This window comes from Pelodiscus sinensis, chromosome 6, assembly GCF_052426305.1.
Source record: "Pelodiscus sinensis isolate ZL-2025 chromosome 6, ASM5242630v1, whole genome shotgun sequence".
Taxonomy (NCBI): domain Eukaryota; kingdom Metazoa; phylum Chordata; order Testudines; family Trionychidae; genus Pelodiscus; species Pelodiscus sinensis.
This window is the reverse complement of record NC_143057.1, coordinates 100956054-101028142: the sequence shown is the minus strand read 5'-3', so window position 1 is coordinate 101028142 and position 72089 is coordinate 100956054.

Sequence of the window (72089 nt, the reverse complement as noted above, 5' to 3'; positions counted from 1 at the left end):
TTCGAACTAATGCATCCAGACTAAAAAACTAGTTCGAATTAGCATTTTGCTAATTCGAACTAGCATGTCCACACAGAGTGGACCCTGAACCGGGGTTAAGGATGGCCGGAAGCAGTGCCGGCAGGGCATCAGATGAGGACTTAGAGTGTGGAGCTGCTGTCTCAGGCTAGCCGATGGCTGTGCTTAAAAGGGACCAGACCCCCATCCCGGACAGACAATTCTCAGGGGTGCCCCGCTTGCAAAGCAGTCCTGGCTTGGATTGCCCGGACTACCCACACTGGGCACATCACAGCACTCGGCCATCAGACTGGCTGCACTTGCCGCAGGCTGCCATCTGGGGAGATGGGGCAATTGGGGGGCTGCAGGAGAGCTTCCACCCCCAGAAGCCCGCAGAGCCAGCCCAGTCCTCCCCATCGGGGGCTCGTACCCCATTCCTCCCTCACCTCCTTCCACTTACCCTTCCCTAGCCCCCCTTCCTGATGTACAAAATAAAGGACAATTGTGTTCAAAAATAGAATCTCTCTTTATTGAACAAAACTGGGGGAGACTGGGAAAAGGAGGTGGGAGAGGGGAAGAAAGAGGCTGTCAGAGGGGAGAGCAACTACAATGATGAGGGGTTTGGAACAGGTCCCATATGAAGAGAGGCTAAACAGACTGGGACTTTTCAGCTTAGAAAAGAGGAGATGGAGGGGGGATATGATAGAGGTTTATAAAAGCATGAGTGGGGTGGAGAGGGTGCATACAGAAAAATTCTTCATTAGTTCCCATAATAGAAGGACTAGAGGACACCAAAGGAAAGGAATGGGTAGCAGGCTTCAAACTAGTAACAGAAAGTTGTTCTTCAGAAAGCAAAGAGTCAACCTGTGGAACTCCTTGCTGCAGGAGGCTGTGAAGGCTACAACTAGAACAGAGTTTAAAGAGAAGTGAGATAAAGTGATGGAGGTTGGGTCCATGGAGTGGTATTAGCCAAGGGGTAGGAGTGGTATCCCTGCCCAAAGTTTGTGGAAGGCTGGAGAGGGATGGCACGAGACAAATGGCTTGTTCACTGTCTTCGGTCCATCCCCTCCAGGGTCCCTAGGGTTGGCCACTGTCAACAGACAGGCTACTGGGCTAGATGGACCTTTGGTCTGACCCAGTACGACCATTGTAAGCTCAGAGCTCAGGGTCAGGGGTCTCAGTGGACCACCTTGATTTGCATGCACACCTGCTCCTGGGTGGCCCGGCTGGCAGCTCTCCTGCCCTAGACGGCCACTTTCCTGTGCCTAGTGCGGAGGTCGTGGACAAGGTCCACGATGTCCGCACTAGCCCAGACGGGTGCCCACCTCTTGCGGTCCCGGGCAAGCTCCCGGGAGCCGCCAGCCTGGTCCCGGGAAGAGGGGGAGGGCTGGGGGGCATCGGGTGGCTGGCTCGAGCCGTGCCAGGTGCAGGGTCTGCTGGCTGGGTGCTGGCAGGCTTGCACCTGGCACGGGCATCGTAGCCAGCCCGTGCCCCTTTAAGGGGTCCGGGGCTGGGAGGGGGGCAATAGAGTTTCCCTGGTGTTGGCCAGAGTGGCCACCAGGGAAAGCTGGGGAGGGCTAGCCTCCCACTAGTTTGAATTAAGGGGCTACACACCCCTTAATTCGAACTAGTAAGTTCGAACTAGGCTTAGTCCTCGTAGAATGAGGTTTACCTAGTTCGAACTAAGCACTCCGCTAGTTCGAATTAAGTTCGAACTAGCGGAGCGCTTGTGTAGCGCCTATCAAAGTTAATTCGAACTAACGTCCATTAGTTCAAATTAACTTTGTAGTGTAGACATACCCTTACTGAAGTTTATGAAAGCTATGGAAAGATACAGGTTTTGGGAGTTTGTCACTATAGTAGCAACTTTGTTATAAACTTCTCAATATTAACTAAATTATAATAGCGATATTACTGTCTGCTGTATAATACTTGTATGATTTTGCTTGGTTATTCCATTAAATATTACTTTTCCAGATTATGTATATGAAGAGTTTGTTTAAATTTCCCCCTATAAACCATGCAATGAATTTTGGGATCAGCTATATCATCTGTTAACATCAGTTTCTCTCTTCTGTTTTCATATCCAACAGTGCAACAGTTTAAGCTGACACAATACCTTGCCCAAGTCTAGTCTCTTCTAATTCACTTCATATTGGATTTGTAGTTCCATTTTTTTCAATCTGCATATAATACATTTCCCATCCCGAGCCCTTGCTTATTACTCATTCTATTTTTGGTCATAAAAATTTACTTTCCAGATGTTTTCTCTAGGTTATTTGCACATATGGGGGGGAGGAGGGGCAGGTGTCTCTGACCACAGGCTGCTTTGGGATACAAGTTCTGAGTCTCTACTAGTTCCTCTTACCTACACCCTCTGTTTTGTTCCTCTTACCTACACCCCCAGCTATCCTGTACTTGTCCTGGATTTAGCATAATCAAGAATAAATTAACATGACATCATCAGGAAATTGCTTTTAATTTTGACAAGGGTTTCCTACAAACTGTTCTTCTTTGGCTAGATTTGCAAAGATATTTAGGCACCTAAAGATGCAGATAAATAACTTAGTGAGATTTACAAGAACACACAAAAATATTTGGCACCTAATTCCCTTCAGCTCTTGTCTCTTTCTTTGTTTATTGTGAACTAAAACATTTCAACTGTTTCCTGCACCACTTCATTTCTAAATCTATGCTGATTTCATGGTAAGGCTCACCCTGTTATGTTGTGGGGAGTTTCACAGTATAGGAAGAAATCAGTGGAAATACAGAGAGCTTGAGTAGTTGCAAGTATCCATTTTATTGCATAGCACAGAACTGACTAGAACAAGCCCAGACTAGCTGGACTGATCCCAGTGACCTAACTCAGTTACTATAACAACAAGATCTATATCTACAACCCAATACACAACATATTCCTCCCCCCTTAATAAAAACGTCCCTTTAAGAAAACAAAAACTAACTATGAAATGATGGTAGACCATCTCAAGCTCCCAGCTAATCCTGGGGATTATTTTGCTCCATCTGTGAGTTAATCTCAACTAAATGTTGAGGAGGCCTCCTTTCTCTAGGTGGATTACGGCAAACATCTGGCGTTCTTGCGCCCGAAGATGTTATAGCTGCGGGCCTGAGACTGGACTGGGAACTTGAAGTGTGAACAGGTGAGGCTGTTGGATCAGCCTGCTCAGGGAGCGGGTTATTGTTCCCTGCTGGTGGTGATGGAGGAGGAGAGACAGGAGGAGGTGATTCTTGACACGGTAGCTCACCAGCAGTGGGAAGGAAGGGCAACTCAACTGGAGATGTGCCTTGGGGGCAGGAATAACCTGTCAATAACTGATCTACATGCTGCTGCCAGATGAGATCCTTCACAGTCCGGTCAGTATAGGAAACAGGTCCTGTTTGAGCAATAATAGTGGCAGGGATCCATTTAGCTCCAGGAGCATAGTTCTGAGCCAAAACTGGCTGTCCAGGACAAAAGGTTCGATCTTTTGCTCTGGATGTACGCCTGATGACTTGACCTTGCTGCTGATGTCGCACAATTTGTCGCGGTTCTGAAGGTTTCAGCAAATCAAAGCACGTGCCCAACTGACGTCCCATCATTAGAAAAGCTGGGGACACTTTGGTTGTAGCATAAGGAATGGTTCTGTAGGATAGTAAAAAGGTGTCCAGACTCTTTTGTATGAGTGAATATCCTCTAACTGATTTCAAAGCTTGTTTTGTTGTCTGGACAAACCTTTCAGTCAATCCATTTGTGGCTGGGTGATATGGTGCTGAAGTGATGTGATGGATCCCGTTTGCTTTCATAAAATTTCCAAACTCCCGAGAGACAAACTGTGGACTGTTGTCACTCACAAGTTGTTCAGGAAGATCAAAACGACAAAAGATTCCCTGTAGTTTTTGGATAGTACTCTCAGCAGTGGTGGAAGGCATTATACAGACTTCTGGCCATTTGGACTCAACATATACCACCACCAATAACATGCTACCTTCAAATTGGCCAGCAAAGTCAACATGAATATGTTGCCATGGTTTTTCAGGCCAGTCCCATGGGTCTAGAGGTGCCAATTGAGGTGCATTCCTCACACCTTGGCAAGAAATACAAGCTCTTGCCTTCTCTTCAATGTCACTGTCCAAGCCAGGCCACTAAAAATAGCTTCGTGCAATTTCTTTAATGCACACCATTCCACAGTGACCTGAATGCAGCTGCTCTAACATCTGTTGTTTCAGTATTTTTGGAATAATGACATGCATTCTCCACAACAAGCACCCCGAATGAGTTGATAAGTCCATTCTCCTGGATATGTAGGGGACAAGGTCAAGTGAGACCTGAGAGTTCTGTAGAGACTTTCCATGCATCACTAGTTCCATTACTTGGGACAGTACTGGGTCAACACGAGTTGCTTTCTTAACTTGTGCAGCGGTGATGGGCGTGTTCTTTACCTGTTCAAAGTAAGATTTCCTTCTGGCCACTATCTTGATGTTTGACTGGCAAAGGCAGCCTAGAGATCCATGCAGAGTGGATTTCCAATATCTGATCTCATATGTGTGTCCTGAAAGCCACAATCCCCATCGTTGCATATGACTAGCAGCCAATGGTGGAATACCTGTGCATGGACCAAAAATTGCCATCAAAGGTCGCTGGTCAGTGAGAAGTGTAAACTTCCATCCAAACAGGTACTGGTGAAATTTCCGAATCCAGAAAACAATTCCCAATGCTTCACATTCAATTTGCTCATACTTAGTTTCAGTCTTGCTTAAGGTGTGTGAAGCAAAAGCAGTTGGTTTCGCCTCTCCTGAAGGCATAATGTGTGACAAGACCGCTCCCACTCCCTATGGGGAGGCATCACAGGCCAACTGTAAAAGTAAGGATGGATCAAAATGCATCAGGACCTCTGCATTTAGCAATGCATATTTAGCCTTGTTAAATGCAACATCACAGGCAGGGCTTGACAAATTAGGTAATCTATGTGCCCATGGCGAGTAGATTTTAGCCCAGCGGGGCCGCGCAGTATGGTCAGCGCATGCGCGGCATGGTCTGCGCATGCACAGCATGTACTTCCGTGTGGCTGGCAAGCAGGGCTCGCCGCCGCTTGGCGAGCCCTGATCACAGGCATCAGTCCACTTCCAGACCTTGTTCTGGCGAAGGAGCTTGTGAAGTGGTTTTAATAGTGTGGCTAGCTGTGAATAAACCTTCCATAATAGTTCAATAGTCCTAGAAATGAGCGAAGTTGACTAACATTTTGAGGGGGTGGAGCCTCCACAATGGCCTTAACTTTTGAAGGGACTTATGAAGGCCAGTAGCATCAATGATGTGTCCCAAATATTCAACAGAGGGCTGAAAGAATGCACAATTATCTTTGCGGTCTCAGAGGCTACCCTATAAAGACTGGAAGAGTATGGCCTATAAGTTCTTAAGGTGATCCTCCTCATTCCCACCTGTGACCAGGGTGTCGTCAAGATAGCACTGGACTTCTGGCAAGCCACACAAGACCCAGTCCATAGCTCTCTGGAACAAAGCTGGAGCAGAAGTTATTCAAAAGGGTAAGCAACAGGAACGATAAAGCCTTTATGTGTCACAATAGTCAACAGCTCTTGGGATTCCTCATCAACTTGCATCTGTAAATATCCTTGACTCAGATCAATCTTGCTGAACTTTTGTCCCCCAGCCAGGCCTGCAAAGATGTCATCGATGTGAGGAAGAGGGTATTGCTCTGCGCATAACACAGAGTAAACAGTGACCTTAAAATCCCCACAAATCCGAATAGAACCATCTTTCTTTAATATTGGAACTATGAGAGTTGCCTATGGACTATGGGTAATTGGTATCAGGACTCCATTTTTGACTAGGTGCTCCAGGTCCACTTCAACTTTTGGCCCGATAGCATACGGCACAGTTCTGGCCTTCAGATATTTTGGTTGGCTACCAGGTTTAATGTTCATTTTCACGGTCATTCCCCTCATAATTCCCAGATCCTCTCCAAAAACAGCAGCATGTTTCTTTAATATATCAGTCAAACCTCTTTCTTCTTTAGTCATCTGGTGCACTTCTGCCCAGTCCAGTGGGATCTTCCTAAGCCATGATCTCCCCATTAAGGCTGGGTAATGGCCTTTCACCACAAACAGTGGTAATTCCGCAGTCTGTCCATTTAGTTCCACCTTAACATCAGTAGTGCCCAATAGGGGTACTGCTTCTCCTGTATATGTCTTCAAAATGATCTTTGTTGCCTTAAGTGGAAGATACTTCAGCTTTTCCTTATACACCATGTCTGAGACCAATGAAATTGCTGCACCAGTGTCCACTTCCATGTGTATAGGTGTGCCATCGAACAGTGGGGTTATCCAGTATTCATGGGAGCCTCTTTCAAAGACAAAACATAGCATGGCACTTCTTCTTCAGACAGTGTATCACCTTGATCATCAGCCATCTGCTCGAGGTTATGCAGATTTTCTTTTTTGTTCCACCAAACCACAGGCCTCCTTTTCTTTTGTTTGCAGGCATACTCAATGTGTCCTTTTTTTCCACGCTAGGTTCTTACACCAGCTTTCTGATGCATGGTGACCTTGCTTACCACAGCGGTAACATTCCTGGCTCCCCACTGTTTTGTGGGTAGGTTCTTGGGACTCTAGGGGGCACACTAAGGTATTGCGCCTCCTGTGTGGCCAGTTCCATGGAGACTACAATATCAATGGCCTTCTGTAGGGTAAGCTGAGCTTCTGTTAACAGACGCCTCCGTATAGCTTCACTGTGCAGGCCACACCCTAACCTGTCACATATGGCATCATTTAACATCTCCTTAAATTCACAGTGTTCAGCAAGCTTTTTCAAATTTGCTACAAATTGTACATTTTCTTTTTGGTTTCTGTTATGGAACCTATGCCTTTCTGCAATTACCAATGGTTTTGGAGCATTATGTGACCCCAGGATTTCCACAATGTCACTGTAAGATTTGGTCTCTGGCTTAACAGGGAGCAGCAAACTGTGTAGCAGAGAGTAGGTCTTAGCCCCTACAACACTTAAAAATATTGGCACTTTCTTCTCTTCTTTAATGTAATTTGCAATAATAAAAAGTTCAAAATGCTCAGTATATACAAGCCATTGCTCTATAGTCTCCTCAAAAGGTCCCAGTGGCCCTGTACGTGTGGCCAGGGCTGCTGCACTCCCCCCCCTTTTTTTTCTTTTCCAGTCTCTGGGCTCCTTGATCTTAGTTTCAGTTTGCACAGTGCAGTAGTAGGTTCTTATCCCCACCTTCCAGAACAGCCAGAAAAAAAGTTTGTTTCCTGACATTGACTTCTACTTCTTTTGTTTCTGGAGGCAACACAGGTATCCCACCCTTGTCGCCACTTGTTATGTCGTGGGGAGTTTCACAGTATAGGAAGAAATCAGTGGAAATGCAGAGAGCTTGAGTAGTTGCAAGTGTCTGTTTTATTGCATAGCACAGAACTGACTAGAACAAGCCCAAACTAGCTGGACTGACCCCAGTGACCTAACTCAGGGTATGTCTACACTACCCTCCTAGTTCGAACTAGGAGGGTAATGTAGGCATACCACACTTGCAAATGAAGCCCAGGATTTGAATTTCCCGGGCTTCATTTGCATAAGCGGAGAACCGCCATTTTTAAAACCCCACTGGTTCGAATCCCGTGCAGCACGGCTACATGGGGCACGAACTAGGTAGTTCGAACTAGGCTTCCTAGTTCGAACTACTGTTACTCCTCATTTCACGAGGAGTAACGGTAGTTCGAACTAGGAAGCCTAGTTCGAACTACCTAGTTCATGCCCCATGTAGCCGTGCTGCACGGGATTCGAACCAGCGGGGTTTTAAAAATGGCAGCTCTCCGCTTATGCAAATGAAGCCCGGGAAATTCAAATCCCGGGCTTCATTTGCAAGTGCGGTATGCCTATATTACCCCTCTAGTTCGAACTAGCGGGGTAGTGTAGACATACCCTCAGTTACTATAACAACAAGATCCATATCTACAACCCAATACACAGCACAGCCCTTCAATCTTTACTCAACCAAACATTGATTTAGTCAGGGTTAGTCCTGTTTTCAGCACGGGGTTGACCTAGATCACCTCCTGAAGTCTTTTCCAACCCTACTTGTCTATGGCTGTGTCTAGACTGGCCAGTTTTTCCAGAAAATCAGCCGCTTTTCTGGAAAAACTTGCCAGCTGTCTACACTGGCCACTTGAATTTCTGCAAAAGCACTGACGATCTCACGTAAGATTGTCAGTGTTCTTGCGGAAATACTATTCTGCTCCCGTTCGGGAAAAAGTCCTTTTTCCAGTGTAGACAGCTCAGATTTGTTTTCCGCAAAAAAGCCCCGATTGCGAAAATGGCGATCGGGGCCTTTTTGCGGAAAAGCGCGTCTAGATTGGCCACGGACGCTTTTCCGCAAAAAGTGCTTTTTCCGTAAAAAGCATTTCCAGAAAATCATGCCAGTTTAGACGTAGCCTATGATTCTATGATTCTTCTTGGGACTACTTATGGGAGTAAACACTATTTAGCTGGACAAAATTTTGCAAGTCAGGTGTTTGACCCTTCCTTTAGGCCAGATTCAATCTGAAGCTGAAGTACAACTCTATATTTAAGCATGGTAGTATTCCCATTGAACTCTGCACCCATTAAATTACTTGAATGAATAGGGGCCTTGGTGATGGATAATTGTATTTTTCTTTGATGTGAGGTTTCACAAGCATGCAGAACTATTCTCTCCCACAGTTAACAACTTACTGGAATGCTCATGTTAATGTCAATTTTACCTAACCCCTTTCAGATGTCATCACCACCACCCCAGTAGCATTTCCTTTTCCTATCTGTGACATGGTAGTAAGAATTACTGAACAATTTTGATTGAATGAAAAATGACATAGGCTTGTTTTATTACAGTCTGTGGTTTACATCTAGTTTTCAATAGTTTACTTATAAACTGGTGTGGGAGTTTACAATAGAGAGGCGATCCTGACAGAGCAATAAGCAAGTGTATAGCAGTTGTGTGTGTAAACTCCTATGGGGATTCAAGCACTGGGTTCCTCCACAGCAGTCAGACAAGTGTCCAGCTGGGGGGGGGGGGGGGGGCTGGACTGGAGCTGTGACAATATGGCTCTCCGTCCACTGGAATTTAAGCAGAGCTAACGAAAGCTATTCTTTTTCACAAAGCAAGTGAATTGACCTAGTAAGTTTATTCTTCCATTTTCTGGATTGTTCCCATTTAGCAATATATATGTGCCTAGATTTTTAATTTATGTCTCAGACTGACAATATATTCTGGCACCATGCACCGCTGCTTATGCTTTGTCTTTCAGTTTTATTCTGGGAGTCGGTCTTGAACATCCCATTTCCTTTGACATCATCAGACTCCATCATCAAAGACTACAGCGAGATCGCATCAATATTTATAATGTGAGCTTTCAGAATAAGCTTCCACATTATACATACAACAAACCCCAGGGCTGGCACTAAATCAAGACGTTTGCTTTCTTTACCTCTCAAAAGCAGAGTGTTCTCTGTAAATCAGCCTTCTCGTTATTACATGCTGTCAGTGTCACTGACTTATGCAGCAATTTTGGATGTCTCTGTAGTGACCTCGGATTTTTTGCTGCCATTTTATTTGCTTCAGACTCACTGTCTCGGTTAAAGCTGGCTGCTGTACAATTTGAATCCATATTTTTTGCCCAGATTTCTCCACATGCTTCTTTAGAGTGAGCCAGTTCAGCAAAGAATTCAATGTTGTTCCTAATCCTTCTGCAAAAAGTGGAATCTTTTATTACACATAAACCATGATGCTTTCAATTAACATATCAGGCATATAGAAATGCAGCGGGTGTGGAAAAATGTTTAAAAAACAACTTGTTCTCTGTGTGGCAGATCTTGCAGCATTTCCACTGTCGGGTAAGTCAGTGCTTCTGGCCTGCTGTGTCCCTTTAGCAGTATCCTTTGTGTTCAATACATGTCTAGATTTTGGCACACTATGCACATGCATACATGCAAATACCTGCACACCCAAACAAAAGGTATGTAGGAGTTAGTGCACAAATGCATGGGGCAGATAAGATGAACTAAAATGAAAATGGCATTTCACATTGCAAGTTTGATCCTGCACCACTGAAGTTTTGCCATTGACTTAAATGAAAACAGAAACAGGCTCTTCACGACCTAGTGGGAAAGTAATTTATACGTACTACTATCTTTCAAAGAAGTGGCATGATAACATTTTAGATCTTCTGTCTGATGGGGGCTTAGCTCATTGGAGCTTTGTTAGTTCAGGATTAGAGGCATAGCATTATAAGGTGTTAAATAACACATTCTAATTTACAGGTTTGAAAAGTCTAGTCTGGACTCTCTTCTTACTATGTATTAAATGAGGAGTGTCAGAGTACTTGACCATCCTAGCACATGTACAAGGCTGTGTGTCTTGTCTACACCAGGCTTTTCAGACATATTAGCTAACATGTTCTAACATCCTACTCTACAATCCCTGGTAGTCGGTGGGCTCTGCTTAATAGATGTTATGCAACTTTTCATCTGGCTACTGTAACAATAATTTAATAACAAGAAAAAAATATTATGTTGAACAAACAAGCCATTTAATCTGAAACATTTCCAACAGATGAACTCTTCACGGAGCTTTTTTTAAGTGGATTATTAGGAACAGTGCATCCTTTGAACAACAAATTCTCTTGCCATGTCAACAAAGCTAATATTGACACCTGTTCTGTTACCTGTATGAAAGGGAAGCCAGACCCATTCTGCATTGCTTTGCATGAAGTTGTTATCCTCTTTGCATTTCATAACATGCTGGAGGTACATAAATAGTGCACTTAGAGTGCTCAGATTATGCAGTATTCAAATTCTTTGAGTGCAATGTTCAGATGACACAATAGTATATTTTGTGACATTGACATCAGACAATTAATAAATTTCAGTCAGAAAAATACTAGTTCTGATTCAGGAAATCAGGGCAGAGTTTGTCTGTCTTATTTTTATCTGCCATGGAAAGCAGGACCTTTGTGTATCAGTTTTATTGACCCACAATTCAATATCCAGCACTTCTGGTTTAGAAATCTCCTGAAACATGAAATCTCCTTGGAGTGGGGAGAGAGGGATTACTACTTCTATTTGTTTCTTGGTGGGTTACAAAACAGCAAGATGCCTGAGTAGAAACACCATGACATGAAACTTTGTTATTTAAATTCTGTTCTTCAGATGACCTTCAAGAAGTGCCTGGAAGAATGATGTACTCTAACTTACTCATATGCTGCTACATGAGACAATGGATATCACTTCTGTGGTTCTTTCAAACTGTGGTCTCTGTGTGGGGTGCGTGATATGTAAAATTACTCTCCTCTGATGCCACAATATCTCTCTATCACTCACAGACAAACAGACAATTTCCATAGATTCATCTTCTGCCCACCACCATTTCTGGGTCTATGCAATATAACCTATTACAGACATTAGGGGTTTTTGGTATATACCATTAAGCATAGATTACTTATTTATTAAATAATGTGAATTTAACATTTATCTAATACCGTAATTCTTTCCCATACATTTTCTCACCAAATGAACCCGATTTAAAGGACACATTCTTTGACAAGTGACTAGCCATCATAGAAAAATATGGGTTACTCCTGCATGCTGATGATTTCAAGTTTCTGGGTGAATCACCACAAAGCTTTAGTGTTGTATAGGAAGTGGGGAAAAAATATTATAAGTACCTATCACCTTGGGACATGACTACTAATGCCCCATCTCTGCCCATCACTACCCACATCATTGACATCTTCATAGACAATGTTGAAGGCAATTTTAATAGCTATCTAACATTGCTAAAGAGCCCTAGTTTCAGAACAGAGAAGTTATAAATAATTTCTCAGAGATTCTCAGGAGGTGCAAGTAGATGTGTATGCCAGATAGGGGTACCGACAGCCTCTGCAGGACTTTGGGCAAGGTGGGAAGGGCTGGTTCAGCACTCCCAGAAGGGGCAGAGTCTCAGATGGAAGGGGCAGGACTGAAGCAGCCATCCCCATGTGCCACCAGGAGTTCTGCAACTTCCCCTCTCCCACGCCCTCAGAGCCTCCCAGAGAATGTGACGTGGCACTTGGGGAGGCGATTGAAAGGGGCTGGAGCTCCGGGTGCAATGGTGGCAGCCATTTGAATTTCTGGGTCCTAGGTCAATTGCTGTCTTTGCCCCCCACCTCCCTGTGGGCCTGGTGCCAGGGAATCCAAAGGTAAAAAGACAAGATAGGACAGAAGTCAGGGCTCAAGACAGCTCCCAGCATGTTCATATACTGGATTTGTTTTGTTTTTTTGCATACCTGCTTTACTGTCACTTAGAAAAACTGAATTGTAGTAGCTACAAACAGATTCCTAGACTCTCAGTTGCAAAGGTCTTTTATGTCCCCCCTTAAATGAAGGACTGTTCTGAAGATACAGCACAGAATGAGAGACCACAGTGCCATTCATTGTCTCTAGTGGCCATTTCGAAATACTTTCAATTTTACTGATTCATGCATAATTTGCTTTTATGTAATTTCAAGAGGTGATGACTTTTTTTAAATGAATGTTAGGTTAACTTGCTTTGTGACAGTGAAAGATATTCTTACCTCTGCTTGTTTATTTCCTTATACAATTCCTCACTGTAATACATCACCTTCTGTTGGCATGAGGACATGTGTTACAAACAGAACCTATTTTCGAAAGTACCTTTATTAGATGGCCACCTGTCCTAGGAGATCAACCTGGATAATTAAGACCTCACATTTACAGGAAACCAGACTATTTACAACATAATTATTAAGGGGGGAAAGTGCAACAGATTTGCTAAACAGAGAAACAGTGAATCAAGAGATGAAAAAAATGAGAATAAATTTGAAACTCCTCTATGAATCTCTCTGTATAAGGGCTGTGTCAGGGTGTAGCCATATCCACTGGGATTGTTGCCAGCTCCTAGGCAGCCTTACCTTCTGTCTGAACTGAGGTGGGCAGAGAATCAAGGAACTGTGTCTGACTCTGTGGCAATCCTCCACTAAATAATTATAACAGTCAGACTGGGTAAGGTTTTAGAAAAATCTTTGCTCCCCAGGAGAGTGCTTGGAAAATAAATTTAAAGTAAAACTAATTCCTATGCATGACAGAAATTCAAGCTTTGGATCCCATTCTTAATCTGTTTGTTTTATTAGAATCAAGGCATGAAATTAAAATAGCCCTTTCCCAAAGCTGAACTACAAGGGTTGTGTCCACAATGGCCCATCCACTCCCAACTGGCCATATCAGCAGCACCCTAGCTGCCTCACTGATGTCTAGACTACCCTGGTCTATTGGAAAAAGGTATGCAAATTGTGGCTCACAATTTGCGTACCTTTTTCCAATAGTTTTGTCAGAAGAGGCTTTTCTGAAATTTGGCCCATCTACACTCGGCTGAATTTCAGAAAAGCCTCCTCTTTCAGAAGACCCCTTCTTCCTTGTGGAAGGAGGAAGACAGGGCTTCAAAAAGAGTGCATCTGCTCTTCTGCAAAAAAAAGCGGAAGAGCAGACACGTTCCCTGGACGCAACAGAGTTTTTCTGGTATACCGGTATCCCGGAAAACCCCCCAGTGTAGTCATAGCCTCAGCATTAGTAAGCTAGTCTAGCAGTCCTTTAAATGCTCTGAGAAAATGCACACAGATGTGTTGTAGCATATTCACCTAGGTGTACTATCGCATTGCAGGGGACTGGCTAAACCACCTTGGTAAAAGAGTATCCTCTTTGGATCATCTTTTTTAGAGAAAGAGAGAGTTAAGTTTGAGACACTTGGATCTGTGTGGCTCTGCTGAATGCAGTATAGTATATGTGCTGCTTATACCAATGAGTCCTATGTTTTCTCGGTCTTTCATGATGCTTTGGTGCTCTTTTCAGTGGATCTCCTAGTTTGACTATTAACATTGTGATTCTTTTGGCAGGATCAGAGGGATTCTGCATTGACTGTAAGATCTTCAGTGGGGCCGTCCTTAGGATTTATGGGGCTGTATGCAGGTCTAGTAAACTGGTGCCCCTGTGCAGTGGCAGCCCAGGAAGGAAGGGGGTTGGTGATTTTTTAGAGATGTGATTTTATGATCTTCAGCAACACACTAATTAAATATACATTTTAAACTAAGGTCCTGTGGGCTAATAGTAAATTCAGAAACTGACAGTCTATACCTTGGGTTGGCAAATGCCTGTTAAATGGCTCTTTCACCTGTTCAATGTTCTGCTAATAGGTCTGACAGTCTTTTTCGCTTTTAAATTAACTAGATAATCTCCAGAGAAAGCAGAGTCACAGAACAGGGATACCAGTAAAAGGTGGATGAGGGACATTAAGATCCAGTGGTGCCCCAAATTTTTGAGTGCTCTATGCAACTTCACATTCTGCATATGGATAAAGATGGCCTGGATATTTGGGGCAGGAACAGGCCATGTGTATATACAATACTTTGCACAATGGACTTCCCAGTTATGGTAGTGGTCTCCTGTCACTACTATAGTACAAACAATAGTTATAGTGAATACAGTACCATTCTGTACTGCTTGAGTTCCCACCTCTTTCTTCACTCCGGTGTCCATCATTCCTGATTGTGCTTTCTTTGGCTCTTTCTTTGACTTTTTCTTATTTCAGCCACATTTTTTAATTTGCGGCATACAAAGGCAGATGATGACAGCATTTTGTGACGCAAGCCTGCAAATTCTTTTCTTTGTAATTACAGCTTATAAAATAATACATTAGATTGAGATGCTCCGCTATGAATGTGCTACTGAGTATTGATGACAACAGAAATTATTATAAATTCTTTGGCTCAGTTTAAATACGACATAGTTATAAGCTAGGAAAGAAAAAAGAAACCAGGGAAGAGCACAGCTGATCTCTCATTAGTTTTCTGTTTGCTGCAATATGAAATCAATAACATCTCTAAAAGCATGTTGCTTGTGAATATCACTATCCACTGCTTAGACTGATGCTTTGTTGGAGACAACACACTGAAGGAGACAAGGATACAGATGGACCATTCTGCAAATTGCAATATATGTGCCAGATGTTATACAAGAGTCTAGTCAACTATGTCTATAATTCACTGAAACAGTGAGTTTTGCACCCAATAATATATCAGGTCTTCTTTTTTTCTTTAGCCCAAGTAATCTTTGGAAAGAATAGATAGTTGAGATGATTTGCTGTTTGCTCTATAATCTTTCTAAATTCAGTCATTTCCTGACTTGGCTGCTTCCCATATAATATTACACTGATGTTGTCAAGTTGTCAAGTCTCACTGACTTAGCAATATATCAAGGGTTCCCCTGCACCTCTTTTTAATTAACAAAGTAATATTGCAGTGGGTTCACTATGTGTGTGAAGATGGGTAGGTGTGGACTCCAGGCTTGTTAAGAGGTTCATCTGTAGTTTTCTAGCACATACAGGAAAGTGGTGGAACATATCTTGCATGTCACTTTCTATTTGCACAGTCATCAGTAGGGTATAGCCCAGGCCTTTTCCCTGAAATCCTCTTTTACAAATCCTAGAGTATTAATCATCCTTGTTTTCGAGATTTTCTTTCAACTTTTCAACCTTAAATGCAGGACCTGGGCTAAGGCCCCGATACTGCAAAGCACTCACATCTAGGCTTAGATTTCATAACAAGAGCAGGATTTCAATAGGTCTGCATACATCAGAACCAGGCAAAATATGTCCCACTGGCTCTATTCAGCCCACCAAGACACTGGATCTGACCCATGGATGCAGCAAGTGCCTCAGTCAGGTTCCCTGCCTGCTTTGCTCCCTCCCCACCCATGCTGCTCAGAAAAGTTTGCTGCGAACAGCGTCAAGCCCAGGGGGAGGAGGCAAGAGACTTTGCATGCTGCCCATTCCCCAACACAATCTTGCAGCTCCCATTGGCTGGTTTCCAGCCAGAGAGAGCTGCCTATTAGAACAGTCAGGACACAAAGTATCGCCGCCCCCTCCATTGGGGCTCACAGATATTCACAGATGCACATGGCCCTGTAGCTTGCTGCTGTTAGCAGCCTAGTGGGGCATGAAGGGCAGGGAACCTGCTGGGCTGCTGACCCAGAGTTGCCCAGGGTCTCAGCCAGAGCCTGCCTCTGGCACCCCAGCCCTTTCCCCCCTCCCCTCACCCTCTGCCCTCTGACTCCTCCACCCATACTCCCTCACTCTGAACTCTAGTCCCATGCCCCAGGCCACAGCCTTCTGTTGCCTTAAGTCACAACCCAAAGTCCTCCATTCCCTTCTGAACCCCAGTTGCCTGTTTCAGTTCCCTCCCCCCGGTCACAGCCCTCTCCTTCACTCAAACTCCCTCCCAGATTCCACACCTCCTCCTACACAACTACTCCCTTGTCCTAAGTTCCATTCTGCACCCAGCCACCATCCTAGATCCTGCATTCCTCCATTAATATCATGGAAGAGTGTGGCCCTTGACCCCTTACCAAATTCTTGAGTGGCCTCCCATCAAAAATTATTGCTCACCCCTAGCTTACATACTTACATTTACATTTAAGTATACGCTTGTAGGATTCACTGAGTGGGAACCTAAATGGTAATTTAATGACTGCACTGATACTGGAATGGCTACAAACACAAATGTGTGTGTGCGCGCATATGCACACGTGTGTGCCTATATGTACATGAGTGCAGTGTGGAGCTAAATACTGGCAATTGAAAATCCCTAGTACAACAGTTAAATATGGATGGTTTATGGGTGTATGGATGACCTATATATCATCGCTACTCAAATGCGTTTTGATATATGAGTAGATTTGTTTAGGTGAGCTTTTCAGATAAGGCCTCTTTGAGGCCCCAGACAGCTGTGCTGTGAGACAGACAGTGCTGTAAGCATGTTCATATTTTGTTTATGAAATGACAAATCCTGTCAGAGTTTACTTTAATTTTTCATGTTTACTATCAAAACAAATATACTAACATTGAGTCTGCACATCCCTAACCAGTACTCAGCCTAAATAAGATTTTGATTAAAAACAAAACAAAGAAAAAAAATATCTGAGCCCATCTTTTATTAATTTCAATTAACTCCAAACTTTTCTTCGTGCTCATTTAATGAAGCTGTTACACTTTGTAGACATTTTGTAGACAGAAGTTACATTAAGCTGATGTTAAAATATAGTTCTAAGGACTCTGGAATGGGTGGCTAAGTATCTGATAGGAAAGGGGTTTCTTTTGCTTTCTGGTGCCTCAGTAGGATTGTTGCTATTTTCATACATTTTTGTGGGTTGCTTTTAGTACAATATTTTTTTACTATTTGATCTAAAATGTCAGATTAATCAACTGACGACTGCAAATGCCATAGTCCTAATTTTCAGTGCCCAAATCAATATAAACAAGAGCGAGACAAATTATTGTATATACCCACTACTGTTTCATTGGCCCACTAGAGGACAATGCAGATTTCACTGCCTCATGGTGAGCTCTGGGAGACATAAATAGCCTTTTGTGTTGAGAGACAGTGTAAGCTGCACCATGGAATGTAAGGCTGCAGCATGCTCTCCCCTCTTTTCTTTGGCTGGGCCCACTCTGCCTGAAGACACATTGTGGGCAAAACCATAGTTTGAATCTCAACCTTTTGAAAGTGATAGTGCCACTCTAGATGAATGAAGGCCTTATGCCCTGGGTACCGGCCATCAGACTCTCAGGGTATGTCTAGACTGCATCCCTCTGTTGGCAGAGGGATGCAGATTAGGCAGGTCAACATTGCAAATGAGGCAGGGATTTAAATATCTCGTGCCTAATTTGCGTAAAAATGGCCGCCATGTTTTGCCAACTCAGCACTTTGTCGGCAAAAAGAGGCAGTCTAGAGGGGGATCTGTCAAGAAAGAAAGCCTTTTTCGACAGATTCTGTAAACCTCCTTGCACGAGGCATAAAGAATCTGTCGAAAAAGGGTGCCTTTCTCGACAGATCCCCCTCTAGACTGCCTCTTTTTGCTGACAAAGTGCTGAGTTGGCAAAATGCGGCAGACATTTTTATGCAAATTAGGCACAGGATATTTAAATCCCTGCCTCATCTGCAATGTCGACCTGCCAAATCTGCATCCCTCAGTCTAGACATACTCTCAGTGTCTGGGTCTTGGCCAGGGGAACAAAAAGGAGAAAGACTTTCCATACTTTTTCTATCCACTTTCACAACTATGCAAGATAATAAGACTAACCACATGCATTTCTTTTAGATATGACAGAAAATACATTGCATTTGACCAGGATTCACCTCAGACTTTGAATTACAGTTTCTGCTCTGGGAATAGAAACAGGCCCAACTTTCTGGTTGTTTCATCCAGATCTAGACATTTTAGCATCCATATCCAGGCCCATGCACTACTACTAGTCCTCACTACTCAGGCCCCAAATACTTCCACAGATGGACTATGCCTAGACTGCAGCACTTTTCTGGGATACCCTTAGATTTTCATTGAGAATTTGCCCTGGTGTCTGGACCGTTAGTTGCACGCGACATGCCCACTGTCCATTTGTTCAGCTTCACTGGGACATTTATAGGTCACTGATAGGGAGACATTGGACTTAGCTGGGACAGACTGCAGGCACTGGGAAATATACTCAGTGGATTTCTAGTCCCAGAGTACTCATAAAGATGCATTTATTGCAAATTTTTCAAGGTTGGGAAGCTCAGTGGATTTTATTCCAATCCTATATATGACTTCTTCATATAGTTTGAGATTGGGACACAGTCAGCTATAGTCATACTATAGGCAAACTGGGGCCTAGTGAAGGATGGGTAATCTATGCCAAGCATCTGCTCCCGTTCCTCAGTGAAGCTGATAAGGCAAGGGGAGCTGGTAGAATTACTGCTGCATGGGAGAGTGTAGCTGAGGGGGATCTCTCTTGTCTTGGTCAATGTCAGGCGGAAATATTTATTGTAGAACATAAACATTATGGGGTGAGGTTTTTAGCTGTCATACTTACAACAGATAACCCTCATGGAAAAAATAATGCGGCAATAACAGAGTTCTTTATGACTGACTTAGAATAACGTTTCCTCAGATCCCTACCCCTTCTCTACTTTTGCTACATCGATGACATTTTATGATCTGGACCCATGGCCAAGAAACACTGGATGCATTCCACAGAGACTTTAACAACCTACACCTCACCATCAATCTCAGCCTGGACCATTCTACATGAGAGATCCATTTCCTGGACACCACAGTGATATCACCAATGATAAATTAGATACCACTCTCTACAGAAAACCCACTGACTCATACAGTTACCTACATGCCTCCAGCTCCCATCCAGAACACACCATACGATCCATCATCTATAGCCAAGCCCTTCAATACAACCGCATCTGCTCTAATCCTACTGACAGAGACCAGAAAATTCAGGATCTCTACCAAGCATTTTTAAATCTCAATTACCCACCCGGAGAAATAAAAAAACAAATTGAAAGAACCAGACAAATACCCAGAAACCATCTACTTCAAGACAGACCCAGAAAAACCAACAATAGAACACCACTTGTCATCACCCAACTTAAACCCATTCAACACATTATCAATAAACTACAACCTATACTGGAACAGGATACTACCCTCCGAGAGGCTCTGGAAGACAGACCCATAGTCTCCTATAGACAACAACCTAACCTCAGGATGATTCTTACCAACAACCATAGGACATATCACACTAATACCAACCCTGGAACTTTCCCTTGCAACAAACCCCGTTGGCCTGCTTTGTCCACAAATTTACTCTGCTGACACACACCATCATTGGACCTAACCATTTCAGTTAGAAGAAGAAGAACACATATTCCTGCTCATCCAGAAATATAATTTATGCCATCATGTGCCAACAGTGTCCATCTGTTATGTATATTGGACAAACTTCTCAGACACTTCACCAAAGAATCAAAGCACACAAAACAGACATCAGACAGTTTTACAAAGAAAAAACAGTTTCTTGCCATTTCAACCAGACTGGGCATTGTCTCAATGACCTTATTACACACATCCTGCTTCAAAGATACTTTAACACCAGACTACAAAGGGAAGCCTCAGAACTGACATTCATGCTTAAATTTGACAATTTACGAATAGGTCTTAACAAAGATGCTAATTATCTTACCCATTACAAAGATAGCTTCCCCAATTATCACCTCTAATATCATTATCTCATAGACACTAACCTCTTCCCATCATCCCTCCTCTGTTCTAAAATCTGATTTGTCTATTTTATATGTGTTCACTTTTTTTTATTGTATCTCTTTGGTATATATGGTCATGCCAATTTTCTTCCACAATTTGATCTGAGGAAGTGGGTCTGGCCCATGAAAGCTCATCACCTCATAAACCATCTTGTTAGTCTTTAAAGTGCTGCATAGTCTTGTCTTTTGTTTCAGCCAGACCAGAATAACATGGCTACATCTCTATTACTATTCTGTTTGCTTCTAGTGACTATTGTTTAGAGCAAGTCCCATTCCATTTTAGTACAGAATATAAAAACAAGAGCGAGAAAATAAACGAACGGCGCAGTTTCTGTGTATGAAAAACCTTTGAAAAAAAGTAAAGCATTCAACTAGTGAAAAGGGTCATTTATTATAAATAAAAATTCTTATTTCATACAATCAGAATCACTTTATTCATGGTCTTGGTTTTTTTTTTTAAAGTTCTTAGGTTATTTGAAGCATTAAATGGAGAATTCAGGTCACGTTGAATATTTCTCTCAGAAGACATGGGTTTTGATGATTTTTGTCCTCTTTTACTTTTTTTTTTATCAGGTTGGCCATGATGAAAAACAATCTATAAGAATAGGTAGATGATGAAGATGAATAGAACTGCTCAGTGATTGACCATGGCAATGGTCAAAATCCAGAGTACCAAATCAGCTAACTGCAGTGAGGATTAGTATCCTGTAAAACTGTTGATTGATGAGCACCTCCTATTCTTAGAATCTAACACAACATGACACTTTCTTAAACCAGTGCAATTGAAATATGAGATTGTAGAATGAACTTGACTTGAAGAGAAAGGTGCTCGATGGAGGAAAAGAGAAAATTAGAAACAAAGAGCTCTGTGATTATGGCCATGAGAACTATAGTGCACAGTGTAAGTAGCAGAAAAGGTTACTTTTAGATTCCTTTTTTTATACTGACATCAGAAATGTGGTGTCCATTTGTCTATCTAACTCCATCTGTCTAGTCACAATGCTTTGTAGCCAATACATGCTTTAAGTCAAAACTAAGTACTGAATTGTTTGATATGTACATTTTATAAATTGTCTAGGAAAACATTAGTGACAATTCTGTAATCACAAAAGTTTATGCAGTTAAACTACTAGTTATGTTGAAGACTACAGTAATACACTTACCTTTTCTGCAGCCACTGTGCATGTGGAACTCCCACTGAATTCAAAAAAGTTTAGTTTGCAAAGTGATTGTGGATTTGCATGTGAAGGTGGCTTTTTATAAGAGTGCTCTTGTTAACCACTTCTAACATGTTAGTCTAGAAATCATCTAATAATTCACAGTGAATATTTTCTCTCTTGACTTTTCAGTCTTCTTCCCCTTTCTCCACACTTACTTTTAACTTATTGGCACACTGGCCCAATTTAATAGTGTATGTTACTAAATAAACCTAATTTCCTAGACATACCATGGAGAGTAAAGAAAGGATGACTCAATACAGAGCATATTAGAAACTGTTCAATGTTAAAATTGTCTCCATATGTGAGGATTACAGGAAAAAATAAATTGATTTCTCCACTTGGCTTTACAAGATAATGGCAAGTAGAAAGAAGCCCTAAACTTCAAGGTTTCACTACAACTCAACAACAAAATTACAGCTATAAAAAGAGGATCTGGACTGGTAGAATAAGAAAGTTATTAAAGTTAACCTTCAAATTTGATGGGAAGACTCCTATTGTGTTCAATAGACTTTAGATCAGGGCTATTATGCCTTAGATTCTAGGCCACTGCTAGCAAATATCATCCATTCTGCCATGGTCTAGTGTGCTTTGATAGTTATTGAGAAGAGCCACATGATCCCAGACATTTTAAAGGACTAGATGCTGGATATCAAATAAAAAATGCACAAAAAATAGTGTGGTCAAACATCCTGATTTTTTGTCTTACCTAACTTCCCATTATCCCCCAACTTCTGCCTCACAGTTAACTCTTGGGAAAAAAGAAAGTAAAGCCTTCTGCCTGACTTGCCCGCTGAGAAGTATTTCGTAAGATGTACAATAATATGCAGTAGAAATATGCAGTAGAAATTTTATAACACAGTTTAAGCTAGTCTCATATAAAAATGAACGCGATCAGGAAAACATCCCTTATATGCATCTTTTCCTGAAGATGAATGTGAGGAGAAAAATGGTACATAGTTAATCAAATACCTTAAATAACCACTTCATAGCATGTGCTTAGAAATCATCCCTACTGTTTTTCTAATGCCATCACAAGGAAAGCTGCCAAGTTAACTCTTTGGAAGATACTAAAAAATGTGAACAGTAGATTGGACCTAGAAAATTGCACAGAATAGATGTGACACATCCTAACCCAAGTAATTTTGAGAATGTCAGTCTCTGGCCATTCTGCCAAAATTACTCATTACTAGGAGTTTAGAAACAGCAGTCTCTCCCTAACCCTGCAGAACATTTTTAGACTGACCAAGGAGAAATTAAAAGATTCCAGATGGTGAGAAATGCTTGGTTTGGCAGAGCAACTTATACAGGATTGAATACAACTATAGCTCTCACTTTGGGAAAGTCTAAACAAGCAGAAGAAGCCAAAAAGTTGTGCAGTTTGCTATAGACTAACTTTAAAAGTCCTGATTATAGAATAATTATGTGAAAATAACTGATAAAAGGAAAGATAGGTAAATACAGAAGAAGACACAAGTTTGGAGTTTTGTAGCTCTTACAAGTGCTTAATCATTGCACCATGATACTATCAGATTTTATACAATTTCATATATGTTGATTAATACTGGACACCTAATCAAAGGCTTGGAAGTTGTTTCAGGTAATCATCAAAAGATACTTTATCTAAGTTTGTGAAACTCTATTTTATGGAAATCAGATTGAAAAATCTCACAGAATCAGAGTTCAACCATTTCCTGATATCACTCAGTCAGAAATCTTATGAGGCCAGGTTTGTTTGTTTGTATAATTCATAATATTCCAGTACTTCCCATTCTAGCTAGGTAGCAAAAAGAACAGTGGTGTGTGAAAAGAGCTAAAAATGAAAAAATATCCACTATAACCAAAACTGCAAGTCCAAACACCATTCAACTTCAGGGAAGATCAGATCAGAATCTGGATTTGAATCCAGATTTCACAGCTTTCTATAACTGGCTGAATTAAAACCTAGAGCCAAGTACCTTGCGTAAGCTTTGTCAACATTCAGAGCAGAATAAGAATCAAATTTTGAACTGCCCAGCTTGGGTCTGACTCTTAAAAAAAAGTTAAAGCTAAATATTTTAATCTCTTTCCCTTTGGAGTAAATTCTGATTTAGTACAAATCAGTACTTGCCTCCATAATAGATATTAAAACCCTCAACAAAGCTTAACAAATTGGACTGAATTTTTTACAGGTAATCATCTGCTGGCTGAACACCCCATACTGTTTTTCAAAGGCATCTATCTGAAGTCCAGCCATATCTTTTATCATCCTTCTTGCACTGGAATACACTGACTTGTGACAGAGAAATGTTACTGCCAAAAGCGTGGGAGATGTCAGAGTTATTTTGTATAAGAAGCTTAGAAGGTTTCAAGTCCTTTACTGAAAAATCTTACACTCTTTAATTGAGAATGATAATCTCTCTATGGTAATTTTGAGATAACCTATACACACAATAGCATGGTCATAATCTTCTATTAATTAAATTCTATATTTTGGTTTTACAGATCCTATAGGAGAGATAGCATGCTCTATTATACTCTATAGGATGTTACAGTCATTCCTCTTGAACTGTATTCGTTTCATGAGCCCTATTAATTTCTAGAGTATTTTTCCATTTAAGGTGAACCAGAATTTGGTAATGAAGCAGGAATCCAATAAGTGTGTCAGATCTACCTGAAAAGGGTCAGTCGGTCAGTATTTTTGGTGTCTGTTCCTGCCTTCTACTCACTCACTGTGTGGATTTGTACAACTAATGCAACATTTCACTAAACTGTAAAATAGAAAAAAAGATGGTCCAATGGTTAGGATCTTACCCAGAGTTCAATTTCCTGCTCCAAAACAGATTTCCCACATGACCTTAGGCACATCACACAGGGTAGTCTACACTTCAAGATGGGAAGTGTAATGTGCAATTTGGTTAGATATCCATGTGCTTTCTTTGATCAAACTAGCATGCAACAACAGAGACAGTGGGATGGGCTAGTCACCCTGGGTGCGTCTAGACTGGCAAGATTTTGCGCAAAAAACTTGCCAGCTGTCTACACTGGCCGCTTGAATTTGCACAAGAGCACTGACTTTGTAATGTACAAAATCAGTGCTTCTTGCATAAATACTTTCACGCTCCTGCTCAGGGATAAGCCCTCTTGCGCAAGAATACATGCGCAAGAGGACCAGTGTAGACAGGCACCTTATTTTTTTGCGCAAGAAAGCCCGATGGCTAAAATGGCCATCGGAGTTTTCTTGCGCAAAAGCACATCTAGATTGGCACGGATGCTTTTGTGCAAAAGCATTCTTGCCAATCTAGACGCTCTTTTGCGGAAATACTTTTAACGGAAAAAATTTTCTGTTAAAAGTATTTCCGCAAAATCATGCCAGTCTTGATGTAGCCCCTGAGTATAATCCTGCCCAGGACCGTGTGAACTGACTCAGGTGGCTAGTCCGTCTTACCACTGTAGCTACATTTCTATTTTTAGGACACTAGCTTAATCTATTTTTAGGACACTAGCACTTGTGTGTCTACTGCCACACTTTCTCCGATCCTCATTTCCACATTTACACAATGTGGATAATACTCATTAAAGATTGAGTGACATTCAGCTGGTATGCCAATGATAACATGCAAATACTAATGATAGAAAGTGGTAGTAATACTTAACCATCTTTGACATCTCCAGATAAAGGTCCTGATCCTCAGCTGCCCTGGAAAAGTACTTTGTAAGTGTAATATATTGATATATATTTATCTATTTATTTCTGGTAGAACAGCTGCCACTTCTACACTCTTACTTAACACATGACGAAGCATCAGTGTTTTGTCAAACCATAATTATGGACAAAGAGATGTTACTAACCCATATTCAACTGTATTGCTTCTTCAGAGCAAAACTCCTGGGTCATACAAGCCATTAGAACATTAATTCAGACCTATGTAGAAAAGCCCTGCTATTCAGAGCTATGTGACCACACCCTGTGGAGCCAAATAGTGCTATATTGTGGAAGAGCTCATTGAACAAGTATATCAGAAGTGACACTGGCGAGCGTGGTATTTTGTCTCATGTGCTCACTGATGCTAACCTTATTTCAGCAGACTTGCCTCCAGCATTGGTACCTTCTCCCATTGCTTTGGAGTGCTCATGCGACAGGATCTATAGCTCAGTAGTTTCATGAAGGTTGTTCATCAAACATACTAAAGCAGAGGTAGCAGTAAAAAGAAAACAGTTTCACAGGGAGAAAAATTGAAACATCTAAGTTGTTTCCACATTCCTTGAATGGGAAAACAGGAGTTTGAATTTCATTTGGAAGGGGAAAGAAGATCAAGCAAGGAATTTCAAGGGATGTTCTAAGGATAGCTTTATTCAGTCTCACAAGTGTAAAGTATATCTGACTAGAATGTCTTGACAATTCTGAGCCCCATCATAGCAAATAAATAAGTTTTCCAGTGCAGAAGATAAATAGTCTTTAGAAATCTGCTGATCTGTTACCTTCTGTCCATTTAGCTGCCCCTGAAATCACAAAGGCCAAGTCAAAAATATTCTGTTCCCTGTAATAGCACCACATAACAACTTTCTCTGCTACCACAGAACTGAAGCAGGAATAAGACATAAGATCTAGGTGTAGCCAGGAAGATATTTGCAAACTAGAAGTGATTAACTGACTGCAAGGAGAGTGACATTTTTTTTAATCAGGCCACTTATTAATGACCCTAAATACAGGCACCACGTGTCTCAGATTGAAAATTTGGCACCCAATTGCCATGTGATAAAATAATACAGACATACAAACAGAAAGCCATCCTGGCACTTTGAGTTTTAGATCACTTGCTGTAAACTGGTCATTATTTCAACTCCAGATGAACACATTGGTACCAAAAAACTGGTAGCCTATTTTACAGCCTCTGTCAAGTCTCAGTTGGTGATTTCTATCTACTTCCTTTTGGACAAACACAACTGGATTGTCACTAATTACCATTGTCAGCAGAGAGACAAGGAATGGAATGGGCCTGGAATACAAATTAGAATCTGCTATCATGAAAGTAGTGCTAGAGCTTGCTGACAGTACATTGAAGATATACTGAGGAGAAACTGGTTCTGATACCTGCCTATGTCAAACCCATTCTTAGGATAAGAGGACAATTTTGATTTCCAGTACTACCAATCAGGGCTCTTTTGTGTGCACAAATTTCTTTAAATAAAATAAAGAAAGTATTGTATTTATTTATGTTTATATTATAAGAAATCTAACGATAATGCTGGGTCTTAATATTCCTCCAGATATTTTTACTGTTTCCATGTGTATTGGTTTTATTTGCTGCTGTTCACATTCTCACTGACATTAACCCTGTGATAAGATATTATCAACAGTCTCTTGCTCTTGATTGTAGTGTACTTGCCTTTGGAATTTGTACATTACCTCATTGACCTCCGATGTTTTTAACTTGCCAGCACTGGAGATGTCTTTCAACCAGCACCTTTCCACTTAGCCTACATTATGTTGTTTTCCTTTCATGTACTTGTATAATGTTGGGTGTATCGGTGGTTATGCTCCTCTATAGCACTATGATTCTCATTTTTATATCCTACATGAGCTTTGACTTGAAATGGTATGGTTCAAAGATTTTCCTGAAGAGTTTCCCACTAAATGGCATTATCTTCTAATTCTTTTATTACATTTTGACTATAATTATGGGTTTATTGATGTAGTAATTATCTTGCTTGCATTCCATTCTTCTGTGGTTTGACTCTTACTACACAGATATTTTTCCAGCTTGCAAAGGAAATAGTTGTTTCCCCAGAATGACCTATTGGGGGGAAAGCACTAAGTAGTTCTACAGGCTCTGTGACAAAGCAAATCTGGGAGGCTTGCAACACTGACTTCCTCAGGGCAGACTTGAAGACACCAAGAATGCTGCTGCCCTTCTACAGGCAAAGCCCTAAGATGACTCAAGCCCTACATGAGTTGTTTTTAAAGAGTTCCTCCAAATTTGTAAGAATTAATTGTGAGAAGCTGAAGCTTTTATCCCATCAATACAGATGTTGCCAAATTTATTTCATTGAGAGCATGTGTACATATTTACATGGCAATGATTTGTGTGCATTGATGCATAATTTTTTAGTTATATGACACATTCTCTTCCTGAGGAAACTAGATTTTTTTAGACACATTCTTTTTTATTCCAATGCAACAGGTGCAGAGAAAGGCTACGAGAATGGCTGGGGAATGAAGGAACTGTCTTGTGGGAGGAGTCTGAAAGAGCTTGACTTGTTTAGCCTAGCAAAAAAAATCTGCAAGGTAATATCATTGTTTTCCATAAATACAGTAGAGGGGTAAATACCAAGACAAGTGAAGAGTTATTTACAATCAAAGACAATGTTAGTACAAGAACAAATGAGTATTAAACTGGCCATAGGTAAATTTAGGCTGCAAATTAGAAGGTTTGTAAGCGTCAAAGGAGTGAGATTCTGTCACAGCCTCCTTAAAAGTAGTAGTGAGGCCAAAACACCTAGTTAGTTTTAAGACAAAACTTCAGAAATGTCTGAAGTATATGACTGGGTTGCCTCCAATAGCAAGAAACCGGATCCAATGACCTAGGAGGGTCCCTTCCAATCCTATATTTTTATGTTCAGAATTAAACCTGTTTTCCATTGGCTTGCTTCTGTGTCACTTCATCAGATGTTCTGAGGGTGAGGTGGTAGGACTGGTTTAGTCTTCCCTAGAAGACTTGCTGACTTCTGAGTGATTCATTGTGTCGCATGTGGAATCTTTAAATAGTTTCTTTAGATTTTAATAATATAATGATGACTACATGACAACATAGATCTTTCCAATCATCAGTAATCATGGTTTCATGAACACAGTCATGTAAAAAGAAAAGCAGAAAGAATAAAAACTTTGTTCAGATCTAGTTGCATATTCGTCAGCAGGTGATACTGCAGGAGGCATCAATGGAATCTCCAAAAAGGTATAAAAGCATCTGTGCATTTCAATTAAGAGTCTATCTGTGAAATCAAAAAAGAAAGGCTTTTTTAACTTGCTGCTGTTTTACCCAGCACCCATCTAGGCTCTAATGCCATTCATTGATTATCAATTTCTTAAAGGCTTGCCGGAAGGCTGTTTTTTATTATGTCTGATTCCCAGTATTTGTCTAGCTATCCGTCTCACAATAATTTTTCAAGACCCCAGTCAGTATCAACACCCAAATTATACTGAACACTTTACATAGATGGCACCTGGCCCAAAGCTCCTACAGTCTAAGAAACCTTTTGTCCACAGATTAGATGCAAGTTCTGCTATTGCAAGTACTATTGGAAGAACATTTTACAATACAGTGTCTCATTGCACTATGCTGAGAATGTTTGTCACCTATTAGTTTGTTTGGTTTTCTCCACTGCACTTTTCCTTAAACCAAACTGATCTTGTTCTAACTTGTGCCCAAACTGGCCTCACACACAATGGTTGGGAAGCTGTGTCTGTCTCAACTTCCCACAAAGTCTTCCTGCACCTTCCTTTTCTGTGCTTTATACTGGCTACTCTACCACCGTTTGAACCTGCTCGCACTTGTGCATGTGCTGCCTCTCCATGCTCTGCCAGCTCTCAGTTTAGCCTGATAAATTGTTGTTGCAGGAGGCATATCAATGAGAATCATTAAGACATCACAAACCCTGCCAGGAGAAAACAGCATGGAAAAAAGCAGATAATTTAAAAACATTTTCAGAGCCAGTATGGAAGGAGTACCTAACCCCAGGGGACACAAATATGAGATCATGTAAGCAAATATCTAGTGCAGGAAGGCAAATACCTAGCACATTACTAGAAAAATTAGCAATTCTGGCTAGAAGACAAGTATTTCATGGAGGAATACAGCAAGATCAGGGAGTGAAGAAAGGGTGTGGTGAAATTGTTAACAGAGCAGGTGTGGGCAAAATTAATGCCAGGTGTAAAGTCATTGAAGTCACACCAAGAATGATAACAATCCAATATTAATGAGACAAGATGGATGAGGTGAAATCTTTTCATGGACCAACTTCTGTTGGTGAAGTCCTTTTCACAGCTACAGCAGTGAGACCGTTCCAGCAATAAATAGTTGAGAATGATCAATAATAGCTATACTCTATGCAATCTTTTGTTATGTGCAAAACAGACAGAAAGAGTCATTTGATGCAGGAGGAAAAGATAAAGAAAAAAAGAACATGTCAATCCCCTGTCCTAAGCAGATGCTGACATGTTGCATCAGTGAATGCTTCCACTGATACATAGTTGTGTTTCATTTCTGACATATCTGTGCTCTGGGAGCCAGCAATGGAAGTAGTGGTGGGAAAGGCAACTAAAGTGCCAATTTTCCATGTACCTTTTGTTTTTAATCCATTCCACACTGGCAAAGAGCATGGGTGCTAGAAATAGAGATGCAGGAGGTGCTGCAGCGCTCCCTGTCTTGAATTGGTTTCCATTATATCCTGGGTTTACAAACAGTTTGGTTTAGTAACTCTCAGCACCCTCACTATATCAATTGTTCCTGCTCCCCCGACAGAGATGTCTTATTGTGCCATACCATTCCTTCAAGTGTCTGATGACATTTCAGTGGTTAATTTCTTCAATTTCTCCACTATAAAGTTACCCAAATATCTTGTGTCATCTGTACAGCCCACCCTACATGGCTGCCTTTATGATTTATTTTTTTATAACCTACTGGAAAGAATATTCCTTGGACCATACTTTGAATTTTCTTCCTGAGGTGGCAGAAGAAACATGACTCAGATTCTCATCTATTGTAAAATGGAATAATTCCATTTACTTTAGTGCAGCTACAGAAAAGTGGTCATGATAGGGTTAACAGGGTTATTCAGAGTTTTATAGGCTGGAGCAAGGCTCCACCCCTCCCTTACTTCCTGTTTAGTTCATAGCCCTCCCCCCCCCCCCATCTGTTTTATAGCTGAATAAAGCAGCCCGGTTTACAGTGCTGTAAATAGATGAGAGTGATCCCTTTATAAAAGCAGCTATGCTGATTTGCACCTAGAGAGGGCCAGACTTATTGACTTGGAATTAATCCCAGGGCAAGATTCTTGTGGCAATAAATTCTGAGGACTAACTTCAAGATTTTGTAGGATCTGACAATAACAGTGAAGAAGTATTTCTGAAGCGACTTATCTCAGTCATGTGTCAGCTGAGCCCTTCCGGTTGGATTACCCCCATGGGCAAAGCACTTTCTTGGCAGCTGTCAATGGCAATTGTTAGGGGTCAACAAGACCCTTCACTTAATCAGGATAACTGGGGATATAGCAGAAGGGAAGACCACAAATTGCAGACTGTCCCTTTTGTCTCAATCTGATAGCATATTGATCTGGGCAAGCCAGCGTTTCATTTTCATAAAGATCCATCTCAACCTGTGAAGCATTTTGAGGTTAGAGCATTTGATTTTTAGCACTGATACTCTGTATTCTTTAGGAGTGAATCTCAGGAAAGGTACTATTTCTCTGGGGTTTGCAAGCACATTTTAATATTCAGAGCCATATTCCACTCTCAGTTGCCTGGGGCCAACCCAAAGCATTTTGTAAAAGCATTACTGAAAGAACAAGGGATCTTTTGCTGGTGGCTAGAGAACGAAGACACCTACCACCATTTCAAATAAAGCAGAGCCTGTGTTGAGCATGCATGGCTGGCATCTCTATAAGAGGCACAAAATGTTGCCATTAATGATTGTTTAGGGTGGTTTATTTGTAAAGCTATGGATGCAAAATTGTGGTTTGGGATCACCTTGACATTACAGCGAAAGGGTAAGATTGGTATGGTCTGATATGGGACTACTGTTATTAGTGTGAGAGTCAAGTCTGGAGATTTCTCCTCTGCCCTCCATCCCCACCTCTGAGTCCTCACTGCATCAGGCACTGCATGCCTGCATAGTAAGAGCCAGACCCTTCCCTAAAGAATGTAAAACACAGATATAAAAAAATAGACAAAGCGTGGGAGAAAAAAATATTACTCCCATTTTTCAGGTGGGGGAACTGAGACAAAGAGAGACAAAATGACTAGCCCAAGTTTTCTTTTTAAGAATCCTCTATCATGGGTGGGAATTGAACTATGGACCTTATTAAATTCATATTCATATTAAATTCATATTCTGCATTCTACATGCTAGTAGCATTGAAGGGTACTTTATTTCTCCTAAAAGCACAATCCTAATGAAGACTCCAGACCTTTTTAGTGGTCATATCTGCTCCTGAGAAATAATATTTTCTTCATACCCAGGTCAAATCCCTGAGCTAGAGTATAGTGAATGGGAGTGCAAATACCCTGAATCAGAATTTCTTCCAATTTAAACTTGTTTTGGTTTAAATCACTCACGCAATGGTAGACAGGAAAAAACATAGCAAGCTATACAATCCAGGCTAGGAAGGGACAAGAATGGATCAACCTGATCCCTCAGTTTCTCTGTTTCATCAACCTTTTAGCCCTGTGACTTAAGCAGTTTTAAAATGCAGGTCTATAAAATCTGAAGAAAGATAATACTTTTGTAAAACACTGTAGATAAACAGCTATCCAAGTTTATAGAGCCATTGGAGATGCTGTGTGGAAAGTGTACCCAGTAAACTACAAAGCAATGCAGTAAAAGAGACAAGCTAGAAACTGTGAGATAGTTCTTATGCTGGTCTCTTCTTTTTACAATAGCAGGTAAAGTAAGTAAGGTTCCAGTGGTAAATAACCATGGGAGAACACCCTCACTTGAAATAAAGTAAGAGCATTTTGCCATTTGAATGCAAGTGTATCCTCCCTCTCTCAGGTACCCACAGTCACATTATTGTCATTTGTATTATGGATATGCCAAGAGCCCCTAATTGAGAGAAGGCCTCCATTGTGCTAGGTGCTGTCTGAACAGGTTAGAAGAGAGTTAGGTTAGTAAATTCTGAGGAAGAATGCCAGGCATTTCAGAGGGACCTAACCAAGCTAAATGAATAGATAATATCATGGCAGATTAAATTCAATGCTGATATATTCAAATCAGGGAATATTGGAGAGAATATCTTGAACTAATTATGCATTTTATTGGGATCTAACTTACAGTATCAGATCAAGAAAAAGTCTCAGGCATCACTATGAACAGCCCAGTGAATACTTCTGTTCAGCGAGCATCTGTGGTCAAAACACAAAATGTCAAGAAGAATAGGCCATTTGATAAATAAATCATATACCTTTTAATGGAATGCTGTGTTTAGTTCTGCTCACCCCCTCTCAGGGATGGTCGTGCAGAAAAGAAGGAATTTCAGAGATGGGTGACAAGGCTGATTAAAGCCATGGAGAACATTCATATAAATAGAGGTTGTAAAACATGGGACTGTTTACCTTTGCAAGGTGATGAATAAGAAGAGATATGAGACGTGTATAAAAAATTAATTATACTACAGAGACAGTAGATTGGGCGGTTCTACAATACAATATGATATCACATTAAATGAGACTGAAATGTGATAAACAAAAATATGTTTTTACACAATACACACAGTCTGCGGGATTCATTTCTTCAAAATATCACTGAGGCCAAAAACTAGTTGGATTCAAAATGGGCTGTTTCACATGCATAACACGAATGTTGAGAATATTAGTATTTTTAAAGTACAAAAGAGTTTGTAAGTGATATGAACTCTCTGGCTTAGGAGGCACCATTCCTTGTGGTTGCCCATCCCATAAGGGCCTTCTGCAGGATTTCATCCTCTGCAGCACCTGGTATCAGCCACTGTTAGAGTCAGCCCAATGGGATGAGACAGGGTAGAAGGAAAGGACTATTACCCTGGGGCAGAGAGAGAGCAAGAGCCAGAGAGATATTAAATGTCTTGCTCCAGGTCATTCAGAAAGTCTGTGGCAGAGCTGGGAGCTGAGTAGAAATCTCCTGTTCCAGTCTAATGTATTAACCACAAGATTGTTTTCCTAATTTGGCTCATATTTAGCAGACACCACCCCCTCTTTCACTGCCCACATACAGACCCTTGTCCAGATCAGGTGCCTTTACGCTAGTAATGTGCAAGTACACCAGAGACTCCAAATGCCAAGGAAATTGCTTGGCAGTTGAAGTTGACCACAAGCTCAAGCAATGTGTCTGCAGCAGGAGCTGAGCTTATCTCACCTAAAAGTAGTCGCAATTTGTCCTTTAAACCCCACTAAACAGGCCCCAGCAAAGTGCCCCATCCGATCTGTCTTTCCCCGACGCTCAACCCGTTTCCCTCTCAGTCCGCTAAGTGACAGCATCACACCGCTGTACAATTGTTTTCTCCTTTCAGCTATTCCCACGTCGGCCACTAGGGGGCGCTGCTGCATAGGCTTTGTGTCCTCGCTAGGCACAGTCAAGGACTGTCCTTTCCGAGCAGAGAGCTGCAAACTAACACTCCCCCCCCCCCCCCCGGTTTCTTTAAGAAAAAAATCAAAAGGAGGAGAACAAAAATTAAACACCTAGCTCGTGAAAGGGTGCTTGGTTTAGTCAGGGTGATGTTGCCATTGGGAAGCTTAAACCCACAATCTCGGTGGACGCAGCACATGGGATTCCCCAGTTTGGGGAGGCAGGCTGGTATGTAGTTTATTCAACCATGGGGTCTTAAGCAGTTCTGGGCTTAAATAAATCTTAGTAACCAGAGGCGAACAATCTCCACATTAATCTTGTGCAATTAGCGTTATAACCCTTGGCAGCCCAGCCACCACTAAAGACAAAGCTTTATGCAAAACATCCTCCCCCACCCTCCACCCCTCCCTCTGTCTCTCTCTGGCTCCCCCTCTCTCTGTGTCTGACGCTGTTTTTCCAGCCTGTTTTTAATGATACGGTACATTGAGTAACTTAAAATTAATTATAAGGTTCCTGACTAAAGAGAAGGGGGAAGGCTGGGCCATTAAGAGGGTTTTAGCATTCAGAGACTTGGCCACCTGCACTTGGCAGAACTGCCCAGCAAAGGAGAGAAGATATTATTGTGTACGTTAGCATTAGTGGCGGAGGCTCTGGGCTATGGAGTCTTCTCTAGCTACACTTTTGGGACAGCTTTAAGGGCTGACGAGCTAGCTGCTGCTGGGAAGGGATGTGCAGTCTGCAAGAAGGTATGGTCTATGTGTGAATTAGGAAAGCAGACGGTCTGGAGAAAAGCACAGATTTCAAGAAGCCTTCCACATTCTCGTGTTGGAGGAAAGAGCTAGTTGCAATGAAACAAGGGTTGAGGTAGAAGAGAGAGCCAGTTTCTTGTGTCCAGAAAAAGAAATTCTATTTTAAGTGTGCGTAGGTCTCATTGCTGGGGGTGGGTCTGTGTTTTCTGCCGCATGGTTCACTCTTTGAATGAGCTACATACATTTTGATCGGAAACTGGCTTGTTGCTTGTGGTTTTGACTCATGAAAGGCTCCTCACCGTCTATTATAGAAACTTCAAAATACTATACGAATATTCTACATTCCTGGGATAACAAAAGTCATGTTTTGAATGGGGAGAGCTAGGCAGAATTTTTATTCTGGAGCTAGATGGAAGGGGGGAGGAGTTGTTAGATATTTTCCCCCTTACTGTAGCATCTAATGTTGCGATACAGAGTTCTATGTAATCCAGTTGCAGAAAAAATATTATAACTGGATTTCTATCTATCTATCTATCTATCTATCTATCTATCTATCTATCTATCTATCTATCTATCTATCTATCTATCCCCCGAAGTTTAATACGGCGCACATCCAGTGTTGCTGGCTTCAGATTTCAACATCATCCGAACCCCTTTTATAAAACTAGACTGAAACACCCTCCCCCCATACACTTAACAGCACAACTGGTGTGTATAAATAAAATCTTCATTTTTTATAGCGACGTGGATGTGGTTTACTCTGCAAGCCCGGTAATTTAAACAGCACCTATCTGCGGCAGATCGAGTTACTCCGCGCAGCCAGGCTGGGGAGCTTGAAAATTCGTACGAGGGTTTGATTTATTCCCTTTCTATCGGTGATTAATGCACCGTAATTAGCTAATCTCAAAGCCATTATTTACAACTGGGGCAGCCAACGGGAAAAGCTGATGATCGAGCATTGAAGTCACTTTGAAATTCTGAAACGCAAAGAAACGCTCGACTCTGGGCTGGGGAAGGGGCTGCCCAGCCCAACCTGGGCTCCCCGACTAACCCAAATAATCGCCCAAGCCCCCTGCGTGGATTCCCTGGGTGTCGCTGGCATTTTGCAGCGGAATCCATGCCTGCGGCATCGTCTCGAGAAGAGATCTGGACCCAGTGAAAGGAAGACTCGCTTTCTTATTATACCTTCGTAAAAAAACACCCACCCTTTCTGCCATGGAAGTGGTCTCGGTGTCTGTTCGTGCGGGCAAGACCGGTGTGCTAGGCAGGCGTGTACTCGGGGGTGTGAGGTGCAGCGGGAGACGCAGCGTGGGTGAGTAAGCTCTCTGCAGAGCCCACCCGGAGCTGTGCACAGAGACACACCGCTCCCACACACGTGTGTGGCTACAGGCACTGCAAAGCTGGCCTTTGCGGCAAGCTTTAATTCCATCTAATTGCATTTTCCTTCCCAAGCCCTTCCCCGCTGGAAAGTCCCCGCCTGCTCGATCAAAACAAAACAAAAGCCGAAGGGACATGCCCGCTAATAAGGGACAGGCTGCGTCCTTCCTCCGAAGCTTCCTCACTCCGTTACCCGGCGCTGCTGCTTTCCTTCCAGCGCCTGCTTGGCTTATGGCTACCCGTCGCGGCCCTGCTGAGCCTAGAACCCCGCACTGCGGGAGATGGCAGCACCGGGAGGGCCGCTAGAGTAGCCCGCTCTTCCGAGCCCGAGTTTTAAATGCCTCCACCCGCCCAAGCCTGCACCACCAATTGCTCGAATCTACCTTATCTGGGAATCAATTTCCCACGGAGGGTCCAACCCAAATCTGTGTTCTAGTCTCCTTGCCAAGGCAGCTTATTGACTGTCTTGTTCAGGCCAGATGCCTTTCCAACGGCCTCCTCCTCGCATGTTTCATAGAAAAGACTCAAATGCATCCCGCATTTAAACCCCTTGGACTGTGAAAGTCCTGACTCTAATACTGTACTATGGCAGACCGTTGAAAATATAGTAAAGCTTTCGTCTGAGCTTGAATGCTGCATCAGAAAGGGGAGGGGGAATATATGAAATAGAGCCAAATAAGCAATTAGGTGATAAATATAATCGTGGGGAGTGGGACAGAGAGAAAGAAGGGAAGCAAAGGTTCCCGGCGTCTGGTGTGAACATGCGTTTACTGTTCACACGAAAAGAGGTTCAAAGGTTCTTTGTTTTTCAGTGCTAAGATTTTTGTGCCTCTCTCTCGCAGCATTGGAACAAACAAACACACAAGCCAACAAAACCCGTGGGGGAATGACGATTTGAATCCAAACAACCTCCCCACCCTGTTTATCTTTTCCAGTGGAAAAATCCGCAGCCCTTCCAGGTCCTGCCCACCGCCCCAACCAAACAATGAATTAAAGATGATCGCTTCGTACTTAGTGTAACACGGAAAATGTCACAAAAATGGGAAGAACTCGTCGTTGTAGGAAAGTGAAACATTATTTTAATATTCAAAGGCGCATGATACTGCCTCTCGGAGAGGACTAAAATATATTTTAATAGGCATAATGAAATTAGCATAATATGTGTTTGATGTTATTTAGCCAGTAGACAAACGAACTAGAAGATCTCTAACCTTCTAAGAATTTCGCAGGGAATTTTATTTATGAAAATATGCGTCTTTGTCCTAAATTAAATCATACGGAAGGGGGCGGGGGTTGGAGGACATCTGTTAATTTTAAGCAATAAACACGCCGGATCTGTGGCTGTCGGGGTTTGCCATCTCTAAAGATTATCAATCCCTCCCCCCATTTCAATTCTGCTGGAAAGAAATGGATTAGGAATGGTATCAAGAAGGATTATTCATTTATATCAGACAGATGGAGCTGTACAGTACGATCCCAAAGAAACAAAGAAAATGGTTTTTAAATGGTTGTTTGGTATGAATTATTTGGTGGATTTGCAAACAACCAGGGCACTGAACGGAACATCAAGTTTTAGGGGGAAAGCCCATCTGTTATCAGCGTTATCGCTGGAGCTATCTGGTGAGGAGGAGTGTAAACACACGGAGAGATCGCTGCCTAAACTGGATCGAGGAACCGTGACCCTTTCAACACAACGCATTGTTTGGGTTGTGGATTTCTTCCGATTCGTATTGAGTCAGCATCAGCATCCCTCTTTCTGCCCTTCCTCCAAAAAAAATCCTGGGAAATTATTTGAACTTTGCTTACTGACAAAACAAACTGCAGTCCCTCTAGGAAGACCCACCCTCCCCGTAATTGCTGCTTTGCACGCCGAATACACCTGCTTCTTGGACAGACCGGGGGTGGAGCTGGCGGGTTTATAAAAAAAGGTGTTTGAACTCTTAATTCGACCTCTATAAGATAATCTTAAAGAGCGTTTTCAAATAACAAGAACCCCAAAGGCTTCTCCCCGCTTCCCAAGACACTGCTGTTGCTTATGCCCCCTCCCCTTCTCATTGATTTTAGCCACATTAAAAAAATGCAACAAGTTTCTGAAGCTTATTCGTACAGACTGGAATCGGGGCTTTGTTTTTGTTTTGTTTTTATATCCTGCCCTGGGCAGCAATATTACAGCCTCGCCAAACATTTTAATGTGATTGACACGCATGTCAATGGTTTGTTTTTGTGCAAAGCGGCTCTGCAAATTTCCAACACAAATACGCCGTGTAGATCAGATGTTAGTTATAAAAATGGTTTATTGATTGAAATAATAGAAGCATTATTTTGATTTGTCCTGACATGATGGCTGATTTATGGATCCTTACCCCCATTGATTTCTTCTTGTCCAGGCAGAAGGAAATGATCAAATCTCACCCAAATGCCCCCTTGTGCTTGCCACGAATCCGAGAGGTAAATTAGAGGTTTACATGCGTTTTATTTATTTATTTTCCGCGAATTTACCCGACTTCAGTCTCTACTGCATAGGCTTTGGGTGGATGCTTTGTTTTCATCTTTGATACATCTGTTTTCACTTTGCACCTCCAGTGAGTTGCCGCAGACAATTGTGTGAGAAACATCTGATAATGTAAGGAGACAAAGTTGCATATGTGTTTCATTTCTGCGGGGTACCCACAGAAAACAACAAAGGGACATCTAGAAAATAAATAACACACACACACACACACATACACACCCAGACACACACCTCACAAAGGGGCCTGTGACCCACGACAAGGAAGACGACCTAGACTGCAAAAGTAAAGGACAGAGGGACTGGGACATGATGCCTAGGTACCAGAGAAAAGGCCAAGAACCAGAAGGAGAAATTGGGTGGGAATCTTACAGATAGCAGCAGAGACCGCAATGAATGCCTCTTCGTATGTTTAAAACAATCGTTTGCGAGGGGAAGCCTAGGTTTGGCCAAACCAATTTGGAAACACCTGCCAGGAAAATATACGCACAGAAATCAACACGGTCGTTTGAACTCCTCAAACACACGCGTGGCATCTAGCAGATAAAACGCAGAATTCCTTTCTTCCACGGGGCTGTGATGTCAGGCAGAAAACCTCTTTGATTAGACAGAGACCTTCAAGTCCCAGCTAAAGTTTGAAGTCCCCTATCCTACTCTCTGCTTGTAGCGAAAGATAAACAGATGGGGAGAGGGAAAAATCCTATTGTATGCGCTCCAGAAGGTCTCCTTGGGCCCTGAAAAAGGCGAGCTAACCCAGCAAGGGCCCAGTTGGGAAAGTAAAAAGGGGTGGGAGGAATGCATGGGGATTTAATAGCAGTGAAAGTATTACAGGGAGATCAGATTAAGCGAGAGAGGGAGAGCGAGCTTTTGAACATCTGTCTAATGCAGCCAATCGAAGGGACATTAGTGATATTGCAGGGAGAGAGGCGGCAGCAAATCGAGCTGGGATTACGGGAATTTTCTCAATCCGATTAGCCACTGCTCCTCTCCTGCCAACCACGAACCCGCAGCCCCGGGAAGACTCGATTCGATAATAACGCGCTGTGAGCACCCCGGGGTGGAGGCACGGGGAAGAGAGAAGGCAGGTGGAAGACCAAGGTAACACCTAGGCAAATTGGCGGGGGCGGGAGATGTTTCAGGGGCGCTGGTGGAGTAGCTCCCTGGTGCCTGCTGCCACCCAGCTCCTGCGTTTACATAGCGGGGGCATCAGAACAAAAGTCCTTCTTCGGCCCCCTAAGGCCCAGACTCGCTGCTGGCAGGGGTCCGAGCTCCAGGCCCGGGCATTCCTCTGCCCCACTGCCTGTCCCAGCCCGTCTGCGCGCCTCTGCCGCGCCCAGCCTGGGAACCTACCTCCTTCGACAGGCCCTCCCCCCGGCTCTATTGCGGGGTGAATGCAGAGCCCTTGCCAGCCGGAGCAGCCCCTGCCTGCAGCCTGAGCAGAGGCGGCGCACAGCGCTCAGCGGGTCCGCTCACATCTGTCCCACCAGGCATCGCTGCGCAGCCACACAAGCCATCCCGCTACCGAGGAACCCCTGAGGCCCTCGCTAATTGTCATTTGCCATTACACTGCTCGCTTCCGCACGTAGGAGGCTAGAAAAAAAAGGTTCCTCCATATAATTAGTGGCCTCCTTGATCCTCTTCCAGTTCATATCGCTGAGCCTGTGTTACCGCCTAGGAATTTGAACCTGGGACCTCTGGAGCCTTCCGTAAACGCTTTCTCACTGCTAAACTATAACACAACTTATTTCTGGATTAAAGTGTAGCGCTGACTCATTCTTATCTCTTGCTAGAAGTGGTTTAAGTGCCACTACATGGGATAGTGAACCACACCCAGTAAGTGTGTGGATCACACCCACACCATTGAATACATCACACCCAGGCTCAGGTTTCTAGTGTGGAGCAAAATACATCAATGGAGAGTAGATTCCCACTGCCTGGGAAACTGCTTGTTAATTTACACAGACCCCATCAGAATGCATTATGGGGAGCAAGTATACAATAAAGGCAACATGAGATGGGATTTTCCTGTTTTGTCTGTGGTTAGCATATATTCTGCATCAAAATTGCTGACCGATTCAAACTTTTCCTTAATTAGTGTTAGGGTAGTTACAATCCAAAAGTATTCACATCAACCATATAGCTAAATCAAACAAATATCTGCTTCGCTCAGACATATACACAGCTGCCTGGGATTTGATGTCTGGATATCGCTTTGACTAAGAGTGTCTATGGAGATAGAATTCTAAAAGAAACTCTCCCATTTTATGGAGGGGGTGAGTTGAAATGCCTGACGCCTGAACGCTCAATCCTGTCTGAAAGCACAGCTGCCTGTGGATGAGGTATCACTGAATTCAGCACTCTCAGTGATACCTGGCTGAACACCTTGCATTTTGTTCTGGAATATCACCTTTATTACAGTGCCTTCCTGCTTGTGAGCTATTCCCTCATTCTGAGTCATTTATCCTAAGCATGACTCAAAAGGCTGATTAGCATCTAGCTCATGAATTACAAAAATCAACACCCTGATTGAAATTCACAGCAGTAATGTCACAAAAAAGGGCCGAAAGTTACACATTTCAAGCATATCTTCTAAAAGCATTGTTCATCAATTTCATGTTTTAAAGAATAGAATATCTGTCTCTGAGGAATTTGCACATGTGTTATAGCCAATAAAACCCTTCCCCATAGAGTTTTGGGTCTGTTAATCTTACAGGTCTTTCACTTTTGTTGATCAGGTACCAACATGCAATGGGGTCAACTATAAAATGATTTTGATCTCTCATTCTAATCCAATTCGGACAACTGTTCTTATACACTCTGTGACAATTCAGTACAAATACAATTAGAAAGATAGCACAAATTAGAAAATATCACAGGAAGTCTGAATATATTATTCTCAGTCTACCTTACTTTAGTCAGTCCTACCAGCTCTACATTTTCTTTATTTTGTTTATTTTCTGTCTTTTTTTCACACAGCACATTATCTCCCCTCTCCCAAACAAGAATCTTATCTCCACAGCCACTGGTGGCCACTTTCCTAAGGAGGCTTCACACATTTTTAGAAGAACAAATCCTATTCTCATTAGCAAATATGGCATTTTCCTATTTCTCACATTCAGAACTCATCCTATTGTTTTATAGCTTTTATTTAGATATTTTAGGTGTGGTTACTGTATTGTAGACTCATGTACAAAATCCCTGCACACCACAGAAGACCAATGTTCATGTTCTGACACCACAATGGAAGGATCCATTTCAGGAACGAGCTTAACCTCCCTTCCATCCCTGTTCAGAACAGCTTTTCAGCATGTCACATGGGTACTTTTGTACTGATAAAACAAATACAAGAATGACTTTTTACATGTAAAGTTGAGTGCTTATTGATGTAGGGTCTGATTCAAAATGCCTGAACTCCCTTTTATTGCAGTGACAACTTGAGTCTAAAAACAACTGACAAAGCAATTTTATGCGCACAATTATTTGTTGGTGAAAAAAAGACATGGACCGATCTTCAGTTGGTGTGAATTGCCAGAGCTTCATCAATGAGCTATGATGCGCACCCGCTAAAAGATCTGTCCCATTCACAGTGGTGGTTCTGGGTTCATGAATAAGGTAGATTTGCCTTATAATTTAAATACACAAAAACTATGATGACACTGATGATGGCTGTGACTTGGCTCCCCTGTCATCGATTGGGACCCTTTTGTACTAGGCACTGTACAAAGACAGAATATATGGTGGGAATCAGGCATGCGCACCTGAAGACACAGTGGTATTGCAGCTGGCGGCAATGCAGGTTAACAAAGTTTTCTGGTTAAGAGAGTGCTAGATATCGAAGCTTTCACTGTACTTTGTGATTGTTAATTATCTAAAATCATACAACTGGCTGTATTTGTTATCCCTTGCTTAATATTAATGACAGCTTTCCAGCTGGATTTTTTATTTTAGTCTTTTACTTTGTATAGGTAGGAGGCACATATTTACTTATTATAAAAGTATATCAATATATAGCTTAGATGTTTCCCAGGCCAAGCAACTGTGACTTGCTTTAGCTTTAATTTTGAAGATAAGGCTTTACATGCCCTGTTCCATATTCTCTACTTCTTACTTCATTATTTTATTTGATAAAAGATGACTAGAGATGTGACATCATCAGTGGTAGCAGGACCCAGACATTCACATAGAATGTAGTTGTGTAAAAAGGAAGAGCCTGTTTGTAAATAAATTCCATTTTGATATGCTCCAGCTTTGGCAGCGGCATGAGGCTTCTATTATCACAGCAGTGTGGATAGCTAACTGTTCAGGCTGCCACTGCTGGAGCCATGTTCTGCACTTTCTCTTGATATACTCTAGAAATTTGGACCCACGCAATTAAAGGAACTCTGTTTTCTTACTAAACAAACTAAAACCAAAAAGACATACACAACAAAAAACACACCACACAAAAGCATTTGGCAAAACAAAGTGTTCACTTTACTCTCATCTTGACTCTCTTTTGTTCCCTAACTATTGCTTTTTGTAGTACCAACACTATTATATGACTGCACAAATATCAGGGCTTTCTTTGTTATTTCCCATGAATATTTGTATTCTGGGTACTTGTGACTTAATTGTATTTCATGGTTGACTTTACCTGTTGTGCTTTCAAAATTTTGTAGATTAATATTGAGTTTTGGCTGTGATTTAACCTCTTAGCCAAAATATTGGTACTACTGTAGATCTTGTGTAAAGAGATTTAATACTAATGAAGTTCCTGGGCCAAATTCAGCAGTGAGATAAATAGTGATGTAATTTCCATATTAGATGTATATTGACCAGAAATGAGGAAAAGGGGAAGTAAATAGTGAAATAGTGCAATGGGCACCAGTCCAGCGTTCAGTGAAATCACACAATGAGAGTATCTTGAGTTAGTGGAAAGACAGAATGTATCAGGAAAAGCAATCAATAAGGGATGTAATCTTTCTTACCAACAACCACAGGACATGCCACACTAATACCAACCCTGGAATTTTCCCTTGCAACAAACACTGTTGCCAGCTTTGTCCACATATTCACTCTGCTGATACCATTATTGGACCTAACCAATTCAGTTATAAGATCAAGAACACATATTCCTGCTCATCCAGAAACATAATTTATGCTATCATGTGCCGACAGTGTCCGTCTGCTATGTACATTGGACAAATGTCTCAGATGAGGCGTACAAATAGTTTGGAATAACTACGTAGTTCGAACTATCTAGCCCGTGCCGCGTGTAGCCGCGCGGCACAGGGTTCACACTAGCCGGCTTTTAAAAATGGCGGAGCCGGCTTTATGCTAATGAAGCCCGGGAAATTCAAATCCCGGGCTTCATTAGCAAGTTCGGTATGCATACATTACCCCGCTAGTTCGAACTAGCGGGGTAGTGTAGACATACCCTGAGGAAGTGGGTCTGGCCCACGAAAGCTCATCACCTAATAAACCATCTTGTTAGTCTTTAAACTGCTACATAGTCCTGTTTTTGTTTCAGCTAGACCAGACTAACACGGCTACATTTCTATTACTATTCAAAATAAGCTATGCAACTTGAGCTGTGCTAATTGCGTAGCTTAAGTAGAAATAGCTGATTTCGAATTTGGGCATATCTATACAGCACTTATTTCGAAATAGAGCACTCTTCCCCCAACTTCCCTTACTTCTCATACAATGAGATTTACAGAAGTTGGAGTAAGCAGCCATTTATTTCAAATGTATTTTGAAATAATGGGCTTGCTTTGAAGATGCACAATATGCTATTTTGGAATAATTGACATTATTCTTTAATAATGCTGCTGTGTAGACATGCCTATACAGATCTACACATTGCAGACCTTAGATCATAAGGTCTTCAGGGCAAGGATCATGTCTACTTTTATGCATAGCATCTAGAACAAAGGCACCTTAGTTGTGACTGAGTTGTCTAGCTGCTGCAGCAATTTAAATAATAACAATAACTGCAATAATAATAAAATATGTGCACATTTAAACATGTATCTTGTATGTATAAATGTAATAGGACATTTTCTCCCTGTATTCCGAAAGACAAGGTAAAACCCTATTATGCCTTGCAGATCATGGTGTGTGGAAAATGATGTATTGATGTATTTTCTTAAAATCCAAACTACATTGTGAAAATTCTATGAAATTGATCATCCTAACTATGGTATTTTCTAAGGAACCACAGTCTAATTACTGAGTGAGAGATCATCTGTCTGACTACTCTCATTTTCTCATGTTCTCATTATTCCCATCAGGTTTTCCATCATTTTTCAGTTATGAACTCTGTGTGTGTGTGTGTATTTCTAAGTTGTTCTCAGATTAGGTCTTTAAGTCAGATAACAGTTTCCTGAGTAGAACAGCCGTTCTTTTAAGTATCTCTCTCTCTTTAGAAATACTGTGATGATCTTTGGTACCGACAATCCAAATGAATTAAATATTTTCATTACTGGGTTTTAACCAAAGGAGCCAAACATATTAGATGTGCTATAGATAGTCAACCAAAGTCCATTTGATAAAATAAATTTTATGTATTATTTATGGAGAAGACACTTAAGGAGTTCAATATTATTTTTAAATATTTACAAATTTTTCTACTGACTTTTTGTTTTATGCTGTGTTTTATAGGTCTTCTTTTCTATTTGATACAGGGTTCAAACTTTAGATTTATGGCTCAACACCTCGCAACAAATTTTGTAAATATTCTGTGGGGGCTCGGTCTGGAAACATAAACACTTCTTCCTATTGAGGCCCTGAGGAAAAACAGATCCCCTCATTTATTATGTGATATCCAGAAGGCTAAGGGGATGTTGAGCTCCTTTTTCAGAAACATCTTCTTCAGAAAGAAAAATGAAATGCCATCATGCTAAGGTGAATCATAATAAATGTTATATCTTGGCTGACATTGAGAAATAAATCAAAGGAAGTTGTGAGAAATATCAGTGACTTTTTTTTCCCCCACATAGGTTTGGAACAGCTTTATAAATTAAACAGTATGTGATGACAGTTTAGGGGTGGTAAGTAAACCACTCAATAGATAATCTCCATAGTAACAAAAAAAGTGTAACTATCTAAAACCAAAACACCAATCTAGATTTTGCAGTTTAATATGGCACTAGTGAATATTTTGTAGTGGATTAAAAGTGACAATGAACAGCAAAACAACACAACTTTTTTACAGTTTAATTCTTCCGAATAGGAAAATATAAAATCCAAATAATGTGTCGACTAAGGCTGTGCTCCTTCAAAACACATGCTTAACTTCATACATGTTTATAGGCTCAGTGCAATCAATTTGTATGCAGTATCAGGGTCTGATAGTATTTTGACTGATTTTGAAAATTCTAACTCACACGAGTAGCTCCACTGAAGTCAAGACTACAACACTTGGTTAACTAATGTTAACCAAGGATCCAATACTGGGTTCCTAATTAGCAGTGTTTGATTTACATGATTTAGGCTATCTCTACAATACCCTGCCATGCAGGCTGAGGGGAGGGAAAGGAGAAGGTGGGAATAGCATAAAACCAGACAGTTTTTTACAGGAGAAATGCTCTTATATAGGAACCAATGGTGAAATAATTTAATTGGTACCAATACTGCAATTCAGAAATATAAAGCAAACTAAGAAAGTCTAAAGTTTAATTCACTATGGAAGAGATTATGATTTGAACTATGTGTCCATGCATGAGAATAAGGGGGAGAAAGTACCTCACTTGAACCCCCTGTAACCACACTTTGGACCTAAGTATGCAGGGAGAAGCATATGGGTAAGGAGTGAGAAATCTTAGCTTTGCATTCTCAATGCAATGGCCATTGCAATTGTTGAAATGTGCCACTGGTATTACAGGCCAGAAGAAACCGTGTTTCAGAGGAGTATCAATGAGACATAACACCTCATGGGGCTACTCCTGGAGTGGTACAGAGTTTTTACCTCCTTTTGCTTAAGGCCGTGCCCCAAGGCACACTTCAATCCTGTACAGCAGCTAAGGAAAGCTTGTATCTTTGCCAGCACTTATTTACAGGTTTTTTTAAATTAATCTATCCCTGGTGAAGGCAGTTAAACTTAGAAGCTTGGAGACTTAACTCCCTTTTTCAAATGCAGAGAGGTACAGCATGGGCAAGAGCAGTGTGGCTTCCCCTCAGTGTCCCACCAATAATCTTTATTCCTGGACTAGAGGTAGATCCACTCAAGGCATAAAGGATAGCTCAGTAGCCTTGCCCAGTCAGTCTTACCATCGTTTGTGAGGATGCTAAGAATGTGTAATGGGTTCCAGTCTGGGTGATAGCATTGTGCTGTCCACGGGGAACTAAGCCAAATCCATTATGTAAGTCATAGAGGTTACTGAAGAACATTCCACTCACTAGCAACTTAGTGCTCCAATCTACCTCTGTTCAAGTCAATAGCATTATTCACTTTGGTACGGTCAGGATTTAGTTCCTGATTGTGGACTGAATATGATTTAGCATATCCATTTGGCACCCTACAGTAGGTCACAGGGCATCTAGGGGTCCGTTTTTGCAAAGCAAAGTTATTCCCCTCTGGCACAACTCTTAGGAGATGGTGGAAATGGAACACCCACACCCACACATATATACACTGGCACACCCTATCCCCCAACAACTCCAGTAGTATTCGCTTTTATTTAGTGAAATACAATTTGCATTTCCTTGCACCAGCCTGGGTAAATCTGATTCATTATGTCACATTGAAGAATTACAGCACACTGCATAGTTGCTGTATATCCCAGGGATTCTCTTTTTTTCTCATGTGACTGAAAACAAGTGATAGACTCCATAGATTATTCTGTCTTCATATGGCCTAGCCCAGTAGCAATTTTCACTTTACAAATTACAAATGGCAAAATAAGTATCAGAACAACTGCTGTGGTAGATGGGCAGAAGGAATTGTAAAGCTTGGATAATTCGTAATGGGACCCTCTTCCCTGGTTTACTAGCAGAGATGGATGAACTGCAAGAGTAACTGACTCAAAACTGGTATCAGGTAACACTCACTAAACAGAAACACACCTAGAGCAAACAGGAAACTCCACTAAGAGATCCTCACCCAGGATGTTTTTACCCCCGATACAATGGAATAAAGCTATGATCAGACCCACAGATTCTATGGATGCACTAAGACCGATGTGGAAGGTATATGGATAACCAGCAGCAGCTCTTTCCATGTCCATTAATAGTGTGGTTCCATTGGAGCTGCATTGCTGGAAATTCTCCATCAAATTTCAGGACACTCCATTGCTTGTGAGAGACCAATGTATGCTTCCTTGCCCACTCCCCTGATGTAGGGCCCTGTACATGCAGAAGCCCCCCCCCCCCCCCTCAGCACATGGTGACTTGAGGATATTGCTGTGTAGGTGGTTGAGGAGATCCACTCATGAAGAGAATCTCTGTCAAACAGCTCAAATGATCTGGCCCCTGTTCTCAGAAGAGGTACCAGTTGGGTAACAGCAGTGCATATTTCCCCACAGTGCCCCAAAAGACTGGTATAACTTAGCCCTGACCTAGAAGGGTCTCTAGGTTTCAAGTCAGTCCTTGCAAAGGCCTGGCACAAGAATGTACACTGATTTGACAATACTCTTTCCAAAACACAAAGGCATATATGGTGAAGACATATTTTTAAAGCTGGGTGATGAAACAGAGGGGTGGGGGCAAGCCAATCCCTAACATCTATATAGCAATTGTTGAACTGTAAGAATCCTCCTCAGCAGCTATTCCACAGGTCACTGAAGTCAAGCACTTCACAATGTTCCCTTTTATGCTTCCTTTGTTAAATAATGTATCGGAGAAATTTTGGATGAGATTTTCATTTGCACAGATTTATCTTTTAACACAACCGGGTTTTTTCCCTCTTAAACATTCAAGTATGTACAGTATTGTGTGTGGTGTAACTGGCTGGTTTTCTGGTAATTGCTTTTCATTACTGCATTGCACAATAACATCCTTTACAACTTAAAGCTTTCTGAGCTTTGGCAGCTCAGAGATACAAACTCAGATTTTAAAACCATGCTGCAAAAAAGAGGGGTAAATGTTGTTTATACATTAAATTTCTGGACACTGAGAGTTTCAGTTGCACCTGCCAATGGCTTACTGATAAATATACACTGGTAGAAGTTCAACAGCAGTGGGCCAGTGGGTTAGATAAATACCACATGACAGCCTAAGCATTGAAGGTTTTCCCAGCTCTCATTTTGATACTTTACAATCATAACCTCTGTACTAAAAACAGGTAAAATAATATATAGGAGTTATTTGCAGGATATGAATATTTTTAAAAATACATTCAAAAATAAAATAAAATAAAATAAATTTCCTCTTAAGGTCTTCCAAAGTCATCTACTATGTTTCCTGCCTCTTATATGTTAATTATGATTTACTCAAGATTTGTGGTCAATTCTTAGCTATAAAAGCATCTTCTATGACTGGTTGCCAATCCTGAAGTCTAAAGGCCTTGGTTTATACTGCTGTAGTAGAATCGAAAATATAATCAAAATTTGACCTTCAACTTTAATCATATAAACAGAGAATTTGCTTACTTTACCTTGGAAACGGATGTGATTCATCACAGTAGCCCATAAATAATGTGTCAAACTGTTAGGCTGATCAATGAAAATAAGTTATTGAAAAATAGTGTGATTGTAAGGTCTCCACATAAACAAACTTACCATTCAAAATTAGAAGAAATTTCAAATTTGGGTATATAATTTTTAACTAGAATAGCTTGTATATTAAGTGCAGTAAAACCTATGTATGAAAGGCCCCTGGTGAAAATTATGAGCTTAAGCATTTTCAGTTTGATCCAGCTGTTCTTTTGCAGGCAAAAGGTACCCAGAAGGTAAATAGGAGTTCTTCCAATTAGCTGAGGCACTGTGCTCCACAAAGGTCAGAACTGCAAAAGACAGCTTACATATACCACCTGTTGCTCATTGCTGTGTCTAAAATACAAATCTAAGGCAAAATCTTGCCTTCATTGAAGTCAGTGGGACTTTTGCTTTCATTAAAAATATTGCTAGATGTCGAAATTGTGAACAGAACCTTCAGAACAGTAATTTGGTGTAACCAATTCCCCTTTTTCATCTTTTTTAAAAATATGAGTGGTACACTGCTCATTGTCAATGTGAATTAATATCAGAATTAATAGTATTGGGCAGTATCAATAATTCTAGCCTGCTGCATCAGAATCAGGGGCTTAGCACAGAGTTTGGATCCAGCATGCTATCTTGACTTTTAATTTAGTGGGAATTGGTGACATTGACTTCAATACCTCTGAAAATCAGGCCAGTTATTTTTGCACCTAAATATGGATGTTTGTACTTATATTGACTGAAGATGCTTGCTTGCATATATATAATGGTGGTCTCATTTGATGTGAATCATAATTGATGTAATGAGTAGTCTGCACTGGAATTAAATAAGATTGGAAAGCAAAGGAATAATAATCACATTAACACTCCCTTTTGCTTTTGTTGCTGCTACAAATATAATTGAAAATAAATTATTTAAATCAGAGAGTAAACATTCTGCAGAGAGTCCATGATTAATTATGTAGAAAATATGAACATAAATAATAAAAGGAACAACTTGTACATGATTTGCAAGCTAGTATTTCTCTCCATATTGTTGGCTTTTTGGGACAAAAACTATGAAGTACTTTGTTATCTCAGTTATACTTGTATTACTCCACTGGAGATTTACACCCACAAAACTGAGATCAGAAACTGTTTACATTTTTCTCCGTATCATTTTCAATGTATTTGTTGATTTAAATGTCTAAGTTATGAAAAAATGGAATTTTTCCACCAAATAAGAAATAAACTCAGCTGCTAATTCACTGGCAGCACTCAACGCAGACCCAATAACACTCCCATCCTCCATAATAGTTGGTAGCCATCAAGTTGTTCTTTCCCTCAAAGCCACAGTACTATCTCCTTTATGGACTGTACATTCTTGTCCTCACTGATGTAATGAATTTCACTTGGGCAAAACCCATGTTGCTGTGTGAGTCACACTAAAGTAAATAGGTCTCTGAATTGACACAAGGGTCTACTTTAAAAGGACATAGCAGTTCTATACAAAACATGAGAAATATTCATAATAATTATTAATACTATTGTTAGCAAAGCATCCAGGAGCCCTTGTCATTAGCCAGGATGCCCTTGTGCTATACTTAGGACAGAACAACAAAGACAACCTCTGCCTCAAAGATCTTCCAGTCAAAGTAGACAAAACAAATGATTGCAGACAGATAGATGGGGAGTGGGGGGGGGGGGGGGGTGGAAGAAAAAAACAGACAATGACATCAGTATAATACATAATGATCTTAGCACGCTAGAGGCCTAATTGTTGTCAAGCTTTTTGCAGGCATAATAGCAAAGGAGATTTTTGATGAGTATTTTGAAGAAGGATAATGAAATAATTCTGTGAATGTTTAGTGGGAGCTCCTCCCAAGCCTCAGGTGCTGCACGGGAGAAAGTATAAAAACGTTTGTCTGAAAATTTAACAAGTGAGTGATGAAAGCTGGCATCATGGATTAACATTATAAGATTAGGCAGATATCCTCAGAGCTCTGTATTATTATGCTACTCTTTTAGGGTACGTCTACACTGTGGTGCTATTTCAGGATACTTCCAGTATCCAAAACAGCTATTCTGCATCTTTGAAACAAGCCCGTTATTTTGAAATATAACAGGCTTGCTATTCTGACATCCCTGTAAAACTCGTTCAATGAGGATTAAGGGACATTTTGGAACAGCGGTTTATTTTGAAATTTGGCTCTGTGTAGATAGCACCAAATTACAAAATAAGCTATTTCGAAATTAACTCGAAATAAACTATGCAATCTGCATTGTTCAAATTGCATAGCTTATTTCAAGTTAAAGGTGCAGTGTAGACACACTGTTAGAGAATGAATATCATAGTCAACAGTATGCCCTTTGAATTACATGTTATTTTGGATAATAGCAAGTTAAATTCCTTGTTAAGTTCACCAAAAGCTATTTAACAGAATCCTGTACAGATTGTCACTGAAAACAATTACCACAGTATTGTCTGGATTCTGTTTTCCTGTTTTACACATTATCCCTATGCACTGGGAGAATTATTTGTGTCAGGAGGGACTTCTGTAACTTATACCCCCAGCTGTGGGGTTTAGTCTCCCATCAATGTGGGGAAGATTTAAGCAGGTAAACTCCCTTTAGCAACAATGGGAGCTACAATTGAAACTCCTCAGTACAGTAAAGGAATAAAAGACCTCTGTGACTTTCGTTTGAAAAAGATATTTTATTTTCTCTGTGAAATGAACATAAAAACCACTAAATGGCTTGTTCATTGTGTTATTATTCCTATTTTACTAATGGAAACATCTGTTGTGAGACAGAGTAGTGGCATGGTATTATTATTGCTTTCTTTTGCAGCTCCCTCTTCATCTCACCCAAACATATGCTGTGGGTCAGAAAACTTTTTTGTCACTTATACAGATAACATAACTAACATGCCCACACAGACGTCGTACTGGTCTCTTCACACGTGCCATTTTATCTTGCACATTACTCAACATTCTGGAAGCAAACTGCCTGCAATATCAAAAAAGAAAAATTAAAGAACACATGGCTGTGACTAAGACAGCAGAAGTGGTGTTGAGGTTTATAGAGGTAGTTGATACTACTGTGAGCTGCACTATCACCACCAGTCCCAGTTTTAAAAAAAAGTGAGTTTCTTGTGTAGGGTTGTACAACTTGCTAAGAATTAATCATCTCTACTTTCATGATATACAGGAGAAATTTAAGCATTTTAGTTCGTCAACAGAAAGTCTGACCTTAGATTCCTCTGTGCCAAAGCTGACTAGATTATAATGCCTCAGATAGTGTTAGAAGGCAGAGTTTTTCTAGGCAGAAATTTCTAAGCAGAAATTTTTCAAAGCAAAGTTCTTTAGGATTTCATTCCCCATGAGAAAAGAAGTCTCTAGAAACACATTCTGTCCTTGGTAATCTGAGATTTTTTCCACCACTGTTTTATCTTCCATCACCATGATCAGCCCCCGTTAATAGAAACATCATGCTACATTCATATAGCACCGTTAACATTTTTTAGCACAAATGTACTGATATTTGATGTTTTTCTTAAAGCCTCAGCTATTGGATCCAGTTTATTACCTCAGAATCATAGCTTTCAGATTTTTTTAAAATAAATTTCTACAAAAGTCTGCAAATGTGACCCCTAAACACTTGGTGCCAGGAGTACCAGAATAGCTTTCCTGCAGATTTTGAATGAAAAAATGCTTTAACTGCCTTTTTTCTGTAATGGAAAGTATTTGCTATTTTTACACATATTCTCTACCTTTTCCTTAAGTGATGTCATGGGCAAAATCCTGGCTTCACTGAAGTCAGTGGAAATGCTGCCACTGATTTCACTGGGGTTAGGATTAGGCCTTATATCTTTCATTGATTGTCTCAGGATTACACAAAACCAGAAGAAAATGAAATTAAGGTCCCATTCCAAAGATGGGACCTTAAGGAAAGAAACTGGTTTAAAAAGAAGCATGCAAATTAACTGGAAACACATGCCAAGGGCTTTTTGCAGGGGCTTTTTCTCTCTATATATAAAAAAATGTTTCCTGTGGGACGACAGTGACATCATCATATCACTCTGCATCACCACGCTCCCAACTCCAACCCCAGAACACACCCCAAAACGGACTCTCGCCTCACTACCAGTGCTGCCAGTAGACTTCCCCGCTGTCCAGCCTCTTCTCCCACAGGCCTATCAGCTGCAATCTCTCTCTGTGCCACCTCCAATCCCCTTTCTCACACACACCCCAGACTCTTAGCCTGCCCAAACACTGTTCTGCTGGTGCCCCCTTCCCGACCTGTCGCCATGCTACCAGCTCTGGCGATTGGACTCCCTGCTAACCAGCCTCTGTGAAATGGTGGGGAGGGGGAGGCATGGCAGCTCTGTCCCTACTCACCCTCTGGAGCAGTGTCCCCCTGTCTCTGGGCCCTGTCCCAGCCTGTCCAGCCCACATGTGTGCTCTCTTAGGCCCACCGTGAGCTAGGTAGGCCCTGACCACATAACCATTCTGTGAAATGGGTAGGGTAGCATCTCTGTCCCTGCGCGCCCCCTGGAACAGCATCCACCTGCCTCTGGGCCCCAACCCAGCCTGCCCAGCCTATGCACCTGCTTCACGGCTTTGTTCTGTGTGGCCCAGGCCTGACCATAGCACCTGGGGGCTGTAAGGCAGTAATGGATATTTAAATGAGAAGTGTAAAATTATAAATGCAACTGTAAGATCTTGATGTAGATTCGCCCTGTAAACATCTGTATAAGTGCTAAAGGACGGAGGTTATCCTTGTATACATATGTCAATGTGAATTTGATTATTGAAATGTTTGTAAACTTAAAAAATATGCAAGTTTGGCAATGTCTCAAAATGGAGTCTGAAACTCCATTTTGAGTTTAGAACTCTTTCTGGTAGCATCCATTTGAGTTATGCATTCTATCACGTTCACAGGTAGCTGTTAGCGTTTGAAAATAGCAACTCACCTACCTGTTGGAATTTACATAATCTATGAATATTCACAAGCAACCTGTTCTACCAATCAGTTTAAAACACGCCTTAAGAGCATCCTTTAGTGTCCAATCATTTTAAAACTTAGGGTTCATGAATATGTATGAAACAAAACTATAAAAGCTTCTGTCATGCAGCAGTTACCTGTTGCATCGGGGCGTTGGGCTTAGGGATAGGTTAGGTTCTAGAGAGAGAGAGAGAGATCCTTCAAGTCTTGTCCTAGGTCTGATAGAATGAGAAAGGTCATGTAAAGCTATTTCTTCAGAGAACCTGATGGAAGGTCAGTTCTCTCATTTAGGTTAGGTTAAGGTAGTTTAGCTTTTAGATAGTATAGCTCCCGTCATTGAGTTTGTACGTCAGGCTGCGTCGGTCCACGCATGTCGGCCGTCGTCGTGTCTGTATGTTGGGCACGTCGGGATTAGTTTAAGGTTTTATTTTTAGGTTAGGTTTAGGATAGATAGGATCCAGAGTCGTCCATCGCCTGATCCGGTCGCACCGAAGCGCGAGAAGAGGCGTCGAGGACCAGAAATTCTGCGGAAGGCGAATCGACCATCTTCGATCTCAACTCCTGCTTTGAGGGATTGCCTTGGCTGTTCCTCTCCTGCGGCTAGCAAATAGCCAAAGGATCATAGGTCGCCAAGCGCTGGATCAGCCGACGAGGGACACCTGGCAGGTCCTCCCCAAAGGCTTCCAATTAGCCCTTGGGTTGTAGGTCGCCAGCATCCATCAATCGTCTTCGCCGTAGACTCTGTTGTAGGTATAGGGACCATGAGGGACTTCCCCTCCTGGACCATTTAGTGTAAGAGGGGACTGCCCCCTTGAGTTATTGTATTGTAAATTTATTTGTGCAACAATATAGTCTGGTGGTTTTCAGTTCAAAACCAAGTCTTAAGTCTTTATTTAACGCGCCACCTTAATCTAATATCTCACACTCTCCGGTGATCAGATACGGTTAGAGGGTCTCTACCTTAAATACCATCCCTTGCGGATTGGTCGGGTTATTAAATTAACTCTTGGGAGAAGTGTTCTTAAAGACCTTCTTCAATTCTGTCAACATACAGCTAACAGGGCTGTGCTGCAGGTCTCCTCCTGAGCGAGCAGATCTGGTGTGTGCTGGTGTCCGAGAGCCGGACCCCTGGCTCAGGCTCACTATCCTGTGTCTGCTGCAAGATGGGCAGGTCTTGGCCACACTGCACACTCAGCAGCTTCCCCAGCTCTCCAGAGTGGTCGCTCTGTACTCCAAGCTCCCTGGGCTTGCTATGGAGCAACATTGCCCCAACAGGCTCATTCAGAAAGGCTAGGCTGGGGGCAGGCTGTGGCTCCTGATGCGGTGGCTGGGGCTCTGCTGTCTGGCCTGGTGGTGCTCCTGTGGGGGAGGGTTGCACAGCTCGACAAATTCATGGAAGGGGGCAGGGTGTGTGTAGGGAAGGAGGAAGGGGGAAGGGTGTACATGGGGATGGGTGGTGTGGTAAGGGGGAACGAGGAGGGTATTAGAATGGAGGCAGCAGTGTGGCAGTGTGGAGCGGGAGGGGTTAGGGAAGGATGTGGGTGTATAATGGAGGAAGAAAGTGGGAGTAGGGATAGGCAGTATAGGGTGGGGAGAGGGAGGGCTTAGAGAGGATGGATGGGTGTAGGAATGGAGGCAGGGGGATTAAGGTATAGGAATGGACGATGGAGGTGGGGTAGGGATGGAAGGAGGGGGGGTGGGCTGTGGGCCATGGAGCTCTGGGATGAGGACTAGAGAAAGTGGCCAGAGAGAGGGGGTTGGCAAGTGTAGTAAGCAGGGAGTGCAGCCCTGTAGCAAATATAGTAAAAGTAAAATAAATACTATATTAGATTTATGAGTAGCACATTTCATCCTAATGGATTCTACAGTACTTTCTATATACAGTGAGCCAGGGAGGCTCCAGGAGCTTGGGAAAAGCAAGTCTCTAAAAACAGGAAAAAAGAGAACCTGGCAAAATTAATGAGCACATTTAATGACATCCGCAGCACGCCCAGAACATACTCATGTCACACACAAATTGAGGTATGTCAGAGTTGCATTACCAAGCATCATGGAGTGAATCAATGCATCCTGCTGTGCCTCCTTGTTTTGCACCCACAGATTTCTCTTGGAACAGACTATCGTGTTATAGGATGGGTAGTCTTGCAGTTAAGCTCTGGACGTGCTTTCAGAGGAACTGGATTCTCCTAGTTCCATTGTAGGCTGTATACAATCTTTGCCTGTCTTGTGTAAAGATATTTGTTAGGGAAGGGACTTTGCTATGCATTCATACAGCACAGTATGGTTGTAGTGGTCCTCTAAGATCTCTAGGTACTCTTGTAATTCAAACAATTATCATAGTATTCAGATAACAATAATCTAGATCTAGATGGTGCTTGGTCCTGCAATGAGGGCAGGAGATTGGACTTGATGACCTCTCAAGGTCCCTTCCAGTTCTAGTATTCTATGGTTCTATGATTGGTGTGTGCGCTGCTGAGTGTGCTGGCTTTGGAATCTATTGGCTTGTTTATACAATCTTGGAACAATGGGGTGATTTCATTAATTGTGTATATAGTGCCAGCAAAGTGCTATATGCAGGAGAAAATAATAATGAGACCAAGTCTCTACCTCAGAGAGCTTTCATTGCAAATGGTTAATAATAAAGATTAAGCATGAGGGATAGTCTGTAACAAGAGAAAGGTGACTAAGCGTAGAGGGTTGGGGCACCTCTTGTTCCCTTATGATTTTTGCAGATTTTAAAGTGAGGATTATTTGCTCTATCTTTGACATTTCTTGTCTCCCAGGGTATGTCTACACTACCCTCCTAGTTCGAACTAGGAGGGTAATGTATGCATACCGCACTTGCTAATGAAGCCCGGGATTTGAATTTCCCGGGCTTCATTAGCATAAGCGGGGAGCCGCCATTTTTAAATCCCCGCTGCTTCGAACCCCGTGTAGCGCGGCTACACGGGGCTCGAACTAGGTAGTTCGGACTAGGGTGCCTATTCCGAACTACCGGTACACCTCGTTTCACGAGGAGTAACGGTAGTTCGGAATAGGACCCTAGTCCGAACTACCTAGTTCGAGCCCCGTGTAGCCGCGCTACACGGGGCTCGAAGCAGCGGGGATTTAAAAATGACGGCTCCCCGCTTATGCTAATGAAGCCCGGGAAATTCAAATCCCGGGCTTCATTAGCAAGTGCGGTATGCATACATTACCCCGCTAGTTCGAACTAGCGGGGTAGTGTAGACATACCCTCAGAGAGTTACAATAGGTTCTTGTTTTAATATTATTTTTGTAATAACTTTTTATAGTTTTCGTCCCTTGAGCAGAATTTGATTTTGTGTGTGTGTTGTCAGTGTGAGGAGCACATTGACATGAACACAAAGTTCTTCCAAGTACATGTCTTGTACTGCATTAGCAGCATAAGGGAGAAAAAAGGTCTATATTTAATGCTTCACACTGAAGCTTTATTCTACCTAAAATAATGGAATATTTCAGATGACCAGAATAAACCTTTTAAAATAATCAACATATATTTGAGATAGTGTGTGCATCTGTCTGTCCATCGTCCATCCGTCCATCCATCCATGAGTCCATTTGTTCAAGAACTCCTCCTAAATGGTTAGAGCTAGGACTGTCAAATTCAGTATGCAGCTTCCTCTTATCATAACTTGAAACAAGGTAAGCGGTTGGTTGTGCCAGGACAATGGGATGTGCCAGAAATTTGATTGTTTCTCATCAAATGGAAAGGGAGGGATCTGGTAGAAGGGACAGTTATATTGCAGAATGATTACAGGAGGGCAGCAAGGGGCCAGAGGTGGCAGAGGTGGTGAAAGGGACAGCTATCTGCTATATATTTCAGAGAGTTTGTCTGTTTGTGTGTCTCTTTGTGTGTCTGTCTGCACTCCTCCCCTGGCTAAGCCTGCTGCAGCTGCAGTAGCCATGGACAGACACTTCTCACCTGGCCCCAAGCTTCTGCATAAGAGAGGGTTAGAGATGTCCTCTCTTCCTGGAGCACCTTGCATACCAACCCCACAAAAGAACAATGATTGAAATGAAGAAAAACAAAACTTATTTTAATTACAGATCTGAACAATGCTGGGTCAATCTTCTAGTTACACATTGTGACAGACTGAAAGAAGTGGGCTGCAGGAGTCTGGTGGAGGGCAGGTGTATGGGGAGTTGGGTGTGTGTTTATGCTCCCTGAATAGGATGCCCAGAGACTGCAGCTCAGACATCAGGTCAGATGGGCATCTCAAACTCATTAAGAGTCAGCCTGGAGTGTAGCCTAATGAAATACCTGCCACCAGTTAAAGTGTGTGGTCGCACTATAAAAACCTTTCCTTCAGGCAAGGCAGGGAAGAGAGAAGAGGGACAGATCAGAGGAGAGGAAAGACTGAGTGAAGGCAAACACTGTAGGTGACAAGCTGAAGGGGCCTTTCTCCAAGGCGCCAGGGAGCAGGTACCAAGGGAGTGGTTGGGGAAGCGGCCCAGGGAGGGGCCACTATTCAGTGGGGGCAAGGGCAAGATCTCACAGACACAAAAACCAACCAGGAAGAGCAGAACCCACGTTCCTAAAAAGCAAAGAGTTAGTGGAATTATTTACATTGCTTTTATTTATTACTTGTATAACTGTAGTAGGATTGGACACCATTATTTTCATGGAACCTAAGAGCCCAACTCATATACCAGGCAGTGTGTGGTCCTATTGTTTTGCTAGGTACTATACAGACAGAATAAAATATAATCAGAGCCTCATTATGCTATATGCTGTAAACAAACATAGTCCTGTTAAGCAGATCGGATAGTCTTGATATACATAGTACAGGTCTTTCTGACTTTGTGGGAAATGCACTAAAAATTTAAATTAAATTCTCTACTTGTGCAGAAGTGGAAAAACAATCATAATACATCATACATTTAAAGAGCATTTCATTAATGACAACATCAGAATATACTGCTAGTTATAGATCATTTAATTGTTATGTATTTAAAATAAGAAATATTTCTCACATTCTTTCCAAGGTTTCATATACTTGAAATTTATTATGTCAGTCATCAACTTCTATGACATCACAAGATGAATTCTAAGCAATGATTACTTTAGCATTTAAAATGCTTGGAGTGTACCAATTATTCAAGCTGCTAAGTGAAAGTAAAAATGTCAGTTTAGCTATCTATAATCCCACACTGTTTAAAGGTTCATGAATTACACATGGGACAGATAGAAAGAGAGAAACTGAGTTTGACTAAAAGATATTTTCTGCACAAAATTTGCTGAAACCACTGCTTTTAAAATGTATTCCAGTGATTAATCAATGTGATTTAAGGTTCTGTACTTCAAATTTACTTTGAATTTAAAGCATTCTCCTGTTCATTACAGTGAGTAAGTAAGCAGCATGCGCCTAATGAGTTAGAAAGATTACCCTGCTCAATTTAGGTTCCTGATCCTTCATCCCTTCCTTACACAAAATTAACATTAGAGCCAATAGGAGTACTAAGTACACGAAGAATGCATAACTGGGCCTCAAGACCTCACAAATGTAGGTTATGAGCCTCTGCGCAGAGTCTAGCATGAGTAACTTGGATGATTGCTGGAGAACTTCATATGGGAAAAAGGGAAAAGGATTTCTCTCCAGCCACAGACTGGGTGTGTCTACACAGCACCTGTACCTTGAAATAAGCTACACAATTTGTGTAGCACAAATTGTGTAGCTTATTTCAATGTTATTTTGAAATAAAGTTGCTATTATGAAATGTCCCTTGTCCCTCATGCAATGAGGTTTACAGGGACATTGGAATAGCAAGCCTGTTATATTTCGATATAATGGGCTTGCTCTTAAGATTCAGAATAGCTATTTTGGGATACTGGAAGTATGCCAAAATAGTTCCACTGTGTAGATGTAGCCACTGTGAAAATGGAATAAAGATTCAACAAAGCTTCTATAGAATCATAGAGTTAGAAGGGAATCACAAAGGTTATTTAGTCTAACCCACAATCATATACATTAGGGTGGAGAACCATTTTTGGGTGGGAGACTGCTGACCTCCTGGTATACATGGACTATGCTTACTATTCTAGCCTAATGGACTCTCTACAGTCCAAACACTCTATCACTCCATGGGAGCAAAGGACCAGAGAATCTGGGCTTGTCTACACTATCAAGTTATCTTGACAAACTTATGTTGACACCCGAAAGCTGACAAAACAAAAATTGCCAGAGAGTGCTCACACTTGCTCCCTCTGTCAGCAGATCATATCCACATTGGAAGCTTTATCACTGACAGTGTCAGCAATGCACTATGGGTACATATTCCACAGTGCATGGTGAAACCTTCTGGCACTAGGTATCATGGGAAGGCAGAATGGAGAGTGGCACATCTTGGGACTAAGCTAAATGTCCCATCATGCACTGCTTTCTATCCCAGGCCTTCATTAGCTTCATTTCTTTTCATGCCATTATTTTCAACTGCCATTCTTTGCTGTGCACTTTAGCACCTGTAGTGAGAAGGGATGGATCCTGCACTTTTCTCCTATGCTCTGTTAAGTGTCATGAGGACATAACACATGGCAGGGCAGTTAATCATGAGGTTACTAACAGAGGAAGACTTGCAAGCCCCTGACACACTGAGAGTGTGCCCACCCACTGCTTCCCTGCTCCTCCTGCCACCATAGCGAGTACAGAGGGGGGGAGCCCCAGCCACTGCTGCTGCCCTGTGCCAGGCCCCCTGGTAATACCTGAGGCTAGGTCCCTCAGAGGTAGGGTGTCATCATGGGGAGAGGGCGAGATGATGGCGGGAAGGAGTGGCGCTTAGGGATGGAAACGGACAGCCCTCTCCTCTGGCCTGCCAGGACCCCCGGGCCAGATTGCATAACTGTTCCAGCTGGGGATGGACTGTGGGCCCCTGGACAATGCACATTTGGAATAGAAAACTGTTCCTGGCTGCTAGTCCCATCGGGCAACCCTGCTGGGATCTCCACATCCTTGTCTAGTTCCACCTCTTCATCAATAATTTCATCTTCCAGATTAGGTCTTTCCACTGCCTGTGTGCCCTCTCAAATATCCATAGGACACTTGGGCTGTGTCCAGACTCCATGCCTCCTTCGACGGAGGCATGTAGATTAGCCACATCGGAAGAGGGAAATGAAGCCGCGATTAAAATAATCGCGGCTTCATTTAAATTTAAATAGCTGCCCCGATCTGCCGATCAGCTGTTTGTCGGCAGATCGGGAGAGTCTGGACGCGATGCCCCGACAAAGAAGCCTTTCTTCATCGACACAGGTAAACCTGGTTTCACGAGGCTTACCTGTGTCGATGAAGAAAGGCTTCTTTGTCGGGGCATCGCGTCCAGACTCCCCCGATCTGCCGACAAACAGCTGATCGGCAGATCGGGGCAGCCATTTAAATTTAAATGAAGCCGCGATTATTTTAATCGCGGCTTCATTTCCCTCTTCCGATGTGGCTAATCTACATGCCTCCGTCGACGGAGGCATGGAGTCTGGACACAGCCTTGGTGGTGGAGGTGGGGTCATCAACAAAGATAATGTGCCACTCTTTATAGAAATGGCAGGTCTTGGGGCCAGCACCAGAGTGGTGGTTTGCCTCCCTTGCCTTATGGTACGCCTGCCTCAAATTCTTTATCTTTACGCTGCACTGCAGTGTGTCCTGATCATAGCCCTTTTCCCAAATATGCCAGAGGATTCCCAGTTCCTACCTGCTAAGTCCAGCTGGGATTTCATATTCTCCTCTCTCCAAATATTGACCATATCCAATAGCTCCATGATTATCTAAGCAGGAGAGCATTTGGTATGATAACCAGCCATGGTCATCTGGGAAGACACAATGAGACTTCTCCATGCTGAGCTAGCAAGTAGGAAATGGAATTTAAAGTTCCCAGGGCTTTCAAGGGGCCTGCCTTGTTGTTTATCTGGCTGCAGGGCAGTGGAGTTCAAACGGCTGATCAGAGCGGTCAACATGGACATCATGGGACACTTCCCAGAGGCTAATTAAAGCGATTAAAGCTGGCATGTGTCTACTGTTGACAATAAAGGGAGGAGAAAAGAAAAGTCTTTTGCAAGGGTGTAAGTCTTTGTTGCCAAAAAGAAATAAGATTTTCTCCTTATTCCTGCATACCCTGACTGCTACCTCTACTATTATAACTATATAATTAAGCATGTGCTTATGATGACAGGATTATGATGCATTAAGTCATTTTCTCTCATGTGAACTGATCAGAAAATGTTCAATATCAATTGTTATAATTCACCTATGTCTCACATATGATGTCTTTAATACAAAATTTGTATCTCTATCAGTGTTTTATAACTCCTTTCCTCTTCATTTTTACCTGGAATTAACTTTCTGGTGGAACACATCATTTATTATTACTAAGTACTGAATATTGATTTGCCCTTGGAGACAAGACTTATTGTCCAAGGTGTTTGCGACATCTAGATGGTTGACATCTCCTCTAGCTTATGATGCCATGGCTGCCATGATAATTTTTGGGACCTACCAAAAATCTGCCTGTTGTTAAAACAGTTTTGAATCTTTTTCAGGGATAAGCCTTGAGATGGGTTACAGGAAAAGATTATATGCTATTTTCAGACCATTATCTCCTCTATTTTGAAGACAGTGACCAATCAAGTAAAGGTCATATTTTATTGGTTCAACCTCAGAAACTATCAGAGTGTTTGCATTCAAGGCCTCTAATGAAGAATGGCTGTGTCGGTGGCTGTGTTGGTATAGAATGGGGGCTCTCAAACTTTGGTTCATATCCCTCAGGATGTAACAAGGGTATTACTTGGGGGAGTAGAGGTCATGAGATGCAAGCACCCACCCTCAACTTCATATCACCTCCAGCATTTATAATAGTGTAAAATATAAAAAATGTGGTTTTAATTTATGGGGGTGGGGCTGCATACATATGCTTTCTTTGTGAAAAGGGTCACCAATACAAAAGTTTGAGAATGATTGGTGTTGAATATTTCTTGAATTACTTGTGACAGCATCAACAATTATAGTTTATTAAAATAGAGCTGTGAGCCAATTATTATGGAAACATATTATTGGCCTGCAAAAGAGCAGAGATGTTATGAAACAGAAAGAACCAATTCTTATTTAATCAATGAGATGAGAAGAAATAACACAGCTACAGAAGTTAATATTAGTTTAAATTTTAGGAAAAATTCTGTACCTCATAAAGCAGTTAGTGCAATAAACTGCCAAAGGAGTTTGTGGACTTACAATCACTGGTGATAATCATAACACATGATGCTCTTTTAATGATGATTGTGTAAGATCACCCATTTGCAATCACTTTCAAACCAATGATCTTCTGAAGCTTCAGCATTTAAGTTACATTGCAAAGAATGTTAGACAATGGCTTGATCTGAAACTATTAACAGGATATTTGGTTCATTGTCAACAGAAATCTCCATTATATATTATTCTTTAGAATTAGCTAGCTATTAGGAACTGGGAAATGACCAATGCTGATCATTTTCAGTAAATGTTATTAATATTAACATGCTAGGATAAAATAAATAATTAGGGTGCCTACTATATACTGTACAGGTGGAATAAAGCACACAGTTATTGTTAAAAGGTTATAAAACTATATAAATGCAGAATTCTAAGTTAATCAGTGACTATACTGAAGATGTCTCAGAGAGCTGTGTTATTTTATAACTTTAAAAACAATGAGTAGTCTTGTGACATCTTAGAGGCTAACAAAAATATATATTAACATGAGCTTTCTTAGGTAAAACTCATTTCATTAGATGGGCTGGAGTGGAAATAACAGAAACCTAGATATGTGTAATGACAAAAAATAAAAAGTACTTATCAATTGTAGAACTGGTTCTATTGAAGCTAATTAGTAGGCTGGTAGTCTTCTATTCTTAGCTTCTGATGTAAAAATGCAGTTGTTAAAGGCAGAGGAGACTGGCTTTACAAAGTGACATCCAGTTAATGTCTTTGTTCAAGCCCAAAGGCAATAGTGTCAAATTTGTTGATGAATACCAATTCTGCACTCACTCTCTGTAATTGACTGGCAAAATTCCTTTGTAGAAGAATGGCTACTTTGAAATCTATGATTGAGTGACCAGGTAAGTTAAAATGTTCCCCTACAGGTTTATAAGCATTACCATTTCTGAAGTCTGATTTGTGTCAATTTATCCTTTGTTGTAAAGGCTGTCCAGTTTGGCTAATATAAATGGCAGAGGGGCATTGCTTGCACTTGATGGCATATGTCACATTAGAACTAGGGTGTCTAATCAGTTTTAAAGCAGTAGCAGTGACTACTGCTATAGCAAACTAACCATATTCAGCTGGCCAAATAGCCACATGTGGTTATCATGTTGGACACCACAGGATTAGAGTATGTGCTGTTGTATGAGCCCCTGATGTTGTGGCTTATGTGGTTAGGTCCTGTGTGGTGTCACTTGTATAGATATGTGGACAGAGTTGGCAACGGGGTTTGTTGTAGGGATATGTTCCTGGGTGCATGTGTGTGAAGTGTGATGTGTGGCTGCTGGAAAGAATTTGCTTCGGGGTTGGGGGCTGTCTGTAGGTGAGGACTGGCCTGTCTTCTAAGGCCTGTGAGAGTGAGGAATTGTTTTTCAGGATAGGTTGTAGATTCTCAATGATGCACTGAAGGGATTTAATCTGAGGTCTATAGGTGAAACAGATTGTTAAGCAGGAGGGGTTAAGTCACTTTGCAAGAGACCACTTATGTGGGAAATTACCACTTGTGCAAAGGACAAAGGAGGACATTTAGAGAAGGGTAACAAAAACATATTACTTTTGAGGAAAGCTTAAGAATTAAATATGGATAGTCTAACTCTTGTCAGGGATGTGTATGAAGGGACTATCCTAATATCCCATGTTAAATTGTTGTAATCAACCATAAACCCAGCATTTGAGTCCATGATCTTTAGTGTCTATCAGAGTTAGGGAGTCAAGTTCCCAGGCTTATCTTTTGAAGGTGTTGTGCAGTTTCTTTTGAGGACCAAGTTGGAGAGGTCAGACATTTGAGATGAGTAGTTAACTGCTTAAAGATGATTATCTCACCTAATGTAAAAGTCATATTTATACATTTCTCAGATGACATTAACATTTGAGAAGCTGCAAGTACCAGTGAAGAGAGTAAGAAATAAAAAGGCTCCTAAAAATAAGAAACATTTCTAGAAAATATCATTGATTGATTGATGAAAGGCTGACTGCAATAGCAGTGCTTTTGATTATTGTCTTACTGCATTGCAAACTGAATAAAACAAAAATAAAGGCAGAGATGGGTCAAAACTAGAAAGTTCTGATCTAGATCTGGATCTCCTCTGGAGCCAAATGTTCTCAGAGTTCAAGGTTTTGGATCTGAGGTTTTAGACTGTGTGCATCACCACAGAAAAAGCACTGCAATGATGTACCGCAAACAGCACATTATTACTTAATTGCGAAAGGTGGTAACAGTCCCTCACTATGACCTAATCCAAAGCCTATTGAAGTCAGTGGTTCCCACTGACTTCATTATGCTTTGAGTAAAAACCTAAATACCTGTAGTATAAACTCATCTGGTATATTGCATTTCAGTTCTTGGTACAAAAAACTTGATTCAAAGTCTAATGCATTCAGTTGGAATCTTGCTACTGCTTTCAATAGTCTTTGAATCAAAGCCATCAAGTGGAATCCACTTCTCTAGGATATTATGCCTTCTTGTGTGCACAGATTACTCATATTACTAGGAAATAATGATAAATTGGAAGATAGTCTGGGAAGGGTAAAGATTGTTAAGCAGGAGGGGTTAAGATAACTGTTGAGGAAAAGGTTATAAGAGGGGAGGGATATAGCTCAGCAACTTGAACATTAGCCTGCTAAATCCATGTTTGTGAGTTCAATCCTTAAGGGGGCAATCTAGGGCAAATTTGTCAGGGATGGGACTTGGTCCTGCTGTGAGGGCAGGAGGTTAAACTTGATGGCCTCCCAAGGTCCCTTCCAGTTCTATGAAATAGGCATATCTCCATTTATTATTATAATATTCTGACACTAGTAAACAATGTTTAAAGAAGAACTGCGTTAATAACCTATAAATACTCCAAAGGTGTAAACACCCCATAAAGGAAATGATTATTAGTGTGGTACATGAAAGTATAGCTAGGAGTGATGGCATGAAGTTAAGAAAGAGAAATTTTAGATTGAATTATGGGAAAAAACCTCCTAATCACAGAGAGATCTATATGATTGTGGAAATGCTCCCAAAGGAAGTGATAAAAGCTACATTGTTTGTGGCATTTAACATTAAATGGGGCCAAAACAAAACAAAGCAAAACAAAAATAAATCCACCAGTAAAAATGAGTTGAATAATCTATCTTCTATTATTGCAGTAAAAAAGAAAGGAAAAAAAGTTATGTTCCTTCCAGAAATCTGTCTACTTAGAACCAAGTTCTGATCCTGTAATATGATCATAGATGGAAATAGAAAAATTAGTTTAGAGAACCCTTCTGAATATTTTCTTAAACTAAACTGTGATGTTTATCTAATCTTTTAAAATCACTTGTAGGGTAAATATTCTTAACAGTAGCTCTATGAATTTCACTAGTATTTATATGGGCATCTTAATTGTTATAAAACATATATTTTTGTACAATTATCATTAACCTACAAACAATAACCTTTTGCATGTAAAGTGATTTCAGTGCTTCTTATTATAGACCACTTTCAGTGCCGTTCATTTAGTATGCTGTGTTTTTAACACAAATGTAATCCACTCTGCATTTTACATTTAAAATGCATAAGGCAAAGTGCATCATAACAGGATGTAACTACGTATTAATCAAATTAGCACAACACTTCAAAGGCCTCGGCTTTTTACTAGGCTACTGTTAGATCACAATTCATGATGGAAAGAAGCAGCCTAATGAAAGGCTTAGCAAAGGAGCTGTTTATTTTCTTTCCAGAAAGATATATTGTGGGTTAATTTTCATGACGGGAAAAAATGTAGAGGAAGGATAACAGTAACCATTAAGCTAAGGCACAATAAATGGAATTTAAAATACTATCATGACTTTGCTATTGATGAACATAAATGTAGTAATTAGTTGATGATATAACAGAGCTCAAATGACCTATTGTTAAATTATTCAAACTTTATGACGCAAGCAAAGAAGAGACAGATTATTGTGAAACAAGACAGCTGGGGAAGGTTCTTTGCCATTTATTTATCTAAAATCCTACAAGTGCATAAGAACAGTAAAGTAACACTTTTCATATCTGAATACTTTCATGTAACTAATTTCAGAAGTATCATTTTAAATGATGTTTCAAAGCATTGGGTAAGAGTTTATGTGATACTATATTCAGGTACATAGAATATTCTACAGACACTGACTAGAGAAACATGATTTAACAAAATTTCTGAGACATATAGTATAGCATTTAAGGTGTGTTCTGTAACACTCAAGTTTTGTCGCAATATCAAAAGATGTTGAAATTGGATGAAAACATGGTTCTCCTGATATGTAACCTTATTACAGCTTCCCATGAAAATCCAATCACAGATGTAATGTTTGTCCATATTACCTACCTATTTTATTTACTTTCTTCTGTTTAATTTACTCATTTCCATTTGTATCTTTTTTCAGCAGCACAGTAACTCAGAGACTGATTCAGAAGGGAATGGAAGTAGGCTTAAGACCGACCATACATTTAGCCTACAATTTCCTACAAAAGTAATGACCTAGTTTATTCCAGTTTTTGGCCCTAGTTTTTCCACATATTATTTGCATTTTTATACATGCAATTAGCCCATTTATTTTCTAAACAGATACACAACCATTTCACCCACTTCACACTTTTTTGTTTTGTTTATCCCCTGTAGATGAATGAAATAAAATTGATCCCCTGGTTTATATTCTGTATTGCATATAAAGGCTCTTTATAGCCATGTTAGAAGATTTATCCTGTGTTGCTCATTTATCCTTAATTAATTATTGGTTGGGGGTGGGCGGTTTGGAAAAATGAAAATGTGTATAATACCTAATTTGAATAATTGTACTGGGGTGAGGTTGGGGATGAGGGGTTCAATATACAGGCTGCCCCAGTGAGTGAAGAGTACTCCAGCCCACTCTCACTGCAGCATCTTGGGGCCAAGTGAGAAGCGCATCTCCATGGCTGTTGCAGCTACAGTGGGCACAGCTGGGGATAGGGTGCATGTCCCCTGGCTGGGGCAGGTCCAGGTTCATCTGCCCCCTTCACTCTCTAGCCAGATTGAAGAATGCAGCAAATGGTGCACTTTCCCCTCACTCCCTGACAATGGGGAACAATCAGCAATGTTCCCATGTAAATTGGGGGCTGAAGCTTCAGTCCCCTGCCCTTCCTAAAGGCTGCCTTACCATTTAGAAAGAGTTATAACAAACAGACAGACACACGGTCACGCAGACAGACAAACAAATTCTCTCAAATATATAATAAATCTCTGTTTTCATTTCATAGATGATTTAGTAAAAGCAAGCCTTTATGTCTAATATTTTGAGACGCTATGAATAATTGAAATTTATACTATGGAAACCTTCTTTGACATACTTTATTTGGCATGAACATAGGCTTCTTGCACAGAAAAATATCAGAGGAAATGTTATTCTAAGTTATGATAATGATGATGAAAACAGAAGATTTAAAGTGGCTTGCTTAATCTTTGGGAAGCTTTAAATTATGTAAAGAACAGATTAGATAGACATTTAAAAATAGCTTAGAGTTGAAATAAAGAATGAATAAGGAAGAATATATATTAATATATTGTTAATAATGATAAATGTGTGTTATAAAAAGACATCTTAACATTCAGAGAGATTAGTAGATCACAACTGGTGTGATTCTTGTGTCATTTAGAGAGTCACAGCGGGCTATGTAATATTTGTTATTTGACCAACTTCTGTTGGTGAGAAAGAGAAGCTTTTGAGCACAAAACTCTTCTTCAGCTTGCAAGCAGGGCTGGACTAAGGGGTGGGCGAGCTGGGCAGCTGCCCGGGGCACCAACCGATGGGAAGAACTGAAGGCAGCTGTAACGGGCGCGTGGCATCCCTTATAGCTGCCATCAGGCGCCGCGCGCCTGGCTCCCGCAGCACCGGCTCTCCCATTCCCGTGGCACCGGCCAGCAGGGCTTTTCCTCCCATGGCTGCAGGGCCCTGCATGGCCAGGTATGGCCTGCCCCAGGCTGTGTGCCAGCAGCAGTGGCTGGCCGGGCTGGGCAGCGCATGCGCCATGTGCCCCAGGGGCGGGCCCCGGGCTGCTCGCCAGCGGCCATGGCTGGGCAGCGCATGCACTGTGTGCCCTGGGGGGCATGCCCACACCCCAGGGACAGGCCTGCGCATATGCCGCACGCTCCAGAGGCAGTGCCGCGCGCCCAGGGCGGTGCCAAAATGACTCGGGCCAGCCCTACTTGTAAGCTTGAAAGCTTGTCTCTCACCAAGAGAAGATGATCCATTAAAAGATATTACCTCACCAACATTGTCTCTGATACTTGCGATCAACATGGATACAACATTGCATACAACTAATGTTGTTTGTTACTTAGACATGTATTTCAGTACTTTGCCCAAAACTGATGGTTTCCTGAATAATAGCCTAACTGGGATAGATTTAAGTAAGACTAAATGCTTAACTGAATTGGGGCCTAATACTGTAAAATGGGAATTTTCTTGATTTGTGTAGCTTCATTTCTATTTTGATTATTTTGTTTCCATTCCATATTCCAGAAAAGTCAGATTATTGATTGAACGTAGGTTCACATCCTCAGCTTCTATAAATTGTTTAGCTTAGGTGAAGTAAACAGAGTTATATTTTCTTCCAGTTGAGGATCTTCCATAGTGTAAATGCATGTTCAGTAGTGATAAGGCTCACATTTCATATTTCTGATACTAACATGGTGATGGGTCAAACACATTCCCTGAAATCTCTTTAGTGGGTCCAGAAATTGGGATAATAATTTTAAGCTTTATTTTGTCTCTCTGTATAGCAGCCACTCAGATGGTTTCATTGCAACTTTACCTTACCAATATATGGTTGCCCCATATTTTGATAGATAATAGCCTGTATTTTTCACATTTTCTCCTAATGTTTTGGGTTTCTATGGAAACACAGGGCTAAATTTTTGCCCTGCTCAGGCTAAACTTGACTGAAGAGACTTTTGTCTGACTCAGACTGAGTAAAGACCACCCAATGAAGCTAACAGAATAAGAGATGGACAAGACCCATGGTATCATTCAATCCATTTCTCTGTGACTGCAAGATAATTGTACATGATAAAATCTTATGTTGTTTCCAGTTCACTCTTAAGTGACTCCAATGACTCTAACACATCATTAGTAAGATTTCCCCTCCCCCATCTCTGACAGGTCTCACTTCTGACCAATTTCATCCTGTTACTCCTAGGCTCAGTTTATACTCTCATGTCCTTATAAAAATAACGAGGAGTCCTGTTGCACTTTAAAGACGTAGGGTATGTCTACACTACCCCACTAGTTCGAACTAGCGGGGTAATGTATGCATACCGAACTTGCTAATGAAGCCCGGGATTTGAAGCCGGCGCCGCCATTTTTAAAAGCCGGCTAGTGCGAACCCCGTGCTGCGCGGCTACACGCGGCACGGGCTAGATAGTTCGAACTACGTAGTTCCGAACTATCTGTACTCCTCGTGGAACGGGGTAGTGTAGACATACCCTAACAGATTTATTTGGGCATAAGCTTTTGAGGGTAAAAACCCACTTCATCAGATGTATTGACAGCCTGTTAGTCTTTAAGGTTCCACAGGACTCACTCCTCGTTGTTTTTGCAGATAGACTTATCCGGCTACCCCTCTGAGGTGGATAGGTCTTTCTGGATCACGGTTTTTTTGTTTTTCTTGTGAAAGCTGTTCTTACTATGCACATGTATCAGATTTAGGTGTACAGTGAGGATTAGCTAGACTTTCCTTGTGAAATTAATGGAGTAGAAGAGTGCATATTAGCCCACTAGGAGGAAAATGAAGCATTAAATATTGGACTCCTGGCTTTTAACAGGTAGGTCAATAACATCATTTTTAATTGCGGGTTCCTAATAATGAGATAGTAGCATGATGGTGGCTCACAGAAGCTACAAGTCACCTTTCATGGTCGTGCTGAACCATTTTCCATTCTCAACTTCTTCCAGCACCCCACAAAGTTACTTTAATCTCCACTTTGTTCTCTTAATCCTTTGCAGACTACCTCTGTTCTTGTTGAGGATGTTGCATAGATTAAGACATTGGCAGTACAGGCCTAGAGTCCCACATCTTGGAATCATATGACTACAATGGAATCTGAGCTTCTATGTTTTTAAACGTAAGTGTCTAGCCCTTGTGAGTGTAAAGAAAAGGTTAAAAATGTGAACTTAGAGGAACCACGGGAGTGTGTGTGTCAGAATCTGCAGCCTGAAATAATAACTTAGGTGAGACTGTACCAGGCATCTCAAAAGAGTGTTATTTCCAACACACTTCTGAAAGAGGAGCCTATAGACAGTGCTGTGTGGCAAGAGGGGAAAAGTACAACAGCCCTGGCACACTGACTAAGCTGCTGAAGTAAATCTCTCCCACTGTCACTACTGCCTCACTCAGGGGAGTCAGAGATACTGCCAAAGGGAGGGTGCCCCTGTTGTTGCTCCTGGGAGGACAATGAAGGCGCCATAATTCTGTCACTGCTCCTCTGGAGAGGAAGGAAACCACCATAGCAGCTGCAAGCATGGGGTGAGTTTATGGTGCCAGGTGGGACTTCTGGAAGGTAGCACAGGGAGATGTTGTGCTGTGTCAAAGGCATCGGATTGCATAATATGCTTGGAAGTAGATGCTTAGAACCCACAATAGTGAGGGCTGAGGACATAAAGTGACCATATTGTCTATTATTATAGTAGAGACACACCAGGGACATTATCTTTATCCTGGTAGTGGAGGAGAATAATTTTTAAAGCTGTTTCTCCTTTACTTCTCCATATTGTCACTGACTAGTTTGTGGGAGGTGCAGAGGCCACAAAGTGGCCAAAGCAAGAATCACATCTTTTTGGTGATGGTGGATTCAGTTTAAATAAAAGGGTAGTTAGGAGGAGAGATGTGTTTTCAGAAGCCACAGAGAGGTTATTGGGCTTTGCTGCTGGAGC